This window comes from Phoca vitulina, unplaced genomic scaffold, assembly GCF_004348235.1.
Source record: "Phoca vitulina isolate PV1807 unplaced genomic scaffold, GSC_HSeal_1.0 scaffold54, whole genome shotgun sequence".
In the NCBI taxonomy this organism is placed as follows: domain Eukaryota; kingdom Metazoa; phylum Chordata; class Mammalia; order Carnivora; family Phocidae; genus Phoca; species Phoca vitulina.
Window position 1 is genome coordinate 2512602 of NW_022589757.1, and position 67127 is coordinate 2579728.

At 44.9% G+C, this 67127-nt stretch overlaps 1 protein-coding gene across 4 annotated transcripts; it reads right to left on the reverse strand.

Annotated features, from left to right (window-relative positions):
• Positions 1–14438: 14438 nt before the first annotated feature.
• DESI2 (desumoylating isopeptidase 2) lies at positions 14439–60685 on the reverse strand. Of its 4 annotated transcripts, none has more exons than XM_032389325.1 (5): positions 60435–60685; positions 30095–30167; positions 27457–27550; positions 25266–25407; positions 14439–17802 (listed from the first exon to the last, which is right to left on the reverse strand). In XM_032389325.1, the coding sequence occupies exons 1-5, from the start codon at positions 60474–60476 to the stop codon at positions 17569–17571; spliced, it is 585 nt and encodes a 194-aa protein (XP_032245216.1). In that variant the 5' UTR covers positions 60477–60685; the 3' UTR covers positions 14439–17568. The 4 variants fall into 4 exon arrangements, with proteins under 4 accessions (XP_032245216.1, XP_032245217.1, XP_032245218.1 ...); XM_032389326.1 differs by lacking the exon at positions 60435–60685 and adding an exon at positions 59792–60104; XM_032389327.1 differs by lacking the exon at positions 60435–60685 and adding an exon at positions 36907–37226.
• Positions 60686–67127: the final 6442 nt, after the last annotated feature.

Consider the following 67127-nt stretch of genomic DNA (forward strand, 5'->3'; position numbering starts at 1 on the left):
TTAATGCTGCTTGGGAAAAGTACCCCACGTTTTCTTTTGCAACATTCCCTCTTCCCCAGTCTCAGCCATTAGGTTTGCAAAAGATTGACCCTACTCCTGGGTCCAGGGATGGGTTCCAACTGGCTTTACTCGTGGTCCTCAATCCTGGCTGCACACAGATTCACCTGAGCCCTTCAGAAGCACTGTGCTCTACCCCCAGAGATTCTGGTTTAATTGTTACGGGTAGGGCCTGGGCACAGGTTTTTGGTTTTGTTTTTGTTTTTTGAAGATTTTATTTATTTTGAGAGAGAGAGAGAGAAAGAGCATGAGTGGAGGGGGGAAGGGCAAAGGGAGAGGGAGAAGCAGACTCCCCGCTGAGCAGGAAGCCTGACCCGGGCCTCGATCCCAGGACCCCGAGATCATGACCTGAGCTGAAGGCAGACGCTTAACCGACTAAGCCACCCAGGTGCCCCTTTGTCTTTGTTTTTGATAGGCTTTATTTCTTAGAGCAGTTTTAGATTCACAGCAAAATTGAGTGGAAAGTACAGAGTTCCCATATGTGCTTTCTCTGCTCTCACTCATGCATAGCTTCCGCCCTCATCAGCATCCTCCACCAGAGTGGAATATTTGTTAGACTCACTGACCCTACACTGACACCTCATTTTATCACCCAGAGTTCATAGTTTACATTACGGTTCACTCTTGGTGGTGTACATCCGGTGAATTTGGACAGATGTACAATGACATGTGTCCATCATCCTAGTATCATCCAGAGTAGTTTCACTGTCTTAAAAACTTTCTGATATTCAGGGGCACCTGGGTGGCTCGGTGGGTTAAGCATCTGCCTTCGGCTCGGGTCAAGATCCTGGAGTCCTGGGATCGAGCCCCACTTTGGGCTCCCTGCTCATCAGGGTCTGCTTCTCCCTCTCCTCCCTGCTTGCTATCTCTGTTGCTATCTCTTTCTCTCTTAAGTAAATAAATAAAATCTTTAAAAAAACCTTTCTGATATTTAAAAATTAAAAAACGGGGGGGGGGGGGCGCCTGGCTGGTTCAGTCGGAAGAGCATGCAGCTCTTGATCTCAAGGGTCATGAGTTCAAGCTCCACACTGGATGTAGAGATTACTTAAATAAGTAAGTATTAAAAAAGAAAAATTTTCTGTGTTCTGCCTATTCATCCCTTCCTCCCCACAGATTCCTGACAACCACTGATTTTTTGTTTACTATTGTCATAATTTTGCCTTTTCTACAATGTCATATAATTGGAATCATTCAGGATCTAGGCTTTTGAGATTAGTTTCATATGCATTTTTAAAACCCTTCAGTTAATTCTAATATGCAGCCCTATTTGAGAGCCTATCTGAAGCCAATCAGCATACTCCACTTTGTGGCTACTGTTGAGTTCGGGGATGAGAAAGTTTCCCCAGTGGGTCTAGTCAAGATAGACCTTAGGACCTTGGGACACAGGCTCTTTTTTGCTGGCCCCAAAGGAGGAACCCGTAGCCTGCTACCGGCTACAGTGACATCTCGAGGAGAGGGCCTGCCTGAGGCTGGAGCCAGTCTCCAGGAGGTGGAGCGAAGACATGGAGAGAAATAGGGCCTGGCACCACTTATGAGCCTCGGTAGGATAGCAAAGCCAGATCTAGCCCTGGGCTGTTTTAGATGGATGAGTTAGGATGCTTTTGGCTGCGACATAAGAAGTCAAATCAAAGTAGCATACAAATAGGGACATTATCTCACATTATGAGAAATCCCTAGGGAGACCGGTTTCAGGTCTGGACGATCAGCAGCTCAGTAGAGCGTTAAAGCCCCAAGTTGTGCATATTTATGCTCTGCCTATCCTTGGTGCAAGGCTCTACCTTTATTGGCCACAACAGTCCCCATGCAGCTTCCAGGTATAACAGCGCCAAAAAGAAGAGCATTGCATCTTGCAATTTTCTTCATAAGACAGAGCAATCCTTTTCAGAATTCCTCCAGCAGGGGCGCCTGGGGGGCTCAGTCGGTGAAGCGGCTGCCTTCGCTCAGGTCATGATCCCAGGCTCCCGGGAACCAGTCCCGCCTGGGGCTCCTTGCTCAGCAGGGAGCCTGCTTCTCCCTCTCCCTCTGCACCCACCCCCCGCTTGTGCTCTCTCTCGCTCACTCTCTCGCTCTCAAATATATAAATAAAATCTTAAAAAAAGAAAAAAAGAAAAGAAAAAAAAGAATCCCTCCGGCAGACCCTCCTCGTGTGGCAATGGCATGGCTGGCTTTACCTCCAGCCTGGGGAATAAGCTCCACTCTCCAGAGAGTTGAATGAATAAAATTGGGGCTTTGGGGATCCCCCGTTCCCTAAAAAGAAAATTTTAGAGGCGAAGAGAAGATGAAGGATAAAGAGGTGGTTTCTATTGCTCCCTCCCTCTTCACCCCTCCGTAAGCCGATGTGCCTGTCCGTACGGTTGGCAGATCCAAATCAGAATCCCCTGGAGAGCGGGATAGAAATGCATATTCCCGGGCCCCATCCGGGTCTGTGGACTCAGCCTATTTGGAGGTGATGCCTGTGGGAATCTGTGTTTTAAACTCCCCGATGATTCTTGGGCCCCAGTTCGGGGAGCACGCGGAGGGGTAGGAGTTGCGGGGGCGGGTGGGGGAGCCTCAGTGCACCGCAGGGAGCCGCCTCTTCTCCCTCCCAGCCCCACCTCCCCGGCTGTGCCAGAGTCTGCAGACGCACCTGCGTGTCCGTCCGCCCCGAGGCCAGACCCAGAGGAGGCAACCGGGACTGAGAAGGGGACGTGAACTTCTCGGGCGGGTCGGGCTCTCTTCTCCCCGTGCACCCGCAAACGGGACTCTCCGCGGAGCTCAGGCCGCGCGAGCTGCAGGCCCTTCGCGGGCCCCGCCCCAGAGTCCAGGTGCGGAAGAAAGCCAGGTGCGGATCGGAAGCTTCTCCACGCAAACGTTTCCGGGAAACCGCCTAAAGAGATCTTGAAAAACAAAACACAAACGAAAGACCCAGAAATCTCCAAGACTCCAGTCATTTGTTCTAATTCCTTTTCTCATTCTGGATCCATGCGGACTTGGATATTCGTCCAAGTGAACATCACACCTATGCACCAGCGGTCGGGGGAGGGTCACAAACTTAAGGCTGTCTCTTGCTCCAAAGCGCCCTTTTGCAAATCAGCACGTGGGAGAGGAAGGGCCGCCTTGACAAGGTGGTGGCTCCAAGTGCACCCCAAGCTGGCCACCCCAGGCCCAGATGCTGAGCTTACAGACCAAGCTGACATGCCCAAATGACACGGTGTATCGGGACATTGTAAAACAGCCTCAAGCAAGGAGGATGAGCCGGGTAACACACACAGGGAGGGGACAGGCGGGGTAGAAGGACCAGTCGCCTGAACCTGGGGAGACGCTGGATTCATCAGGGAAGCGATCTGGATTCTGTTCCCCACCTGGATGCTGAGGACCTGGGGGCGCGGGTAGCCGCAAGGAGAATCCCATTGTCTCTCTGCCACATCAGCTCGCCCCACGCATGGGGAGGCTGTGACGACCAGAGCTGAGGACACCCAGGGCGGCTAGAGAGACTGAAGATGTTTGAAGTCATGTTCACTCTGTCGAGGAGAGGCAGGACGCATTTGTCTGGACGTAGTTGACTCATCAGGTAGCCTACAGAGCAGCTGGCGAGGGCGTCAGGGCTGGGAGTGGGGTCAGTCGGTTGAGCATCTGACTCTTGATACTGGCTCAAGTCACGATCTCAGGGTCCTGGGATGGAGCCCTGAGTCCGAGTCCGGCTCCCCGCTCAGCGGGGACTCTGCTTGAGATTCGCTCCCTCCCCTGCCCCTCCCCCGCTGCTCATGCTCTCTCTCTCTCTCTCTCTCTCTCTCTCTCTGAGGAAAAAAAAAAGAACAGCTGGGAGGGAACCTAGCAGGCCAGAGCCAGATTGGTGCCCCCAGTGGGTGACCCTGCCAATCCTGTTGTTCACTTTCTCTATCTTATGACCCTTTGCCATCTTCGGGTCTTGCAGGCCCAGGGAGGGACTGCCCTGTGGGGTTCGCTGTCCTGCCATCAGGCTCCTGCCATCTGGGGCACTATCCTCCTGGCCCATCCCACCCCAGGGCAGGTACTGGAAAACCCGGACCTTTCTGTAGCCCAGGGAGCATCTCAGAGACCCAAACTGTCCAGTTCCCTGCCTGTGCAGCTTGCCCACCTGCCTTGCCTGCTTCTTTCTGGGAAAACCACAATGAAGGCTCCGCCTGTGCTTTCTCCTGGCTTGTTCGGCCTCCTGGCTGCCCTCGGGGCTTCCCCCTGAGAGCGGCTCGCCTGCTTCTGCTGTGAGTATACAATCTCCCTTCATGACCGTCATTTCTGCGTCTGCAGGCCCTACCACACCTGTTTAAAATCAGTCCGGGTACATTTGCAAACAGTGGCCCCTTTAAGGCTCATGGATATTGAAGGCCTCTTGTGCATTCTGCATATTCAGTTATGAATTTTGGTGCTTTGGCTGCTGTATCGTGGGATTTTGGAGTTCAAGGGAATCACGTGGTGTATAATGAAGCTTTGGAGCTTCGTGCACCGTACTTGTGTCGGCTCACACGGGCTCCACTTATTTCATCCGTCTCTAACACCTCACAGGTGACTTATCTGCCATACTTATCCCCTCTATGAGTTTTGTTTAGATCTCACAAGCTATTTGGTAGCTCTTCATTATCTATGCTCAACACGGAAGTCTGTTTTTCCCATCTAGTTTTCTTGTCTTCTCTAGCAGAACTGCACATTCCGGGGCAGCAAGCATATGCTTCGAGCTACGGTGGGAACTCAAAGGAGGTCCAGACCCGGCCCCTGCCCCTGGGTGGGCTGAGCTCTGACTTGTCCCAGGCCCCGGGGCGCGGCACCTGGCCCAGCAGCTGGTGCAGGCTCCCTGGGAACTGTCGCAGGCTGGTCACTGACCCACGCGAGCGTCTTTGTCTGAGGCTGCCTGGGGACTCGAGGGGGAGCGCTCACCGAGCTGAGGTGCATGCAAAGCTGGGGAAGGACAGGTGCCTGAGTCACGCAGGTGGCACCTATCCACCCACCTATCCAACCCAGTGCTTAGTCTAATGCCTGAGTTTCCAGGGGGCGGAATGTACTAGACCTACTGGGATTGCTTGGCTCTCACGGAACTTTGGATGAAACGGTTCTTCGGATTTTGTTCAATCTCCCTTTCTACAGCTGTTGAACAGGTGTCCATGGAGGGCTAGACCAGGGACAAACCTGAGAGGCAACAACACCCCCTTTTCCCTTGATCTCTAATGAGATGGAAGCTCAGTTCCCCAACAAAATGGGCTGCTCTGGCTCTCTCTTCCTTGGGGGGAATCCTTCACGTCAGCAGACTCTGGCCAGCTTTTCCCACAGACGCGTCCAAACTTGTGAGAACTCTGGCTCGGGGCTGGACTGCAGGTCATGCATTTAGGAGAAGAAAGCATGAGTGTGGGGACCAGAGATCCCCAAGGGCCGTAAACTAAGCAGCGATGTCTCCTTTGGCGTCCGTGCACACGGGTAGCGAAGCCGGGGCTCCGCAGGTGGCCAGGTGGGCACCGACCTTTGGATCTGTTTTGTGAGCTCCTCTGTGAAACCAGCAACAGAATGTGTCACTGCTGATACGCGGGCCTTCTCCTCATGTGCATCACCCAGGAGGAGGAGCGGGCCTTAATCTTCCTGGATACATGTATTAATTTTTTCTTTCACATTAAAAAAAATTTTTTTTAAATGTTTGTTTTAGGGGCCGCTGGGTGACTCAGTCGGTTAAGTGTCTGCCTTTGGCTCAGGTCATGATCCGAGGGTCCTGGGATTGAGCCCCTTGCTCGAGGGGCTCCTTGCTCCCTCCCCACTTCTCCCTCTCCCTCTGCCCTCCTGCCCCCCCACTCGTGCTCTCTCTCTCACATAAACAAATAAAATCTTTAAAAATAAATAAATAAGTTAATTAATTAATAATAAAATAAAATGTCTTAAGTCTTGATAAAAAAATTAAATTAAAAAATAAAAAAATAGGTGCACCTGGGTGGCTAGTCGGTTAAGTGCCCAACTCTTGATTTCGGCTTAGGTCATGATCTCAGGGTCGTGAGATCGAGGCCAGCTTCGGGCTCTGTGCTGGGCTTGGAGCCTGCTTAGGATTCTCCCTCTCTCTCTGCCTCCACCTTTCCCCCCAACAAACCCCACTCCCGCATGCGCACTCTCTTAAAAAAAATGTTTGCTTTACTAAAGTTTATTTCCTCCATTTTATTAATCAAGGATATTTGTTACCAAAGACTTGCAAGGTAACCAAGTTTTATCACACTCACATGATGCAATTTGAATCGAACATGAAGAAAAAATACAATGCAGTGAAGTCTTATTGCAAATTAATACATAAGACGATCATTATTACTTTGAAGTACCTGGCGACCCCGGTTTTTGAAGCTTTACTTCAGATTAAATAGCACCCACCGTGCTGGCTGGCAAAATACATGAAGCAAAACTTGACGAAAACTTGACATGCTTAAAACTTCCCTTTAGGATCAAGGCAACATTGTTTGGGAGGTCTTAGCTAAAGCATATAAATAAATAAATAAATAAATAAATAAATAAATAAATAAAATGTAAAAAGTTCTATGGATTTGAAAGGAAGGCGTAACTGCAGCCTGCAGATGATATAACCGTCCATGTAGAAAACTCCAAAGAATCCCACATATATAACTAGAACTACCAAGAGAGTTTTGCAGGATCGTTGGATAAAAACCCTAGCTATAAAAACCAACTGCAGCCACAAATGGGAGAAAATATTTGTAAAACACACATCCGCGAAAGGACTGTTATCCAAAATATACAAAGAGCTTTAAAACTCAACAATAGGAAAACACACAGCCCACTTAAAAAGTGGGCAAAAGATCTGAACAGATACCTCATCAAATAAGATCTACGGATGGCAAGTAAGCATAGAGAGATGCTCCACATGACGCATCATTAGGAAATTGCAAATTAAACAGCAGTGAGATACTACTGCTAACCTGTTCGAATGGCTCAGATCTAAAGCACAGACCACACCAAGTGCCGGTGAAGATGCGGCGCCACAGGAACGCTCACTCGTTGCTGGTGGGAAGGCAAAATGGCAGCTATTTTGGAAGACAGTTTGGCACTTTCTTACAAAGTGAAACAGTCTTACCCTGTGATCCAGCAATTGCACTACTTAGTATGAACCCAAAGGAGCGGAAAACTTATGTCCACACAAAAACCTCTATTTATAATTGCCACAACTTGGAAGCACCCAAGATGTCCTTACTAGGTGAATAGATAAGCAAACTGTGGTCTATCCGTACACTGGAATATTATTTAGTGAAAAGACGTGGAGGAAACTTAAATGCATACTATTGAGTGAAAGAAGCCAATCTGAAAATGCTGTATCTTGTATAATTCCAACTATATGACAGTCTGGAAAAGGCAAAACTATAGAGACAGTAAAAACCTCAGTGATTAGTGGGTGGGAGGGTGAAGAAATGCAGCACATGGGATTTTTAGGGTAGTGGAATTATTGTGTGATACTGTAATTTTGCATATATAATATTATGCATTTGGCAAAATCCATACAACTGTACTGCCCCAAGAGTAAACCCTAATGTAAGTGGACTTTATCTCCTAGTAATGTATTAATTCATTCATCAAATCACAAATGTGCCACCCTAATACAAGCTGTTAATAACAGGAGAAAGAGAGGATGTATATGGGAACTCTGTACTAGCTGCTCAATTTTTCTGTGAACCTAAATGTGCTTTAAGAAATAATATCTAGGGGCCCCTGGGTGGCTCAGTTGTTAAGTGTCTGCCTTCGGCTCAGGTCATGATCCCAGGGTCCTGGGATCGAGCCCCACATTGGGCTCCCTGATCAGTGGGAAGCCTCTTCTCCCTCTCCCACTCAGCCTGCTTGTGTTCCCTCTCTCCCTGTGTCTTTCTCTGTCAAATAAATAAATTAAATCTTAAAAAAAAAAAGATGTTGGTTCTTTACAAGTTGATATATAAATTCAATGGAATTTCAAGTGTGTGTGTGTGTGTGTGTGTGTGTGTGTGTAATTTGTGAAGCCGATTCTAAGATTTATATGGAAAAGGGCCAAGACTAACCAAAGCACTCCTGCTCTATCATACCGAGGCTTATTATAAAGCCTTAGCAGTTAGGATAGTGTATCATTAGTCTGGAGATAGTAAATAGACCAGTGGGACTAGAGAGAACCCAGAAAGAGACTCATCTATACACGGAAACCTGGTTAACAGAAAATGCGAATGGCGTATCAGTGGGTAATGGACAGTCTACTCAGTGTATTGCATTAGGGCAAATGGTTATCCACATGGGAAAAAAACCGGATTGGATCTCTACCTCACATACATACACACAATCAATTCTGGATGAATTGAGGACTTAGATGTATAAAGGAAACATTAAAATATTTAGAAGAAAATGTAGGAAAATATCTTTATGATCTAAGGGGAGAGATGAATGTCTTAAGACACAAAAATATTTACCATAGAGAAAAATATTGATGTTTCTGACTACTTTAAAATGAACTTCTGTTTATCAAACACACCTTAAAGACAGGGAAAAGAGAAGTCTCCAGCTGGGAGAATATATTTGTAATATATAGAACTGTCAAAGAATAGTAGCCAGAATATGTTAATATTTCCTACAAATCAGCAAGAAAAAGACATATAACCTAATAGAAAAATAGACAAAGGGTAGGACAGACATTTCACAGAAAAGGAGATATAAGTACTTAGCCCAGAAACATTTAAGATTCTCAATCCTATTAACAATCAGGAAAATGCAGATCAAAAGCACGCCTAGGTAGCAATTTACGCTTGCCAGACCAGCACTGAAGAGTCCAGTCATATCAGGTACGGGCAAGGTGTGGAGTATCGGGAAAGAGAATATTCTGCTGGTGGGAGTGGACAGCCACTCTGGAAAACAATTTTGATGACCCAGTGCCAACAAGATGCCACAAGAACTTTTAGCTGGTTTGTTAAATAATATATCTAGCAGGGGCTTTGGTTTCTCCAAAATGCACGTGACAGAGAAGTAACCTTGAGGAATACTGAGATGCCATTTGCAACATTATGGTTAAGTCAGTGAATTATCACATAAGACGAGCCGCTAATACACACAGCTGTCCTTTGGAGGTTATACTCACACGGTGGTTATCTGCACAGGACGTGTCAACAATTTCTAAAGTGTGGGCGTCCACCAAGACTCTGCTGCTCAAACAGGGTTACAAACAGTGATAACTGTTCACACATGTCCACTTAGAACAAGACATTCTGTGGAAAGTTCTTCAAACCACGCCAATCGGATTCTTTGTGCTTTGAGTGTTTTCTTTCCCAGTGGCCGTGTGAGAATAGGAGACAGTTCTCACCTCTTTGACTCCTTCAGTTAACAATGAAAAAACATTTTTAAAGGCTAGGCTCTGAAATTTCATTATATGACATTATAAGAAAATAGCTAGCCTGTGGAACTCTGTTTGATTAGCAGCAGGTGGAGAGAGGATTTTATTTAATAGAAGTGTAATAAGCAGAGGGCCTTGTTTTTTCTACATTAATAAAGTTGAACAGGTACATTCCCTACAACCTTGTGATTCCACTCTGAGAGAAATCTTTCCATGAGCAGCAGGAAACATGCATTGTAATATTCGTAGAAGCATTGCTCATAATAGCAATAAATTGGAAATGGCCCAGGTGTCCATTAAGAGTAGAATCTGTAAATAAAATTGTGGAATATTTATACGACAGAATACTATACAGCAGTGAAAACGAATGAACTATCACTACACACATTCATGTGCATGAATTAAAAAAAACACGGAATTTAAAAAACCACAGGGAACATATACAGTGGGATTCCATTTATATAACGTTGTAAAGTAAGTAAAACCAAACAACATACTGTCTAGGGATGAATATGTGGGTGTAAAAACCATAAAGAAAAGCAAAGGGATGATGAGCACAGAGCTCAGGATGGCGGGGGGTGGGGGGTGGGGGGAATCATGTTGGAGCAAGTGCCGGGGAAGACGGGGGAGCGTGGGATCCAGTGCTAAGGGAGGGACTGGCCTTTGGGAACGGTAAGACACCTTCTCCCATTGTGACAGGGACAGTGACTCCTGGTACAAATTCAGGTGTAGATTGGGAAATGGGAGGTTGTGAGTTAATAGAAAACACAGACACTGGGCTCTGCCCCTGCTCCTGACACGGGGCGCCTGAAACCCGTCAATTCCTCCATGGTGAGAGCACGAGGAGCATCTCCAGGCCTCCTGAGGTGACTCTGCTTGGGCTCCTGGACGGGGGCTGGTCACCTGAGAGGCCAAGCCATGACTAGAAGCTTGGAATTTTCACCCCCCTCACCTCCCACTTATCCAGAGAGGGGGAGGGTATGAAAATGGAGGTAATGATCGATCCTGCCTGCTTGAAGAATCCTCCATAAAATCCCGATGGCACAGGGTTTGGGGAGCCTCGGGGGGGGGGGTGGTGGACACTTCCACGTGCGAGAGGGTGATGCACCCCCCAGCTCCATGGGGACCCTCCCAGACCTCGCCTTACACATCTCTTCATCTGGCTGTTCATCTTGTCCTTCATCATGTCCTTTAATCAAATGGTAAATGTAAGTGTTTCCCTGACTTCTGTTAGCTGCTCTAGCAAATCAACTGGGCTCAAGAAAGGGGCCGTGGGAACCTCTGATTTGTCACCAAGTCAGACAGAGGTTGTGGTCACCTGGGACATACTACTTGCGATTGGCACCTGAGCCCTGACCTGTGGGGTCTGGCACCACCTCTAGGTAGACAACAGCGTAAGAACAGAGTTAAATCATGGGACACCCCGCTGGTGGTCACACAGAATTGCTTGGGGTGGGGATGCCCCCACATTTGGTGACCAAGCGTGTGGGACGTGGAATGTTCTGTGTGAAAGTAAAAGAGCACAGAGGAGGGGGCACTGGGTTTCCCAACACAGGGGCCGGCTGCCTTCGCTGTGTCTGTGTTGGAGGCACAGAGCGAGGTTCTCAGCGGATGTGTGAGCACATGGGGGAGATCTGAAGCGACAGGGCCTACGGTGTCACCTGGAGTGTCAGACAGCGGACCCGCAAGGGCGCCGGAGCCATGTGGGCTGGTGGCCAGAGATGCTCGAGGTGAAGATTTAGCAGAGGGTCAGTCGCGGTGGCGACACGGTCAAGGTTTGAGTGCAGGTGGAAGTGGGGCAGAGACACTGACAATGGTTCTCAACCAGGGACCCACTGCCTACACCCCGGGGGGCGAAATGCACACGGACTTTTGATGTGGCAATGACTGTGGAGGGGGCAGGACTGTCTGGCAGGAGGGATTGTCCGACCCCAGTGACAACAGAGCCCTGGGGGAGAAACGTGGGGCGAGGGCACAGGATGGGTATCTGTGTGACTGGAGTCCCTGGGAATGAATGAGGACAGGGACGAGGTGGAGGGGAAGATGGGCAGGAGGAGGAAGGGCAGATGGCGTGAGGGAACAGCTGGGAGCACTGGGGAGCCCGGCTCAGCGGAGCTGGCAGGGAAGGGAGGAGAGGAAGTGCGTGGAAGCAGCAATGGCAGGTGGGGGGACACACTCTGGGGGTGCGCACCTGCCGGGGACAGCTGGGTCTCAGAGGAAGCAGACATTTGAAGAAGTGGAGGCTACTGGGGTGCTTGCCTGTTAGACTGGGAGTCCCACTGGGCGCACTGGAAGGGGCCCAGCAAGGATGAGTGGCCAGGCATGCTTGGAGTGGTCGGGGTGCAGACCGAGCAAGGGTGGCCCAAGAGCTTGGACTTCTAGTGCCCACTGCCTAGGGATGGCCGTGTGATGGGTGTGGTCCTGGTGGCCTCTCGCAGGCAGGTGGGCAACAGCTCGACAGTCTGGAGTCCCAGTGCGTGCATTAGGGGCCCCTAGGTCACTACGCCTTGTAGCCTCTCCAGCGGGTTCAAGTTTATGCTTTACTGGAATGCTCCTTGAGTCATTTATATGGATTCAGTCAAACCCAGGAGAATTTTGGAGATTTCACCTGCCAGGTCCTTCAGACACGCTTGTGAATGACAGACGACGGGCTAAGGAGTTGTCATTTCTGCGGGCAGAGAAGGCTCGAGCCACAGGAATGGACAGAGCAGGGCTTCGCTGACCTAAATGTCCACGTGAATCACCTGGAGTCTTGTCCAAATGCTGGATCGGATTTAGCAGGTCCGGGGTGGGCCAGGGATTCCCAAGCAGTGTGCTTGAGTGGAAGGAGTAGAAGCTTCACGATGGGCTGGTTTCCAATATGGGCATTTCCTATGCCACGTGCATGGTCTTGGGCTCATGCGCACTCGATTGTTTCTGTGCAAAGCAGGAATCGGGTCATAGGCTGTTGTGTGGGTTACATGGAGTAATATGAGTACCGCGCCCCGCGCTGCCCCGAGGCACACACAGCAGGGCTACAATAAGACCATTTCCCTTTTCTACTTTGTCTTGTCCACAAAATCCATTGGCCTTTCCAGACGCGAGGTGACGACTTTTTGTATTTGCAGGGATGCTGGTCTTCTGTGGATTGTCAGCTGCCCACCAGGGGCCACTGCTAGGGCCTCTCCGTGGCACCCACTCGTGACCCTGGGGGAGGAAGTGGGAGGCCAGAGTGTCCTTCTATCTTTGATTAAGGCTGAGTCTGGCAGCCCTGCTTGCCTTAGTCTTTCTTGTACCAATTTGGTGATCGAAAACCCCAGTCCCCATTTGGGTGGATAACCACATAGACTGGGGGCCCTAGGTAGATGGAATAATTTTTCCTTGTCGAATTTTTCACTGCCCTGCCTAATGCATATTCCTTTCCCAGTGTAGAGCAAGCAGAGCGGGTCGTAACTCCCTCCATCCGAGGGGTCTGGCTGAGCGGCTTGGCTAACCGGATTCCCGGGCCCACCTGTCCGCAAAGCGGTAAGGACAGCCTGCCGAGGCCGGTGGCTCCGTCAGTGCGGCTGCAGCTGAAGGAGCACCTGGAGGCTGCCCAGGCACTAGCTCTCACCGTCGCTGCGAGTCAGGGGTGTGAGGAAACTAGCGTGGCGGCCACTGGCCCCCCTAGCTGGGGCCACCGAGGGGCCAGAAGCGTTTGATGGAACCTGGCAACTGCTCCCGAATGAGGGGGCCAGAGAAGAGCTCAAGGTAGCTCCTCCACCGCATCGGAATGGAACCTTGCTGACTGGGAGCGCAGAGCCCTCCCCATCAGGACGCGGCTGCGGGGGACAGGTGCACCTGTGCAGCCTCCGGAAACGAAGGTCTCCACGGTCGAGCCGAGAGACCACCCTTCTTAACTCTCAATTGCTTTCCCCTTGGCCTTGGCAAGAAGGAACTCTCCCCACTGCCCAGTGTGGGGTCAACGTGAGATCTTCTTCGGGAGGGTGTTCTTTTTGGGAAGGATCAAAGGGACAAGTTTGAGAGGGTTCAGTTCTCTGGATTCAGAATCTATGAGGAAGCAAATAGCCGCCCGTGTCGAAGTTACATCTTGGAAAGTACAGCATGAAGCCATTAGATTTCCGCAAACTTAGAACAGGAGGATAATGGGGGAAAAAAGGCTATTGTGTTTCAGTATATTTGGTGTTTTCTCTGCAGACAAGACCAGTTGCTTGACCAGATCTGAGTTTGTGACCAACTTGTTAGAGTCTGTTAGGAACCTGTTCAGATGGGGGGGGGGGGGTTACCCTTTGGTTACTGCGCTTGAGGGGAGAATGAATGCCTTGTCCGTCATTCCTTCTTGGAGCGGACCGCCAGCACTTATTTAACAATACTTAATTCAAGAGAAGTTTTTCAGTTAGTGGAGGGAAATGCTAGGTACAAGAAGGCCAGCAAAATGGGGCGCCTGGGTGGCTCAGTCGTTAAGCGTCTGCCTTCTGCTCAGGTCACAGTCCCAGGGTCCTGGGATTGAGCCCCACATTGGGCTCCCTGCTCCACAGGAAGCCTGCTTCTCCCTCTCCCACTCCCCCTGCTTGTGTTCCCTCTCTCGCTGTCTCTCTCTGTCAAATAAATAAATAAAATCTTTAAAAAAAAAAAGAAGGCCAGCAAAGAGAAGGGTCAGGTTGGAGGTGCTAAATAGAAGCGAACAGGTTTATAGGAAACAGGCTCTTGCACGCTCGATGCTCCAAGATGGGGGGGTGCGTGTGTGAGCAAGCGCGGGGGGGGGGCTCTCCCTCTGCGACCCCTCCCCTGCACTCTGGGTGGACAGCAGAGGATGTGTCTCCCCTCCCAGCCCGTTTCATGGCCCGGGAGCCAGGGCTGACACCCACTGGCGCCGTGAGGAGTGGGGTTATGCTCTTTGGCAGCTAAGGACTTGGCCCATGGACTTGGGCTCTAGAGCACGCACGTGAGTCATACAAGAGGGTCCGACCGCATCCAGAGAGCAGATGGGAGCCTTGGGTTTTAAGGGTTACCACCCACCCTCCAACACAAGAATGTCACAGTTGTAGTCAGAAAGCACTAGAAAACATTTCTTATAAAAGTATTTTTTTAATAAATCGATGTATTTCAATGTTGTTAACATGATAGCCCAATGCTATATCAAGGTAGCAAAAGTGAAATTCCTGGTTTTTTTTTCATATAAACACTATGAATGACAGTACATTTGCATTCAACTTCACAAGAAATTATCTTCAGATTCATGAAGATTCTTTAACAGCTGTAACACCTCTCGAACAGTGAAGATGTGTATTGACAAGGCGAGTCTAATCACTGAGCCGCACCTAGGACCGTACGGAAGGGAAGAATGTGCGATGGCAGAAGAAACACAGCACGCACGCATCGAAACGACCGAGTATCTTGCAGAAATGGAGCCGTAAGAAGACACACAGATTCGAGCCCTGAAGCAGTGAATGTGTTTCTACCCGTTTTGTGATGGAGAGAAGCCATGGACACGGAGTCCTGCAGCTGGGCATAGCGTGGACTCTCCTTGTGCGCGGTGGCGCCCGTCGGCGAACACCGGACCCTGCTCTGTGCGGATGCTGGTGAAGGGAGCTGTGTGCTATCACTGTGGGCCAGAGCAACACTCAGCTGGGTGCCAGGCCTCCAGCGGGGGCTCTCTCCACGCCACCTCCTACAGTTCCAGAGGCCACTGTCCAAAGCCGATGCCCCCTTCTTAGGGTTGACAAAACTCCGATCAACCAACCCAAGTGCACTGAAAACAAACCGAAACCAGTAGCTTCTGGCCCTCCCACACTGTCGCCGTCCAACCCACCATGAGAAATGGGTTTCGCTTGGTTCCCGCTACAAAGACAATCTCTGACTCCGTCATGTCACATGTATCTAAATGATTGGATTTTTCTGAACAGAGATCGGGCTGAGAACACAATTCTTTCCCGGCAAGGGCAAGAAAAAGCTGGTTAAATGCTAGTCCATTAAGTCCAACCTCAACTTTGAACTATAGAGGGGAACTGGTTTAAATGAGATTTTCTAAAGTAAAGACAACCTCAAGTACAAGTGGATTGCAAGCAATCTCACATCCAGAATTTTATATGCTGATTGCTAGTATGATAAATGGCCTCAGGCCACTATTTATTTCTACCAGGCCCCTTCACCCTATTTTTCACTCCAAATGCTGCAGATCAAAGTAAATACAACAGAACAGCGGTGAAATCGTTTGTGTGCCGAGGTGCTGGATTCCAGATTAGCACAGATGGGGTGTTCCTGGCTATTCACCAAGATGGGTCTAACGGATGGCCACTCCTTTATGTGGGTCAGCAGCACGGACTAAAATCACGTTTATCTGAATGGATGAGAAACTGTCATCCACCACGTTATTTAAAAAAATCCCAAGCAAACTGCCTCAGACACTTTCCATGAACCTGGGTTTTGGTGCTAGGACTCTCCTCTGAGGGAACAGACACATGGCCAGAGTCTTAGTGTTTTATTCTAAATCTCCTTTTTAGGCCTGAACCAAGTCAACTTCTCACAAAGATCCTATACTCCTTTCTTCCTTCTGTCATGTCTCTTAAGTGAGGGCTCTGCACCCTCTAAAGAACTGAGGGGAGAATGGTCAAGGCTTTCCTCTCCAGAAACAGAACAAAAGCGTAAATTAGGTTAAGTGGCTTCATTTTTCTCAGGTCAAAGCTTCTAACCCAAGGTCTGGTTTCCCTAGGAATAGTGTGTGCTTCAGTTGATAAAATGAATCAAAATCAGCTGATGGAAAAGTTAAAAATGTCCTTTACTGAAAGATATGTATCTTTACAAAGAACAATAGCAAACAATCCAATCTAGAAGTTTAAATAAAAGTAGGTGCCTTTAAAACTAACAATCTCTATAGAGCTGAAGTCACTGCCTTGGATAATTTATATGCTGCATCCAATACTCTATGTAGGACATTCATTCTTAAGGCAGAAGAATTGAATCTGACATGTAATGACTTGGCTCTTACATCCAAGGGTCAAACTGGGAGTAGATTTGAGCAGACGGAGTCCCTGCTAATGAGGACTTATCTGCGGTTGACAATTTCTTTCTCAGAGTAGTTTCTGTAAGAGACACATTTGAGAGAACAGAAAAAGATGAATTTTAAGACACACAAATATCTTTCAACAAAAAGTCAACAAGACTCGGTTTTCTAAGATGAGGGGACGCTACTCCCATCACAAGCCAACGGACTCCAACACACTCTGTCTGAAATGGTACATAAAATGGTGGAATATCAAATGATTCATTTTGTGGACAGTGTTACTTCAGACTCCAGTTTTCAAGGTCTTGTATAAAAGGCAGCCCGAACAGTTAAAAAGCAGCTGAATGTCAACTCACACCGCTACTCAGAAGGCTGCCGCTTAGGATCTTCCTACCCCGTTGTCACAGCCCGGTGCAGGGAGGAAGGTAGCGGGAGGTATTAAAATAAAGGTGAAGCTCCCAACACGTGTGCAAAAATACTCCTTAGTGACTAGCAAGAATATCTTTAACGAAAACCATCTTAACTATAGAATCAGAGGGGTCCAACCCAGACGGATGCAGGAAGGGACCAGGCTGCTGAGGTGGACTGGTATTTGGGATGCAAGCACCACCCCCCCCCGGATTTGGGGGAGCCTGGGCAGCGTGCTCCTCCGCGGGGCAGGGAGCTGCCGCCCTCGGCTGCGGGTGCTCCTTGCCCTCTGCGTCCTGAACGTGAACAAACCCAAACACAGATCTAGAAGACCATTCTCAAGCGGGTGATGGCGACTCTCACTGCCCAAGTATCCCTCGTGTGCCTAGTGTTAATACCGTAGCTCCGGCAATTGTCGGAAGTGTACAAAGATGACCTGCCTCGTTTTTGAAGCCATGAAGATTTTCTTCTTTCACGGTGGCAGGAGTCCATGCAAGATTTGTAAACAGCGATACAAAATACTGTAAACATAACTTAACAGAGCTCGTATAAAACAGAAGTAAATCCAAATTTACAAGTGGGTAAAAAAAACCAGAGGGAAGCTTCATACAAAGTTCTCCCTCCTGTGCCAAGTGATTCTTTTGATTACAAATATAATCCTGAGCTGAAAAACTGGGATTGGGGGGAGAGCCATCTTTGCATACAAAATATCCAGAGGACGCTTACTCTTTTACTTTCTCTAGTTGATAGTCAACTGTCAGAGACAGCTCTGAAGGTGTGACTTTGGAGACGTTTATAGTTTGGTGTGGCGCCCGGGTCTGGAGCCCGCTGCAGCGCTGGCCATGGAGGCGGACGCGGCGGCGTCCTCGGCCTCCTCTAGTTCGTCCTGCAGCTCCTGGCTGACGCTGGACTGCAGGGCCGCGGGGGTGAGCCACTCCTTGGGGAGGCAACTCTGTAGGAAGGGTATACAGGAGCTGAAGTAGGCAAGTCGATTGATCCAGCGAGGAATCTCTTTCCCGCAGAGAATCTATGGATGACAAAGGGTGTGGTGTTAGGTAAGATGAATGAGGTGGGCCTGGTCCGGTGCCAGGGTGTGGGGGCGCGGCGGAGGCAGGTGGGTGCCCTGGAAACATTGTGCCTGGGCCTCTGGAGCCTGGGCCCTTCCGGCAGCCCCATCCCTCCGGTTCTGCGGAGCCTCGTTCATGTGGCTCGCTTTCTGCATCTCTATCTACCCCGTGACTTCTGTCCCCGTCCCACTTCTCCCCAGGGGCTCGAATCGGCAGAGAGAGAAACAGCTCCCCAGACGCAGACCTGGCTTTGGGAGTCCGCGGCAGGAGTGGGGCCGGAACGCCTGGCTGGCTTTCGTCTGCAGACTCCGCTGGGGGTGGCGGGGGCAGATGTGGGGCCAGCAGGGGCCTTTCCAGCTGACAATGTGTGGCTCTCTGCCCACTTCCCGCCCTGACCCTGTCCTTAGGACTCCGAAGCCACAAGCCACGGCCCCGTCTATCTCAGATAGTAAGAATTGGGCCTTCCACAACGAACTTTACTCCTTCTTAACCCTCTTGCCTGTCTGTAGACAACACTGGGCTTCCTGGGCCCATGCTCCCTTGTCCCCTTGGTGGTTTTGCCTCCAGTCATGACACAGATTAGGATCAGGCCATCTTATCTTAGTTGATGACTTGGGAAAAAGGTGTCAAAGTATCTTATGCCCCCAAATTAGTGAAAATGTAAATAAACTGGTACCTGTAATGAAGCAAAGAAATTTTTCTCTCTAAAGGGTTAACCTTACCTGACAAAGGTTACATTTCCTTTAAATACGGACGTCTCTGTCTTAACCACAGGGCAAGTGGTCTCACTTGAGGGGAGATGGCATGTTTTGACCAAACTTGATCACCTGGCTGGGCAGCACTAGAGGTAGAGAGTACTTAAAAATATTGAGGGCGCCTGGGTGGCTCAGTCGGTGAAGCGTCTGCCTTCAGCTCAGGTCATGATCTCGGGGTCCTGGGATCGAGCCCCACATCGGGCTCCCTGCTTAGTGGGAAGTGAGCCTGCTTCTCCCTCTCCCTCTGCCCCTCCACTTGTGCTCAAATAAAATCTTAAAAAAAAAAAAAATATTTGAGAAATGTGTCCGTGAACTTGATCTGGGGGAAAGCCGAGCCATGACCTTACACGATACCACTCCCATCTCTCTCCCCAAAGAAACCCAGGCCAACAAGTATTATGTTGTATTTTACACCTGACACGTGGGGGGGGGAATCTGCATATTTGCAGGTTAAGCACAGAAGGGGTGGCGAGGAGCATAGAGGTCAGCGTACAGCCGCTGCTGACTACTCACTTCCTTCAACCTACTTCCCAAGTCCTGGTTGTGCTCAATAAGCTACCTTCCTCCCAACCCCCGGTGGTGTGGTCCTGATCAGCTGAAAACGCAGTACTATCCGCGGGAGCCTCCTGTTTTGGTAGAGGGACTTGCACTGGGACACGGCCACCCCCGTGGGCTGAGTTCTCAGTGGTGGAGTCCAGTCTGTGACCAGTCCCCCAGCTTATAAACAAGCCCCCCGGCCCGGCCCTCTCGGAAGCGTGCTGGTCCTCCACCAAGCCAATGTCTCGAAACTTCGAGTCCAGACCCATTCGTGAGTCATTCAGATTGTGACCCGAATTTTCAGAATGAACTAGATTATAAATAGGAGGGCTAGCTGTGACACTTGTTTTAACGCATTACACGTACGTGTGTGTATATACTGTGTCATGATGGAAAACATATTTCTTACGGGGGTAGTGGTTTATGTAGAATTACTTTTGCATTTAGGCTTCAACCAGTGATTCCCCTTGTAGAAATCCACCCCCGACACACACTGGCTGGGTATGAAGAGACGTATGCACAGGGTGACTGGTTACAGCGCTGTGGGTGACAGCAGGGTGGCATCCTGCTCCTGATCTTTCTGCACCGAGTACGACGTGAGCTGTGGACCTGTCACCTTCGGCCTTTATTACGGTGAGGTACGTTCCCTCTACCCACTTCACTGAGAGTTTTATCATAAGTGGATGCTGAATTTTGTCAAATGGTTTTCTGCATCTACTGAAATAATCATACGACTTTTACTTTTCATTTTGTTAATGTGGTGTATCGCACTGACTGATTTGCAAATGTAGAACCACTGTTGCATCACTGGGTAAAGTCCCACTCGATCCCGGTGTAGAATCCTCTTAATGTAGTTTGAATTTGGTTTGCTAATGTTTTGTTAAGGATTTCTGCATCTCTGTTCATCAGGGATGTTGGCCTGTGATTTTCCTTTTTTGTGGTGTCCTAGTCTGGTTTTGGTATTGGGGTGATGCTGGCCTTGTAGAATGAGTTTCGAAGTGTTCTCTTCTCTTTCTTTTTTGGGAAAAGTTTGAGATTAGGTATTAAATCCTTGAATGTTTGGTAGAATTCACCAGTCAAGCTGTCTGGTCTTGGACTTTTGTTTGCTGGGAGGTGTTTGATTCAATCTCCTTAGTAAAATAACCGGTCCAGTCAGATTTTCTATTTCCTTATAATTCAGCCTCAGAAGATTGTATGTTTCTAGAAATTTGTCCATCTCTTCTTGGTCGTCCAATCTGCTCACAGTGTCTCTCTTACGATCCTTCTTACTTCTGTCGTGTCCGTCGTAACTTCTCTTTCATTTTTGATTTATTTGAGCCCCGTCTCTTTTTTTCTTGGTGAGTCAAGCTAAAGGTTTGTCAATTTTGCTTATCTTTTCAAAGAACCAGCTCTTAGTTTCATTGATCTTTTCGCTGTATTTTTAGTCTGTATTTCATTTATTTCTACTCTGATCTTTATTACTGCCTTCCTTCTACTAACCTTGGGCTTTGTTTGTTCTTTTCTAGTTCCTTCAGGTGTAAGTTAGATTGCTTTTTCCTGTGAAGTATATGGAATATTTTTAAATCTGGGGAGGAGGGGAAATTCATGATACTAAAAGAAAAAAAATACACAACAACTCTTGATCACCTTTGGAGAATGCTATTGAGCTGCGTGAGCGGTCCCCAAGACCACCTCCAGTTAGATGATGACTTGCCGAGAGGGCCGCGGGCCTGGGTACACAGCTGCATTCACAGCCATGATCCACGACAGGCAAGAGGATGCAAAGTCCAGAGGAAACCAAGCACAAGCTTTCAAAGCGTCTCTCCCAGTGCAATCACACAGGATACACTTAATGACCCCGTGAAGGAGTGGGGGCAACACATGTGAAATGTCCACTAGGGACGTTCACTAGATACCCAGCATCTGAAGTTTTACTGGGGCCTGGTTATGCAGGCAGGCACTCCCTCCTTGGCAGGTACCAAGCTGTTAGATTCCCCAGAATCTAAGCAGGTGTTTCACAGAAATCACACTGTTTGTACAAATGAGTCAGGCACAGCGAGCCACTCCTCCATTCTGAAAATCAAGTTCTCAGATGCCATCCAAAGCCCCAATCCCGCCTCGGATAAGCAGGGCTTTATAAGGACAGCAGGCTCTGGCCTGTTTTAACTTTTTTTTTTAACACAGCACCCCCCAGCCCCCAAACTTGGCCAAGCTGTTGTTACAGCAAATATTATCAAAGGGCCCCATGCAGGAGGGTGAGACCAACCTCAAGTATTGATTTCGGTTATACCTAAAGGGTATAACAGGCCTTAGCCAGTTAAAACAAATCCCACTAACCATCAAGGTTTATTTTAGAAAGCCGGGTGGCGTCCACCTTCAGTTTTGGTATGAACCTTCTTTACCTGACCTGATGCATCATTCAGGATCAGCGAAACTCTGGCCAGTACCCTGAAGTCGGCCTGACAGGTTTTTAGGGCTGAGGCAATGTCTTGACAGGGTACACACACAAGAAGCAAAACCCCAGAGGGCACACGGGTACCCCTAGAAAGTCAGTTTACGATGTTAGGGCACCCCAAGCAGGGTACCGGGTCAGGCAGTCCAGGTTAAAAGGCCCCCACCCAATGCGCTTTCTCTCTAGAAGTGAGCACTGTGGGCTTGCTCTAGACCGAAGATTTTTGTCCTGTCAAAGTTGGTATGCTGCAATCTTAACCTGCAACATGATGGTCTGTGGAAGGGGGGCCTCTGGGAGGCGGTCAGGTCACGCGGGCCGAGCCCTTGTGAACAGGATTCGTGCGCTAACCAGGGATCTGAGCGCCCCCTCACCCTTCCTGCCACCCAAGGCCAGGGCAAGCAGCAGCCTGTGACCCAGGAAGCAGACCTCACCAGTCGACCTCACCTTGATCTTGGACTTCCCAGCCTCCAGAATGGTGAGAAATAAAGGTCTGTTGCTGAGAAGCCCCCCGGCCTGTGCTCTTGTGTTCGAGCTGCCCAAATGGATGAGAAGACAGGGCTTCTGCCTGAGGGTTTCTAATCTAGCCTGAAAAACTGGCTGAACCTTGGTTTCAGAGGGTCTGCCTAGAGACGGTCAGATCCAAACAGTTGTTTGTCTACAACACCAGGTTACCAGCCTCGCGAGCGTGGAAGACGGTGTGCGGTGTCGTGTGTGGAAAGTGTAGGAACAGGGCAACAGCTGGCTGAACTCCAAGTTGCAGCAGCTCAGAAGGCAGAATGCAACATTTTTCTTTAGGACAAGGGGAGGTGCGGTGTTGAAAAACAAAGGTTATCAAGGCCTCCCCCTTCCTCTCTCCTCCCTAGCTGCCAGGGTTTGGGGTTTCTGTTTGTCGTCGTTACAAAATCAGTGTGTGCCGTTTAGCAATCCTAACTTTACACTTTAAAAATTATCCCCTGCTCTCATCCAGCCCTTTTTTGGTCTGGAAAGGATGTACACAAGAGGGACAGAGTTCTTGCTGGAAATATTTTTATGTAACTGAACTAGACAGGCGCATTATGTTAGGGATTCATCAGGATAAAATCCGGAGTTTTCAGAAAACTTCAAAATGGGTTTATACAGCGACTCCCTCCCTCTACCCTGACCACTTACATAGTGAGCGGCCTAGAGAAGCCGCCCCGCGTCTGCGGGCAACTGCATTTGGTAACTGCACGGCCCTGCTAAGGAGCGTGCAGCGGGAAGTGAGAGGAGGGCGTCTGGCTGCTATCCCCTGGAGCCTCGGTGGGAGATGCATCAAAGTGGGCAGGGGCTCACAGTCCTGGTGATGTGCTTTCTCCCCACTTGCAGTTTTGGCAAGAATCACTGGTTAGGGATTCAATCAGTCCCTGTATTAGAAATGCGAGCCGATGAGCAGCTCAACACAGCCTGTCCCGGCGGGAAAAAGCCCTTTCCGGTGGGCACCTGCAAGTAAGCCAGACAGGTCGGTCAACGTCCGTAAGGCTTTCATAGCATAGGGCTCCGCAGACGGTGTCCTGACCTGCAATGGTCTCCGAGGAGAAGCCCTGTTCCCTGAGCCTCTACCTTTCAGTCTGCAGGGAGGGTAGTAGACAGCGCCGGGTTTCAGCCTATAAATCAAGCCATGGCAATTAGGATTATGAATTCAGGATTTCAAAAAAAAGGCCAGGGCTTTTCTTCGGCAGGAGTAAAGTCGAGATGCTGCACAGCCAGGGAGCCATGTTTCTAAGTTCAAGCAACATGCAAGGTTTCCCTAAGCCCTCTTTTAAAACCCAATACAAAATATGCACGTCGGGCTGGAAAATCAGCAGCCTTGATGGGTCAGACATCTGATTTTACATGAGCTCATTAGTATCTAAAAACTGCTTTTTAACACTCTGAAGTCCACCTGGAAATGGTCTCTCTTTGTATGTTGTCTCCCTTTTCCCAGAGGCCGTAATACGCAAAAATCATAGCAAAAATCTCAGCTGTGGAGACACATTTTCTTTTCATTATCGAAGACTTAAACTCCATCCACTCTATGGCTGCAAAAAGCAAGGAAGTTGTGTCCCACTAACCCTTTCGCTTTGCAGCATTCCCCGAGTGAGACAGTCCCTGTATCCTCTATAAAATTACATGCACAGAACGTTTTATGCCAATTCCTATCCTACATCTATAGACGCAATAATCACAAAATACATTCTTTCCTCATTGCAAAATTACTCACACTGTCCCAGCAATAAACTTAGCCATGACAGAGGTTGCAGCCGTCCGGCGAGATCCCAGCTGGGATGGGGGCAGGGATGCCTCAGTGGCAGCTCAAGCATTAGTGTGGTATCCCCCCTGCTCCCGTGCTTACTTGGCTCGGGCCTGGAAACTTTTTAATCATGTTCCCTCCCACTTGGAGAGAGCAACACAAAGGTTTAGCATTTTTGGCTGCCCCAAAACTCAACTTTGGGAACTTGGGGGGCTTTTCTTTTCTCTTCCTGCCTAGAGGAGAGGACAGACCTCAGGTATCACCTGGGCTACACTTTGTCCCCCTCATGCCTGCAGCCCGGGTGAAACAGCCAGGGGATCCAGTGCGCTGGGTCTTCAGGGCTGGATCGACCATTCCTAACTGCATAGGTAGCTTCCCCTGTCACAAGGGATGGTGGCCTGGCTGCCCCTACATACTCTGGATGGGCGACAGCCACCTCGTCTGTCAAACGAGGCGACTGGACTGGGTGCCAGCTACTATCTCTGCCAATTTTAACATTCTATGGATCCCTATGGATCCCTGGATGCATTCCCTACACGTGTGGTCAAGAAGGACCTGAACCACCTTCTCTCGTTCCTGAGAGGCAAGCAGGTCAGCTCTACGGTATCAGCGTGTCTACAAGACTGGAGTCACGGCCGGACGAATCGTCAGGGCTCACATGAACATCAAGATGCTGACTCTGGGCGCTGCGGTGGGGTGCAGACGATGTGAATCACGAGCCCTCCGTGCTGCGGGTGTGGGACACATCCGAGAAGCATGGCGCCCCCACCGCAGGCCGGTCCGAGAGTCGTGCTATGGAAGCCACGAGGGCCGGGGAGAGGGCCAGCAAGCCAGGCACCCGTGCACAGGCCACCGAGGCGGATAGGCCACCGAGGCGGCGGCTCCGTCTGTCCTGCCTGCTGTCCAGGTCCTGTGGGCCTGACGCCACCCCTGCCTCCAGCCGCCGAGTGCTAGTTAATTCTCTCGACCTTATTTCCTAATCTTGTGATTTCTTCCCTCCATTTTCTGTGTTCAGGCCTTCCGATTCTGATCTAGCCCTGGTCTCCTGCTTGGGAGTCAAGAACGGGGAAGGCAAGTAAGTGCCTGTGTGTGAGTTGGCAGAACGAAATTTCCAGAGCAGTGAAAGGAACGACTTATTAATAATTTTAAGAGCCAGGAAAACAATTCACACCGGCAACTAAAACAGAGAAAGAAGAATCTGGCGGCTGAGAGGCAGCAAGTTCCAGGCTGTAATAAGACGAATCGGAACCGGAGGAGACGATTATCTGTGTGCACTCCACCCACGGCCACATGGTGATCGAGGTCACGGTCGGAACCCACGCTCATTCATACCAGACACAGAGCACCGCATGCTCCCCGACGCGAGGGGTCGGGAAAGCGGCTGACAAGAGTGGCCAGCGACGACGCTCCGGGTGTTCTCCGCCTGAAGGGCCGAGGAGAAAACGGACTCACCTCCGACAGGGCCGAGGAGAAGTGATTGCAGTTCTTGTGCATCAGGTGGTAGGCATTGCCCTTGTACTCCTTCCCCAGCTCCTCCACGATTTTCTCGATGTCATCCTCCAGGAAGTCCGTGCTCCCTAAAACTACAGCTTCTCTTGAAGAACAGAAAGAAAGAGGAAAGAAACAAACACGACTGTGTGAGTTTTAAGTATTTCTAAAGAGCATGTTCAAAGACTTGCTTATTTCCAGGAATATTCTGACTGGCGTAACAAAGCTGAGTTAATGCAATATGACTAAAAGGTACATGAGATACTTTTAAAAGTTCTGTTGAGTTTCTACTTTTCTACAATAAACTCCTAGGTACGTTACTTCTGAATCATACAAATGCAAACCTGGTCATTTTCTTTATGAAACAGTGTGTCGTATATTAAAAATGCAACAATACATTATTTTTACAAGCACTGGGTAAGCAGTCAGGTTATTAGAGAACCAGACTGGTGCTACAAATACTCCTGCTCATTATACCGGCCGTCAAAGAGCTGGCCACAGTCTCATCCAAAAACAGTCTTTTATGTCATCTATTTCTGTGCCACCATGAGATGAACTACCAAACAGCTAATTTTTTTTTTTTTTTTTACAGGATTATAAAACTAACCAACCAACAAACCCCCCAATTAAAAAATAAACACCCTCCACCTGACCCCCAACTACTACCCTGGAAATGCAATAGACATTATCCAATAGAAAGCACAATTTTAGTCAGATACAAGTTAGGCATCCAAGAAAACTGAAAATACTTAGAAAACCCTTTTATCTAGTAGTCCTATTAAAAGGGAAACCTAAGGAATAGACTCAGGACGGCATTATAGCAAATCAGTGATAGGCCAAGAAAACCATGAACTTAGTAGTGATAAAAATGTGTAGCCCTTGGGGCACCTGGGTGGCTTAGTTGGTTAAGTGTCTGCCTTCGGCTCAGGTCATGATCTCAGGGACCTGGGATCGAGTCCCGCATCGGGCTCCCTGCTCACTGGGGAGCCTGCTTCTCCCTCTGCCTGCCACTCCCCCTGCTTGTGCTCTCTCTCTCTGTCAAATAAATAAATAAAATCTTTAAAAAACAAAACTGTGTAGTCCTATCCTGAATTTTCAGGTTACAACCTCATTTTACTACTTTTTACTTGGCAAGTAAACAATCATAGGCCCAAAAGTTTCTTTAAAACTCCTTGAACCTTAGGTTCTAAATCTCTCTTCAAATACAAACCTTAATTAAGAATAGAAATCTGATTAAGCATTCAAACTCTCCGTGCTGCTGCCTACACATAGGGCCCCAGAGTATTGTGGTGTATCAGAACATGTGATACACACACCTTCATAACACCTTCTCAGCTAACTAACTGTTCAGTTATTTCAAATGTATAAACAGTGTCCCTTTCATTGGGAAAATGAAAGGATTAAAAAAATAAAATCCTACCGAATGGGGCACCTGGGCGGCTCAGTTGGTTAAGTGTCCCGACTCTTGATTTCAGCTCAGGTCATGAGATTGAGCCCCGTGTCAGGCTCCACACTGAGTGAGGAGCCTGCTTGGGATTCTCTCTCTCCCTCTGCCCCTCCCTGCCCTACTTGCACTCTCTCTCAAAAAAAAAAAAAAAAAAATCCTACCGACCATTTTTTTTTTCTCTTCATGTATTTTATTTAAGAAATTTTTAACTTTGAGTGGACACCCAATGTCACATTAATTTCAGGTGTACACAGAGTCAACAGCCCTGTATGCTCTGCTCACCACCAGGGTAGCTACCACCCGAAAAATGAAGACATTTGTAACAGTCTTGGGGAGGCCACAAGAAAACCATATTCTGTCCCCCGCCCCGTGGGACGTCCAGGGGAAGCATTACTACATACAAATACAAACGTCTTCTAAAGCAGAACCCAAGTTACACCAAGGTAAGAACATTTTCAAAGTACACAAGGTAACTTATGTGGGTCCTGAATAAAAGTAACAGACTAGTTATTTCAGGCACTTCATCTGGCTGATTCCCATCTTTATACAAACTTCAGATAGATTCGATTTTAAAGAAAGTGTCAGCAACTAAAACGTTAAAGAAACATTTTAACTTCCTAGATTTTCATCTACAGGATGAATTCTGTATGCCTGAAAACAAGCTTTGGCACCTAAGACAGTGTAATAAAAATTGTCCTCCCTACTTACTTAAATTTAAATGTTTCTCCTAGTTCAGAAGCATTTCCTGGGGAAATTTCAAATATTCCAGAAAAGGGGTAAGGATGGCCACCATAAGCAAATTCTGAAAAGAGAAAACTCATGATTTTTAGTATTTATCACACAAAACTTAACCAGAATGCTGAATTAGTTTTAATAAATGATGAGGATAATAATGATACCATCTAAGTATTTTCCAGGTTATCAATACTTTCACAAACATCTCATTCAGCTGTTACGCATATACAACAGTTGATACAAAAGGCCGGAAACCAATAAGGAAAGACACTCAAAGGTGATCCTGACTTGACCATTTATTTCGTGTACGCTGGCAAGAGCAGAGTGACTAACACTCACAGGTGAATGAGGTCTCTCTGCCTAGCGATCATGCCAAACTAAGTGGGTGGTCCGTGCTGTGTTTTGTCTTTTTCTAAATTAAAGTGATCAAATGTTAAACTTACACTTCACTGGAAAAACTGTCTAATAACAATGATTTTGCACGGCTCCTGGGTTGAAGACTCTTGGTTTATCTTTGAATAAGAGTGAAACATTAGCAAGCCTGAAAAACTGAATTCCATTCCCCTCATTGAAGAAAAATTAAGCTGCCAAATTAACACATACACCTACTCACACACACTCTCCACAGCAAATCTCTGAGCCAGGACAGGACAACTTGTGCTACAGGCTCATGAGATCTCAGCTCTCATCCAGAACAGAAGCAGACATGCTCTCAGATAAGGAAGGAACCAAAATTCCTGGGAGGAGATACTGAAGTGGCAAATTGTGGTGGACTTATTTTCAAAATTACAAATGTTTAAATTAATCTCATTGCTTAAAATTTATTAAATATAATCATGAAAGGTCAAAGAATAAGGCAGATACCAAGTTTACTTTTGATCCAGACCTTCCAGAGAAAAAGCAAGGACGTGGATAAGAAATAAAGCGTCTGGCATTCAATTTTGAAACAGTAAAAATTATCTTAATGATAGGATTTTATAAAACATTGTAGATAGTCAGGTTAGATATGGAAAGATAATGTTTTCATTTTTTACTTCCTCAATTCCAGCAAGAAAAGTTGTTGAGCCATTTATTCATTTATTCAAGAAGTGTCATTCACTTTCTGCAAGATATTGACCTTAGCTTGGCTAAGCTTCTGTGAACATGTTCAGACCATGTTTCTAATTATTCCTAAATCATTTTATGGAGGGGAGCAATGATTAGACAGGTGAAAGAATACTGGGCTAGTAGGTAAGAACACTTGGGTTCAAGTCCTCGTTCAATTAATTAGTAGTAGGACTGTCAGCAGAGCTGAGCTTGGGCTTCTTTGTTTGCAACATGGAGAAACTGCCACATGTCTCCATGTCCTTCTCTACGTCACAGCAGCATGATCATGTGGCTCAGAACTGCATGGCACTTAAAAGACTGTAACACACCACAGAAATTCAGTTAAAAAGGAACACACACAACTTTGGCAAAAGCCGAATCAAACAAGGGAGGAAACCCACAGACGATGATACCACCCGCAGCAACACTCTGACCACTAACTCTTTCGGCAGGAGCCTCCTTGCTTTGGGGGGTTATTTGGTAGATGTAACCCTTCCACTAAGACGGTGCTTACGTGGCGGATCTTTACAGCGAACATTTTCTATGCTACGCTGCAGCCAGAAGCAGCTAATGTGGAACGTCAGGAGGGGACAGTATAAACGCCACCCTGACACACAGGAAATGAGCCTTCTCCTCGTACTCGCGAAAGCTGGTCTGTAGCCTCCACGGGTTACTCTGGGTACACTGCAATCACATGTTCTTAGAGGTCTTGTACAAAGACTGCCTGGCTGAGGCAAATAAAAGACATTTCTGCTACAGGGTGAGTCTATGATGCAAAATAATACGTTCCTACAACCCTGCTGGAACTGGCAATGTGGTCTGTGTTATGCAGACCATTATTGCTTACAGTTTGATCTGGAGGAAATTATCCTGTACCCACGGTGGGAATTAGAACCATGGAAAAAGCTGCTGAAAACAAAGCTGCTTGGTTTGAGTGGCTCCTGTCATATTTATAATAAAGGGCCACGAAGAATAAAAGGGCTGAGTTAATGACAAAGGCCATCACTCCTGAGCAAAAAGTCAGATGTAATCAAGGGTAGGATTTGCTCAGTGATATTTTTAAACTTTGTAATGACACACTTGCAAGCCTATAAAAAAAATTTAATACTGAAATTCCCTCAGGAAATTGGCATTTCAAGTTTGACACTCTAGCACCAACTCATCTCCAACCATAATGACTGGTTTTCAACGTGCAATGTTTCTTAGGATCTCCAATATCTGTTAGCACAAAACTGTCATGGTAAAACAATCCCAAAGGGCAAATATTTTTTAAGACCCTGTATTTGGAAGAAAAGATAACTACATGAATGTACAGTCACGTACTACAGTACTTTCTCCCCAAATACATTCAACTCCAGGCATTTTCCCAAAATAGTGTAAACAAATATGGGAAGATGTTTCTCCTACTTTCTGTAATAAAGTATGGAAGCAGCTGAAAAAAGAGGAAGAACTATGGATATGAATTGCAAGTCCTTTGAAAGAAAACAATCTTCAGAAAGTCTATTTAGACTGTGTGTACACGTACCTCTGCCATATACTTCAATTCCCGAATGAAAAACGCCAATTCCGATGGATGAGGTGTATTCATTCATCCAGTACTAGGAAAAAAAGAAGAGATTCAGAGTATCTGTCCGTTTACCATTTAACTCCACATGATAGGAGACTACTGCCCCCACATCCTTCACAGAATATTTAGGCCTTTCAAACTCCATCTTGTAGTATTTTTCCTTCTGGCCCCAAACTCAACGATAATGGCTCATTTGGTCCTATCTCTGCACCTGTGCTTGTATGACATCCCATGTGGAATGCCTTCCTGGGTCAAAATGACTGCCTCAAGTTGTAAAGGCTTAGAGCATAAGCCATAAAATCTAAACCTGGTCAGGTTGGGGGAAAAATGGATATAAAAGCTCTCCTGTGACTTAAAAAAAAAAAAGAATCACATATAATGTATGTTTTTATATCTATTTTTCTTCTACCTTAAGCCTTCCCTTTCATTCTCTGGTGAGCTCCCCGAGGACTGGGATATTGTACTCTTTTTCAAAAACGTTTGGAAAAGACATATATATGGCATGTATGTCCTAATTCAGCTCAAAGTTTGATGACGATAATACAGGAACAAATCATACGAGGCACAAAGGCTACCACAATCTTCTTACCATTGACATGCAGTTAACATTCCCAGAAAAGGTAGTATCTGAATTGGGTTTTTAGGAACAAATGAGATTTCCCCAGATAGAAAATGTGGGGAGTGTGGTGGAGTGGAGGGGAATGGGGAGAAATGTCTGGAAGGGCGAAGAGGGTGCACCAGCATCATGATGTAAATATCTGGGGGTGACTATGGAGGGGTGCAAGGAGGACTGGAGAAGGTTTACCTAGAAGAAAGTAGTAAATGAGTCAACAGCTCATTAAACAAACACTTAGGCAACACTTAACAGTGTTACAAACCCATTAAGTTTCTTCTAGGTTAGAGGATAGATAATTTGTCTTTAATTTTTCTGGGTTTATTCAAGTCTTATAGCCTTAGTTCCAGACCCCTAGCCAGTTTCTTCCAGACATCGGGAAGTGCATGTTCGCATATATTGCTGGAAGAAGCATAAATGGTAAATGTCAATTTATTTTGTCCTAAAATGTACCTGGAAGAAAAATTAAGCAATAATAAACAAGAAATATTTGAAAAAGAACAAGGAACTTTCTCATCTAGATATTAATATACTCATTCACAGGATGGTACTGCTTTAGAACAGATCCTTGCATGTGTAAGAATCTGGTGTATGATAAAGGTGGTGTTTATGATTAAAGATAAAGGATAAACTATTAAAAATGTGGTGACAAAACTCATGCATAAAAATATATTTCATGTATCTAAAAATTCTGGTGTGTCTAAGAATCATCATAGAGAAGAAAATAAAATAGACCAAAAAAAAAAAAACAACTTCTTAGATGGGAAAAGATGACCTAAGTAAAGCAAAACCTAGAATTTCTACAGGAAAACCACAGATACTCAACAAACACTTCCAATTTTTTATTGTGTAAAACCACATGAACAACATCAAAAGATAAACAAGACACAGGGAAGAAAAGATTAGAATGACAATACGTCTTGCTCTCTACCAGACTCTATTTGGTTCCTGATTTTGGACAGCCTGAATTTGGATGGCAAGTTAGGAATGTTTTTATCTGAATTGATTTGATTTTGGATGCAGCAGTGAGGGTACATACAAAAAGGGATTTCTCAAGACTTTATCCAATCTACTTAATTCCACAGTTTAGGTAGCAAAAATTCAGACAGCAAGGGATACCTTATACAAAAGCTCCATTAAAATAACCCCCATAGGGATGCCTGGGTGGCTCAGTCGGTTAAGCATCTGCCTTCGGCTCAGGTCATGATCCCGGGGTCCTGGGATCAAGCCCCACTTTGGGCTCCCTGCTCATGGGGAGCCTGCTTCTCCCTCTCCTCCCCACTTGTGTGCTCTCTCTTGCTATCTCTGTCTCTCTCTCAAATAAATAAAAATCTTAAAAAAAAAAATAACCCCCATAGACAAGTGAGCAATCATAGAAGAAATTAGTGGTTAACAAACATGAACTAACATTTTCACTAGTAAACAGAAAAATACTAATGAAAACAGTAAGCTACCAGTCTTTTTTTAATCTATCAGATTGGCAAATATAAAAAATACTGCTAAATATTGCTGGTGTTGGTAAGGGTGTGAGGAAGCTCCCACTGAAGTGTGAATCAATAACAGTTAATTAACCATTATACCTCTTGGGAATCTATTCTACAGAAATTCATAAACATATGCAAAGACATATTCTGGGATATTAATTGCAGTTGTCTATAATACTGAAAACCTAGAAACAACACAAATATCAGTAATGGAATGGTTAAACAAATTACGGTAAATCTGTATTATGAACTATCATCTAGCTACTAAAAGAGTAGCTATGTATAACTCGATACATATGGACATAAAAAGATACCTAAGACATATAAGGTAAAACACCAAGTACGATACGTTTGCATATTTGCAAAATAAAGAAATAAATATGCCCTTTGTGTATATTTGATGCTAAATATGGAAAAATACAACAAAACTGCTGTCGACTACAGCAAAAGAAAGTTTGAAGGCTACAGATCGAACTGTTAACAGTTTGGGAAAGGGGCGCAGGTATAGCAGGGGAGGGAGTGGAACAGTAGAAAGGGATACTTTCACTTTTACCTGAAAAATTTGAACAAAATTTGTATTTATTGAGATGTAATTGACATACAATGTTATATTAGTTCCAGGTGTAGAATACAGTGATTTGATATTCACATACATTGTGAAATGGTCACCATAATAAGTCTAGTTCCCATCTATCACCTTACAATGTTAATTCTATGCTACTCACTATATTTCCCACACGGTACAATATATCCCAATGACTTATTTATTTTATAACTTGGAAGTATGTACTTCTTCTTCTATTCTCTTCACCCATTCTGCCTTCCTACTGCCAACCACCCTCCCCTCTGGCAACCACCACTCTATTCTCTGTATCTATGAGTCTGGGTTTTGTTTTGTTTTTTAGATTTCACACATAAGTGAGGTCATGCAGTATCTGTCTTTCTGTCTGCCTTATTTCATTTATCATATTACACTCGAGGTCCATCCATGTTACTGCAAACAGTAAGACTTCATTCTTTTCATGGCTGAGTAGTATTTACATACTACTACTCCTATGCCTGAGTTATCTATAAATCAATCAATCAAATTTTCTTTAGCCATTCATCCACAGATGGACAGTTAAGTTGTTTCCATTATCTGTTATTGTCAATAAATCTGCAATGAACACAGGAATGCATACAACTTTTTGGATTAGTGTCTTCATTTTCCTTTGACAGATAACCAGTAGTGGAATTTCTGGCTTACAAGGTTGTTCTCTTTTTAATTTATTGAGGAATCTACATACTGTTTTCCATGGTGGCGGCACTAATTTACATTCCTACCAATAGTGCAAGAGGGCTCCCTTTTCTCCACATCCTGTTATTTGCCTTTTTGATAACAGCCATTTGACAGGTGTAAGGTGATATCTCATAGTAGTTTTGATTTGCCTTTCCCCGATGATCAGTGATACTGAGCATCTTTTCATGTACCTATATGTCTTCTCTGGAAAAACATCTATTCAAATCATCTGCCCATTTTTAAATCATATTGTTTTTTGCTACTGAGTTGTGTTAGTTCTTTACATATATTTTCTCCCATTCAGTAGGTTGCCTTTTCATGTTGTTGATAGTTTCCTTTACTGTGCAGAAGCTTTTTAGTTTGATGCAGTTCCACTTGTTTATTTTTGCTTCTGTTGCCCTTGCCTTTGGAGTCAGATCCAAAAAACCACTGCTAAGACCAGTATCAAGGAGCTTATCACCTCCTATGTTTTGAGGAGTTTCGTAATTTTAGGTCTTACATTCAAGCCTTTGGGTTGATTTTGTATATGGTATAAAATAGTGTTTCATTCTTTTGCATGTAGCTGTCCAGTTTTCCCAATACCATTTGTTAAAGAGACTGTCCTTTCCCTATCTCTATTCTTGCCTCCTCTGTTGTAAATCAATTGACCAAAAACACATGGATTTATTTCTGTGGGCTCTATTCTGTTCTAATGATGTATGTGTCTGTTTTTATGCCAGGACCATACTGTTTGATTACTATAGCTTTGTAGTATAGTCTGAAATCAGGGAGAGTGATATCTCTGGCTTTGTTCTTCTTTCTCAAGATTGGTTTGGCTATTCAGGGTCTTTTGTGGTTTCATACAAATTTTAGAATTATTTCTAGTTCTGTGGACAATGTCACTGGAATTTTAATATGGATTGCACTGAATCTGTAGATTGCTTTGTGTAGTAGGGACATCTTAATGTTATTTCTTTCAGTCCTTGAGGACAAAATCTTGCTTTCTATTTCTCTGATTTTTTTCACGAATGTATTATAGCTTTCAGTGTATAGGTCTTTCACCTCTTTGGTGAAATTTATTCCTGGGTATTTTATTCTTTTTGATGCAATTGTAAATGGGATGTTTTCTTGATTTTTCTTTCTGATACTTTATTAGTGTATAGAAACACAACTGATTTTTATATATTAATTTTGTATCCTGCAACCGGACCGAATTCTAACAGTTACTTGGTGTTTTCCATATATGGTATCATGTCATCCACAAATAGTGACAGTTTCGTTTCTTCGTCTCCAATCTGTACGCCTTTTATTTCTTCTTCTTGCCTAATCACTAGGGCCAGGAATCCCAAAATGATGTTGAGTAAAAGTGGTGAGAGGGGCATCCTGGTTTTGTTCCTGATCTTAGAGAAAAAGGAGAACCATGTTCATGTTCACATGGTCTCAAAGTATTGAACCCCACATTTCTCTAAATTATAAGGAAAAAGATACCTTTGAAAATATGAAAAAAAATATTGTGAATATCACCTATGTGGGTGATTAAACAGAGTATCATTGATAGCTGGACAAACTGATGTTATGCGCCTCCCGATGTGATAAAATAGGCCACAACATTTCCTTTGTTAGTTTTCTTGTCAGATATGTTTAACAGAATATAACCATAAGAAAAAAAATCAGTAAGTCTGGACTGTGGGGCTTTTTGTAAGAAAAGTAACCTGGTCTTTTAAGAAATAGTGACATAAAAGTCAAAAGAAGAGTGGCTATTCTTTAAAGAAGATGAAAAAATTATGACAATTAAATGCAATGAAGGAACACTGTATCTTAGGTTAAATCCCCCTCTCCCTAAGACATTATTAGGGGAAATATTAATCAATGGAAAATTTCTTGGGTGTGATAACAGTACTGTGGTTAGGTAGAGAATGTCTTATCAGGAAATAACATGTTGAAGTATTTAGAGATGAAATGCTATACCGTTTGTGACTTATTTTCTGTATGGGTGTGAATGTGAATATGTACGCGTAGGAGAGGTATGAGAAAGCAAATACAGTTAAAAACTGGTGAATCTAGGTGAAGAGTATACAGATTGTACTCTTCTTTCAAGTTGTTTTTTTTTTTTAAGTCATAAACATTTTGAAAATAAAAAGTTAGGGGGAACCGAAGAGAATGATCTAGTCCTCGCCTCCTTACAACAGAAGAGGATGCTTTTCCACGTTTCTTGCTAACCTCCTATTTTCTCTCCCTTTTCAGAGGAATAGAGTAGAAAATACCACAAGGTGATCATGCTAGTCTGCATAAAAATTTTGCTAGTCTTTTCCAGTCAATGGTTTCCTTGGCAGCCAACTTCTCTTCAACTTAAACTGCCTTTTCCATTTGAAAAATTCCATTGTTTATACTGTTTGCAACCAATAATTTGGTCTGTATACTGCTGACTTCCTTAACAACAGCACCGACAGGCTTTTGTTCTGGATGCAGACAGCTCTACTTTAAAGGTGACCTTTTCTCTTTTTATAGTGTGAGCTTCTCTTCCAAAATATAGAATATTTTCCAAAAAGACATATAGCCAAAATGGCTTGTCTGCAATAATCAAAAGGTTTTAAACTCTTAGAAAACTGAGGATTTATCTCCATTTAATGTCTAATATCACTTAACTTTAACAATTTATCTTTTAGTTGAACACTAAATGGTTTTCCAAAAGTGCTTTTATAATAAATTTCTATAATGGGAATCTAAATGTTTTATTAAGAGACAGAAAGGTTTTCATGAAACTAAAAATCACATATAAACAGTGATTTTTGGCCAGGGTGACTATGGGAATGCACTTCAGAGTGGGGATCTTGAACTCAGAAATCTTTTATTTTCTGCTCTTCCACAAATGAAAATAATCTCTCCCATGCTTAGAACTCCTTTAAGTTGCCCGGGTATGTACTCTACTACTTTAGAGTCTTAAACTTCCCTGTATTCAAGACTTTACATTCTAAAAAAGAAAAGGGTATGTTGTGACACATTTTTTGAGTTGGAAAATCTTTCAAATGAGAGAAACTTAAAAATGAGAGAGAAAAGTACTATCCAAAAATTTGGCTGGTCCTTTGGAATTCACTATAATGAGACCTGATCGATACAAGATTTCTCATGAAGTGCTGACGCACTACAGTGAAAAACGAATGCTTGACAGCTTTGCAAGCATCCACCTCCACTCTTGGACGCAAAGTTGGACAATCTGGTCAGGTGTTTTTGTTCAAGGTTTTAGGAAGCCTAGAAGTTGCTAAAAAAAGGCTGTCTTAACCCAGAGATATTCCTTTGGGTCGTATTAAACAGCAGAAGCCCCCCTCCTAACATCATTCCCCCCCCCCACCCCCGCCGCCAAAGTCTGTGTCTTAATATTCTGTGCCAGGCAGGAATTAATGGTGGTGCTACTTACTCACTGTTAGCAGTAACAACAAGGGACTCAGTAGTTCTTTTATTTTCATGTTTCTTTGTATATTCCATCCCTAGAAAGCCCCCAAATTTAGAGTTAATTTCTTTGTGAGATTAGGGTAACTATTTACTAGTTATAAATCTATGAATACACAGCTTTACGGACCTTACAGAAATTAAAAGGATTATAAGGAATGCTATGAACAATCATATACCAATAAATTGGTAACAGATGAAATGAACAAATTCCTGAAAAGACACAAACTACCAGAACTGACTCAAGAAGAAATAAAAAAATCTGAATTGATCTATAATAAATGAGAATGAAAGAAAAGAGAATAGATTGGTAATTTAAACTACCCACAAATAAAAGACTATGACCAGATGGTTTTGGTGAATTCCACCAAACATTTACTTATTTTTAAAATATTATTTATTTTAGAGGGGGAGAGAGTGAGCCCGTGCGCGAGTGGGAGGAGAGGCAGAGGGGGAGGGGGTAGAAGAGGGAGGGATCGGGAGGGAGGGAGGGAGAGAGAGAGAGAGAGAAGCAGACTCCCCACCAAGTGCAGAGCCCGACGCGGGGCTAGATCCCACAACCCTGAGATCATGACTTGAGCTGGAATTAAGAGTCGGATGCTTAACTGACTGAGCCACCCAGGCGCCCCTCCACCAAATATTTAAACAATAATCAGTACCAATTCTTCACAAACTACTCAAGGGAATATTTCCCAATTCATTCTATAAGGCCAGAATTAACTTGACAGCAAAACCAGACAGACATCACAAGAAAGCTACAGAAAACTACTCAAAAATCCTCAACAAAATACTAGCAAATTGAATCCAGCAACATATAAAAAGGACTGACTATACACCATAAACAAGTGAGATCTATTCCAGGAATGGAAGATGGGTTTAATATTAAAAAAATCAATTAATATACCATACCAACAGAATAAAGGACAAGATCCACATGATCATCTCATTAGATGCAGATAAGCACTTGATAAAATCCAACACTCTTTCCTGATAAAAACACTCAACAAACTAGGAATATAAGGGAACTTCCCCAGTCTGATAAAAGGCACCTATGAAAACCCACAGCTAATGTCATACTTAATGGTGAAAGACATAAGGCCTTCTTTCCCTTTCGGATCAGGAACAAAACAACGATGTCTGCGCTTGCCACTTCCAAGATACTGTACTGGCATTTCCAGCCAGGGCAATTAGAGAAGAAAAAGAAATAAAAGACACCCAGATTGGAAAAGAAGAAGTAAAATTATCTCTATCTGCAGATGATGTATTCTTGCATATAGAAAATGGTAAGTCCACTAAAGAACTATTGAACAAGTTCAGCAAGATCACAGGGTACAAGATGCATACACAAACATCAACTGCATCTCTGTATACCAGCAATTCACAATACACAGATGAAATTAGGAAAACATCTACAGTTACATCAAAAAAATATTTAGGGATATATTTAACAAAAGAATAGAACTCTGCATCTGAAAACAATAAAACATTCCTAGCAGTATTACTTCTAATAGCCAACAAATGGGGACAATCTAAATGTCCACCAACTGATAAATGAACAGGGTCTGGTCTATCTATACAATGTGATATTATTTCTCAATAAAAAGGAATGGAGTACTGACGCATGCAACGGCATGAATGGCCCTTGAAAACATTATGCTAGGTCAGAAAAGACCACCTACTGTATGATTTCGTTTACATGAAATGCCTAGAATAGGTAAATTTAAAAAATAGTATATTAGTGGTTACCTACAACTGGTAGGTTTGCAGGGAAATGGAAGTGATTGCTAATGGGATGGGGTTTCTTTTTAGGGTGAAGACAAATTTCTAATATGGTCTGTGATGACAGTTGTAGAACTCAGTGAATACACTAAAGTCCACTGAATTGTACACAAAGGATGAACTGTATGGTATGTGAATTAAAAACCCGTTTTAAAAATGGTAGGAATAAAGGATGTACTAACTTGATGCAAACGGCAGAAGAGCCTATCATTTTATAGTTGGCAAACTTAAACACAAACTGTTCTATAAATAACATGTGCCCCCCAGGGATAAATTTTCCTTTAAATACAATACATACTTAGCTCCTCTGAAAAAAAAGTAAGGAAATATGTCATTATAGGAAAGTTTTCCCTCTGTTAGCAAAATGAAAACCAAGAAATTCATGAAGAAAAAAGTTTCCATTTCCCTGTTCTTAATCTAATAAATGGTCTAATATAAACTCTTCTATAAGTGAAAGAAAATATACAGATAATGAATGTGGGACTTTTGACCAAAACCCCCAAAAAACAGTTAAAAATATACCAGCGACCCGAAAACATTTTCTAGTAACACAGAAGATGGTTGGTTCCTGAACTCTTATCTCCAGTCAAAAACCTTTAAATAGGTTATTTCTCAAATTACAGACTTCATTCCTAATTCCAGACAGCTGCCTTCAAAAACATGTAGAAACCAGGCTATACACAAATAACACATTGAGAACAGAAAAAAACCAACTCCAAATAGATGTATTCTGGTCAGCTACCAGAATGAACATATCAACAGCAGCACGTTGCTGCCAAAATTTTTAGAATTTACGTTATGAAGTAGATTCGATGTTTTTTCCTCTGGTGTGATTTTTTTTCTGAATGAATTCGGAAGAAAAGCCGGTAAAGCCTTCCAGGGAGAAGCGGTCGTGGAGAGAGATGCCCTCCAAGCGTTTCTGCTCCTGTCCGGGCTTCCGTGCTCTATTATTAGAGCACATGCCTAAAAGGCTCGATCTTCAAAAACTGGTCAAGCAGCTGGTGGAAGCCAGGCGTTTAGTTCAAGGTCAGCGGGCCTTGGTGAGTCCTTGGTGAGTCCTTCGGCCTCAAAGTCCTGCCCCAGGCTTTGCAGACAATACGGAAGGTGCCTGTTTTAAGTGGGGATTCAGTAAGATAACTGTAAACAAACAAACAAAAAAACAAAAACCTATGCGGCAACGGAGCCTTTTACTGAATATTTCAGTTGTCAAACTTCCCTCACAGTGATTTAACAGCTATCCTCTCAAGATTTTTGAAATTACTGGTTGTGTTTCTCAGTGCTTCTCCAACGTGGTTTCCGTCCTTTGTCTTTACTTTAAAAAAGTATTTACTACCATCGGCACATTTCACATAGAATGGCGTCTCTGCGGTGAAAATCTCCCTACGAAGCTCCACAGAGCTTCTTGAACCTATGTGGAAATTCCTGCTTTTGCAGAACACCATAAAACACTGACATCTTCTAAAAGAAAAAATATAAATATGCAACATGAAATCCCAGCCAAGAACACGCATGCATGGAAAACAAACAAACAGAACAAGCTGCGGAATTAGATACGATCGGATGTTAGCGAGACTTCTGTGAATTGTGGCTGGATACGTCTTTCACTGATTTTGTTGTCTAAATAGTAGCAGATGCCAAAGTCTACAATGACATACTTGGGAAAAATGGATAATGCAGAGCGGTCTTATCCCTGAGCCTTTCGCTGGACCTGGAGAAGCCCGCTTCTATTCCTAGAGCTTGGTGCAAGTGTAAGAGGACGGCTAGCACTCGGGGCTGTTCAAGAACCGTGGCTCCCAGATTTCTATGGCATGACACCGGGGCCCGCCATCAGAGGCCAGGCTGTGTGACAGAGAAAGGACACGGAACCTCAGGGGCAGGTCCCCTAAAGGTGCCCAGATATCCCAGTCTACCCAGTGCTGAGAAAGAGAGTCCCTCAGCAGATTCCATGAGAAATCAGATGTCTGCATTTGAAAGTTAATTTACTGTTCGATTCTTCTCAAGCCCTTCCTAACGTACCAAAGGAAAACAATAAGCCTGCCAGGTGCTACCACAAGATCGTCTCTCTCAAAACACCACACGAGAGCAGAGTCACCACAACGTCGCCACAGCAACCACCCACTAAATCATCTACACTGAGGATGTCATTTGTCCGCTGACTCGAAGGCTCTCTTTCCCTCAGCGTCTAAAAGGAAGGCCCACCGTGTTCCTCCGTTCTGGGTTAGATCGCAAGGATGTGGCTTCTGTTATATTCAACTTTCCTTCAGAGATCATGGCTCCGATAAAAAAAGGTCGATCCAAGTTATGACAGCTCACACGAGTTGAAGCATCCGAACTACAGTGGAAAAGACAGTGGGTTGAGTGTCAGGAGACTGGAGCTCTTGGCCTTGGTTTCTTCCTATACATACACATAACCTGTTTAAGGTACCCAATCAGTCTCAAAAAGTGTTTGATTCCAATTCAGATCCTGGAGCCAGAACGCCTTGGTTCAAATTCTGGCCTTGCTATTTGCCAGTTGCACGACCTGGGGAAAGATGCTCTCTTTTCCGTCCTTCTTTATAAAATGGGGATGAGACACAGCATCTACCCCAGGGGATGAGTTTAAGAACTAACTGACTATGTGTACAGACTTAGAAGACTGTCTGGCCCGTGGTAAGCCTAAGTGTTGCTGGTAGCAAACACATACAAATACTGACCACATGATCCTTCCTTAATACTCTTGTTTTACATAGTGGGAATGCACATGTAAATAAGCAGATTAGTTCTAGCTCTCTGTTAATTCTCACAATTTTCAAGAATCTTTGGGAGTTGATGTCAAATTATCAAGAGCAGTGACTCATTAAACTGAATGGCAAACAATGGCAGAATTAATTGGATTCTACTTTAAGACTCCTGCAAGCAATTATTTATATTCTTGAGAAGCACCAATTTGAGTAAAAGGTCTCTGTAAGTGAGGCCGTGGTTTCGCAGGACGTTTAGATACTCAAGCAAGAGCACGAAGCTGAAGAGCTCACTTTGGCAGTGGGACCTTAAGGCCTTCACTTCCTAAGTAAACAGACGAGGGCCAGGGACGGACCACTAACCCACACCTACCTCTTCTGACACCAACCCCCGCCGCTCAAGTTTACAAGGCTTTTCAAACCACTTTAAGTATTAATATAAGGTAAAAGCAAACACTTCATAGAAAAATTATCATCTTAAAATATGTGGGAAGGCAACAAATGCATAAATAAACTAGTTACTTTTGAACTCGATCTTGCCTTAATGCAAAAACTGACCTTGGTATTTCCATTTATTATTATTATTTTTTAAGATTTTATTTATTTATTTGACAGAGAGACACAGCGAGAGAGGGAACACAAGCAGGGGGAGTGGGAGAGGCAGAAGCAGGCTTCCCGCGGAGCAGGGAGCCCGATGCGGGGCTCAATCCCAGGACTCTGGGATCATGATCTGAGCCGAAGGCAGACGCTTAACGACTGAGCCACGCCCCCCATTTATTACTTTAAAGCACTGTTTACAGAAGTGACTTCACTGTGGCATATTATAGTCATATATTAAAATGTTACATTATTTCTGATAGAGAACTTTCATTAAACTTCATTTCAGTCAGTGATTTGCCTTATCAACTTAATAAAATTTTGTTTCCTGTTTGAAAGCAGCCATGACAATAAATGCGATCTCTCTGGTCTGGAACTTAAAACATTTAATATAACCACTTAGGTCCTGGGCCTGACTTCCTTAAAATGATTTCAATAAACAGTGTGACTGTTTCCCCTAAAAATCCTAGAACCAGTGTTCATGCGGATTAAAGCAAGTGTTTTACTTACTTCCCATAAAAAGGTGCTTAGGGAAAAGAGAAGGCATTTCAATTATGGAGTTAAGAATTAAAAATAAACTGTGAGTAGTGGAGGCTGTGGGTTAATTACTAGAGTGCGGACTCATGGAAAACTGTCCTTACTATTCACACTGTTGAACTAGCTCAGGAGGTCTTTTTGATACCACTGGGCTGAGTCCCAGATAATCCTACAGCAAATGCTATTTTATAGTAAATCATATTAAAATGCCATCTATAGAGCCTTAGCATAAGGCTAATCGTAAAGCAGAGTCAATAAAAACGCACTGAATGAGCGGAGACAGTCTAGTATCTTTTCCAGATGAAACCAAACACATCGGGGGCTATCCGTTAATTTGCGTTATGCTGTAAGAAAGATGGCATACCACATAGAGATCCTATTCCATTACTATTTCTAAGAAAATGTCCAATCTTTTCATTACCAGAGAATAATATCTAAAATAAGCATATCACTCACTTTCTAGGTCTTAGGGGAAAAAACCCTGTATATTACAAAAACATTTTCATTATACCATTATCTATAAATTGTTGATAACGCTGGGTATTAAGCCGGAATCTCTGGAAGTAATCTCTCCTGATTAGAAGAGATTTGCCAGTATTTTTTTAGTCAGTAGTGTTTCAAGTTTTGTACATGTTCTGTCAAGTTTATTCTCTTTTTGAAACAATGTAACATACATGTGCACTAAAGTTCCGGTAGGGTAATTCCCAGTTGCCTAGGACAGTCCCAGTTCACATTTGTTCACTCTTTTATTCTCAAGTCCCAGTTTTGATGATAAATTTTAAGGTTAGCCCAAGGAAGGCCTTTCTAAGGACTGTACTTTGAGATTTAAAAACTCCTAAGCACTGTCCTGGACTCAGGAGTGTGAGTACACATACCTATGCATGTACGGGATAACCTAAAACCAAGGAAAATGTGGTGCTCTGCATTTCTTATGAAGCTAGTTTCCTCCTCCAATTTTAAAAATAAATCATCGTGCTTCTCAAAGGACCTAATTTTAGGACCCCCCACAAGCTAGGCACAGGATCACTGTGAACTGTTAAGTTTTTTAAAGGAGAATAGATTTTTAAAAGTCCAATCACTGGGCAACCAAATGCCCCTTGACTATATGTAAGACTAAACCTATTTTACAGAACCTACAGTTTGACTCTTCTAGTGATGAGAAATCTATGGGCTGGGTACTTGGTCCTGATACCACATTTGTACCAGAAAACCAAGTTCTTGGCAAATCTTCCCTATCTGGCGTTCGCTCTGGTTGTGCCTATGGCTGGTGTCAGATATTTCGGTAAAATCTTAAAACTTCTTGTATGGCCTACCTGTACTTAACTATCCCCCTGGACTGGGCTCTAAACTGGACGAGGCCTGAGACTGAGCCTTCTTGAATACTGGATCCTCCGTGCTGCCTAGGGCATTGTATTATACCTAGCAGAGCACTCAAATGCTTGATGAGTTGAAGCATCGCAGCAAGGAATTTGTAAAGCTTTCCCTTTATCTTGTTTTTAATTGTGGCCCATGGAAAAGAGCATCTCCACTCTTTTACTCACTCAAGCAATATTTATTGAACACCTACTATGTGCCAAGCACTAGCAACACAGAAGCAAACACGATGAAGTTCCTGTTTTCATGGAGCTTGCGTTCTTGAGAGGTGTCTTTTATAGGTTGCAACCCATTAGAGGACCCAAAATCATTCTGGTGGGTTGCACCAGCATTATGAATGAAATATAATGGGGTAGAACTTAGCAGAGGACATGATCCAGAGCAAGGCTGTTTCCTGAACATTTGGTTTCTGTTATATGTGTGTATAATGGTATTATGTAAAATGTATTTCTGAGTTGGTCCAGGATAAAATTGAGAACCACCGTTATAGAAGGGTCCCCTGAGGGGCGCCTGGGTGGCTCAGTCATTAAGCGTCTGCCTTCGGCTCGGGTCATGATCCCAGGGTTCTGGGATCGAGCCCCGCATACGGCTCCCTGCTCAGCAGGGAAGCCTGCTTCTCCCTCTCCCACTCCCCCTGCTTGTGTCCCCTCTCTCACTATGTCTCTCTGTCAAATAAATAAAAAATTAAAATTAAAAAAAAAAAGGAAGGGTCCCGTGAATTGCACCTCAGTTTAAATCTCATTTAAAATGTTTACTTACAGCAAAGCTATAAAGCAAGTCAGACAACTTTGATTCAGTATAATGTAGGCAAGCCTCCTATGTGTCAGGGACTGCTAGGCGCCGGGGTTACAAGGATGATTAACTCACAGTCCTTGTCCATGAGGAACTCATTAAGAATGTAAACAATCAATCACAACCTAGTGTTTAAACAGAAATATGTGTGTATATATAGTAAATTAAAAACTCATTTTTTGAATGCTATCCTACAACGTACTTTCACTTATGCTGTCTTTCATAATGACAAGAGTGCATGTAAGGGGCTCCTGGTGGCTCAGTCATTAAGTGTCTGCCTTCGGCTCAGGTCATGATCCCAGGGTCCTGGGATGGAGCCCCACATTGGGCTCCCTGCTCCGAGGGAAGCATGCTTCTCTCTCTCCCACTCCCCCAGCTTGTGTTCCCTCTCTCGCTGTGTCTCTGTCAAATAAATAAATAAAATCTTTAAAAAAAAAAAAAAGAGTGCATGTAAAATATGTAAATCGCTTTAGGGATGTTCTGGCAAGTCATTTGCCCACGGTCACATGACAAGGGGCTGAAGTGCAAAGAAAGCTCGGGTTTCACAGTCTCCACCTAAGGCTTTCCTACCACAGGGCTCTACCTCAAGTAGATAGTCTCACATGCCCTTACTTTTCTTTACATGATCTTGAAGCATCCTGACCAACTTCACAGTAAGATGGAGACCATGACTATTAAGTCATCATTTTTCCTGAAGTGTGAAGTTATGGTGACCCCTCATGCACCACTCTACTAAAAAGCAATAGTCGTCACCCAGTCCTTGCCTAAATGCCATATAATGTGCCCACCCGGTTGCTAATTTAGTAATGTAGAGACCTCCTATTCTGGGAGCTGACCTTCACATCTGAAAGGAGAGGGAAAACCTAGAAGATACGGTCCTTTTGGAAATGAGAACTGCAACCGTACCCCAAGCGGACAACTCTTTTTATACTGTTCAGTAGTAAACGAGAGTACACGCAACAGATTATATTGAGAGCTGGTGGAAACAGCTAATGTGTAAAATTCTTTATCTGGTGGTTCCTTTAACTTATTGCTGGACAATGAGCTAGAAATCAGAACTACGCTATGGTATACAAACCAGTCTCAGGCCGACTTGTTTATTTTCACAATTTCCATAAATGTTTAAAGACTTAGAAATTAGTTCCATTGAGTTCATCTGGCTGAAAGGCTAAAGACCAGCTGTCAACCCCAACACTCAAGGGGAAAAAAAAAGGCTTTCTATAATCAACCCCAGTGTTATGCATATACTACGATGGAGATTTTAGAGCCAATGTCAAACATACAACAGCCTGCTTTTAATGCCTCAGTCTGGGCGGCACTTTGTTCCCTGAAGGAGAACACTCCTTGAGATCCAGTGAGGAAACTCCACAGATCAGGTTACTTAGGTGTTGCAACTGCACAAAGGATACAGACGGGAGCTAATTTCGCTTTTATAATCCGGCAAACAACAACACTAACACACAGCTAACACTTTCTAGGGCTTATCACGGGCCAGGTCCCATTCTATGCATTTCACATAAGTCACCTTAAGAGCCGTTCAGTAACCCTATGAACTGGATACACTACAATTTCCATGAAATGTTCCATTTCATGTAGTGCATGAAACTCTCCGTTTAGCAAGAAACTTTCCCAGGTCACACACAGCTAAAAAGCAGGAGGCGGGATGCAAATCCATGTGGTCTGATTGATTCCAGTCTACACCACGAAGACAAAGAACTGCATACACCACTTATGGTAACAGATTCCAGACGGCAGATGGCAGGCCTGACCGGGGAGGGGATCATGCACGGCTTCTGGCTGTCCCTGCCTTAGGCGTGACTCTGTCACATCGCTACTCCTGTTCAGAACCAGTGCAGGTGTTTGGGGCTCTCACACGCCACCTGACAGGCTGGGGAGGTCCGTCAGGACAGCAGAGCAGCAGGTCGCTCGAGGGGGGCGGCGGCCATGAACGAGATGACACAGTGGAGAAAGGAACCATTTCAGGATGACAAGTCCTAGGGGAACATCAAAAAAGGTTTGTTGCAGTAAGCCCAACAAACCTTTTAAAAGTAACTACAATGTACCAAGTTCTGGGATTAAGAGTAAGACCCCGTCTCTGCCAGCAAGCTCACTGTAGAGTGAGGAACTTCAACAGGTATGCTGCTAAATTACTGTTTATACCCGCATAAAACAGCAACTGCAATGGATGAAGGGGCCTCAAATACCACTGTTCCGGCTTGCTTGTCAGCCTTTTGAAAGTGACACAATTCTAGGGGCGCCTGGGTGGCTCAGTCGTTAAGCGTCTGCCTTCGGCTCAGGTCATGATCCCAGGGTCCTGGGAACGAGCCCCACATCGGGCTGCCTGCTCAGTGGGAAGCCTGCTTCTCCTTCTCCCACTCCCCCTGCTTGTGTTCCCTCTCTCGCTGTGTCTGTCAAATAAATAAATAAAAAAAAATCTTTTAAAAAAAAAAAAAAGAAAGAAAGTGACACAATTCTAAAGAAGTTGATTAAAAAGACACAAACTGGGCACCTGGGTGGCTCAGTTGTTAAGCATCTGCCTTCGGCTCAGGTCATGATCCCAGGCTCCTGGGATCGAGCCCCACATTGGGCTCCCTGCTCAGCAGCGGGTCTGCTTCTCCCTCTCCCTCTGTGATCTCTCTTGCTCTCACTCTCTCTCAAATAAATAAATAAAAATATATATATATAAAAAGACACAAATCTCCAGCTTGAGAGCATGGTACGTTACGGTGGGAGGCCAGTGGAGAGAATGTTGAAGGAACTCTACTCATTCCCCTCAGTTCAAAAGGAGAACGGGCAGCTACTACAGCATACTCGCATACCAACTGGAAGGACAATTCTGGGCGAGAAGTCCTTGCATGGCAGTGCGGGGCTGGGATCCAGCACACAGCAGGAGGTTAAGGACACGGCGACTCCCACTCTGCGTCCAAGATGCAGGGCGGGGCACACCAGGACAGTGGTGAGGGGAGGACAAGCAGGTTCTCTGCAGGGCTCCTTTTTTTTTTTAATTTTATGTTATGTTAATCACCATACATTACATCATTAGCTTTTGATGTAGTGTTCCATGATTCATTGTTTGCATATAACACCCAGTGCTCCATTCAGTAAGTGCCCTCTTTAACACCCATCACCAAGCTAACCCATCCCCCTACCCCCCTCCCCTCTAGAACCCTCAGTTTGTTTCTCAGAGTCCATAGTCTCTCATGGTTCGTCTCCCCCTCTGCAGTGAGGTCATCAGCAGAGAGTGGGAAATACTATAGTTGTCTTGGAGAGTGGGAAAGTCAGTTGGCCAGAGAAATCAGGAAGCGCTGCCAGACAGCATGTAGGGTCCCCCTGGGGTCTGCGGTCAGGATTTTAAAGTGAGATCAGTCAGTATGGTTGTGGGGTTTTCTCTAGGTGCACTCAGCTGCGGAGATGTAGATGGAGAGTTCAATTTAACCAGGGTTGCCAGAGGGAACAACTGTAATGGTAGACAACAAAATCTAACTCAGATGAGGATATAGTAAGGGAGTGATTATTTTAAAGCACCACCAGCTCACATGACTTTGGGGGGTGCCAAGTGTAAAGTTGGCAGGGCCAGCTGGTAGCCTGGAGACCCAGGAAGAGACGATGTGGCAGCTCCTCTGGAGGCCGAATTCCTTCCTCCTTAGGGGACCTCAGTATTTTCTCTTAAGGCCTTCAACTGATTGGATGAGGCCCACCCATATTATGGAAGATAATCTGCTTTACTCAAAGTCTACTGACTTAAATGAAGAGACTTAAACTACAGAGAACAAACTGAGGGTTGCTGGAGGGGGGAAGGGGGATGGGCTAAACGGGTGTTGGGGATTAAGGAGGGCATTTGTTGTGATGAGCACTGGGTGTTGTATGTAAGTGATGAATCACTAAATTCTCCTGAAATCAACATTACACTATATGTTAACTAACTAGAATTTAAATAAAAACTAAAAAAAATTTTAATCACATCTGAAAAATGCCTTCACAGCAACATCTAGACTAATGTTTGACTAAAACCTGGGGACTAGCCTAGTCAAGTTGACACATAAAATTAACCATCACAGAAATAATCACAGATGTAGGGATTTTTTTTTTTTTTGCTCCTGCCCACTCATGAGTTCCAGAAAGCAGAGTGGAAATTAGTTTGGGGGGGGGGGTTGAGATTAGAACAAATAATAGAGAAACAGCACTTTCCAGGGATGGGAGAAGGAGAAATATAATGTGGTGGTTAAGGGCACAGACTTTAGTGTCAGAGCTCATCGTTCAAGACTGTGCTCCACCACTTACGGCATGATTCTGAGCAGGTTCTTCAGCTAAGCCTGTGTCGTCATCTTAAAATGGGATAGTAATATGAGGCAAGGGCTCACATGTTGTAATCACTCAAAGTTAGTTCTTATATTACGGGGAGACTCGATATTCTACATCTGTCAATTCTCCCCCAAAATTACTCATAAATTTAATGTCATTGCACTTAAAATTTCAGTGAGTTTGACAAACTGATTTTAAATTATCTTTGAAAAATTGACGTGTGAGAAACATAAAATTCCAGAAGAGAGTAAGAGACACTTCCATCACCAGTATCAAAACACACTGGAATACTGCAATTAAACATCTGATAATGGTGAGGGAAGAGGAAGCTAAGGACATAACTGGCCCAGAAAGTCAAGAAATAAGACTTCTAGGGGCGCCTGGGTGGCTCAGTCGTTAAGCGTCTGCCTTCGGCTCAGGTCATGATCCCAGGGTCCTGGGATCGAGCCTCACATCGGGCTCCCTGCTCGGCGGGAAGCCTGCTTCTCCCTCTCCCATTCCCCCTGCTTGTGTTCCCTCTCTTGCTGTGTCTGTCTCTGTCAAATAAATAAAAAAATCTTAAAAAAAAAAAAAAAAAAGAAAAGACTTCTAGATCCACGATAACTACGTATAGGATGAATGAGGTATGTGCCTCCAATTAGCATGGGGAACCATGGATAATTCAATCAACAGTGTTGGGATAATTGGCTTTCTACTTGGGAATGAATATGGAGACTATTTCTATAATTTCAGGCCAGCGAAAACCTTTCCAGGTTTTCCAGAAAGGTCATAAAACAAAACAGTTTTGACCATGTGTGATTTAAAATTTCTGTAAGGCAAAAGACACCCTAAATATACTTAAGAAACTTAACAAGGGATTTAATTTATTTACAGGTCATTTCATGATTTTTGTATTTCTCCTACTTGTCTTCATCCACATTTTTCTTTTTGTTTTCTCTCTTACATTGTATGAACTGTGTTGTTTCCCCTCTAGATCCAACTTTATCCCAACAATACTTACGTTTATATGACAAAAACTTTACACAAACAATTTTCCAATACCAATCCAAACCAACTGCATCTGCTGACTTACCTCCTCCCTCTCACCCAAGATTTGGTCAATATAATCTGAGACTTAATCTTCTTAACATCATGTTCATTCTCTGTGAAGAGTAATTCTGGACACTGGCATTGGAACCATATATATATGTAATAGGAGACAGCTTTGCTAAATGAGAAGTGGAGCCCATAGCCTTTTCTCTTACCCTGCTCACTCCATTCTTAAGGGCTGAGTCATTTTTCAGCTCCCCAAAAGGTGCCTGATACTCTCTAGGTCCTTTTGCACAAGTGACAACTTGAGAAGCCATAGCATTCAGACAGAAATGTTTTCCCTTTCAATACTCTGTAGATAATGCTCCATTTTATTTAGGCTTTGGTGTCACGAAAAAGAAGTCTGAAGTTAGCTTGATTTTGTCCCCTGTATTAACTTTTTTGCCTGTGTGTATTTGTAGGATCTTCTACTTTATCCTTAACATTTAAAAGTTAAACCAGGCTTTGGTTCCTAACTTTTTTGTCTTTAAAAAAAATTTTTTTTACTTACATTCAAATTTAGTTAATGTACAGCGTATTACCAGTTTCAGGGTAGAGTTTAGTGATTTATCAGCTGCATATAACACCCAGTGCTCATTCCATCAAGTGTCCTCCTTTATGCCCATCACCCAGTTACCCCATCCCCCCCTGCAACCCTCGGTTTGTTTCCTAGAGTTAAGAGTCTCTTACTGTTTGTCTCCCCGTCTTTATCTTATTTTCCCTTCCCTTCCCCTGTATTCACCTGTTTTGTTTCTCAAATTCCACGAATGTTCCTAACTTTTAGGAAATTCTGCCTAGCACTTGATCCTTTTGGAGACTGACATTGACCCTTCTACTCAGAGTTCTCAGAGATTTTCTAAATCTTGGTATTTTCTGCTCAGTTTTCAATTAGGCAATGTTGCTCTTCAGCTTTGTGGAAACTATCCCCATCTCAGACTGCTCCTTCTTTGGTACCGCCTGCTCTATTTTCAACGATCCTCATGAACCTGAGAACATCAATCAGAAATTCCCCTCAAAACCTCTCTCGCTTCTTACATTTACTAGGAGGCATGTGGCCTGACTTATCCTTTGTACTTGCATACCCTCTGCCTGGAACATTCTCTCCCAACATAGCCACATGGTGTACCACTTCACCTTTCAGGAATGCCTTCTTTGGTGAGGCCTTTCTTGACCACTCTATTGGAAACTGGAGTAGAAACTACACTACACCATCCTGACCTACACTCTCCTACCCCTCCTCTGTTTCATTTTCCTCTTTAGCCGTACTGCCACTTAATATACCATATTATTTTTTACTCATGTCCAGTATTTTTGCTATATGCATCTTGGCCATAGATATTTTTGCCACAAACATTTCTGCTGCATAACCAGTTGGCTGTAAGAAAATTTTGCCTTAAAGATAAAATAACTGGATGACAGTCTGGCTTCATTTCTCCAAGGACGAATCAACGGCCCTCAGCAGGGTTAACGTACTGAGGCTAGTTGTCAGTTATTTTTCTATTAACAAAGCTCCTATTTTTATGTTATATAAATCTTAGCTAGCAATCTCTACACTGACAGGTAGACATGGCGGTCTTAAAACAGTGGGTTGTAACAACTATATATATTGACTTGATAAAAAATACGGTGATGGAACCTACTGGAAGTGTGAAATAAAAGAGTGTAAAGCCATACTGCATACTGTACTGTTCTAGAACATGAGAACATAGTAGTTACAGTGATAACAAAGCTCAGTCACAAATGCATTACAGCGTTAGCACTTCTTCCACACTTCCCATAGAACTCTGGAATGTCTGTCAATGAACATGTGACAACATGCCAAGAAAAAAAACCAGCAGTGTAGGAGGCTTGCACAATGCAGTGCAAAGCTCAGTTCCAAATATGCATCCTGGTATTTGGAAACTGATACCTCTCTTAATGGAGGAAGAAACTTTAGTGAAAGAAGCAAAACTGTGATGCTGAATAAGATGAATCAACAGGCCAAAAAAAGAAAAAAAAAAGTATACTACTACAAATGAAAGACTTCGAAGACGAGTGCCGGGTACAATCCACAAAACCGAATCAGTTGTTTGCACAATACTGCCATGAGTCCACATGCGTTTTAAATGCATTCAAATATGTTGTATTTCACAATTAAGTCTTTTAATTTTGTTATTCATTTTTCATGATTATATCCTTTCAAATGAAAGTCCCTCTTTTGTTTTTTTTGTGATTTTTTAAATAGCAAATTGCCTTACAGTCAATTACTTTTGCGGCAAAAATGTTTGCAGCAAAGATGTCTGTGGCAAAGATGTTTATGGGGCAATGACCTAGAATCATATTTTACTTACTTTTTAAATTTACTGTTAGTAGATGGCTCAGATATATGGGCTTGGAATTAACCTATTTAACTATTTGCATATATTAACTATTTGCATTTTCTGGATAAAAATTTCAAAGAGCAAAAAAACAAACAAACCCACTTCATGGGGAAGAAAAGAATACGGAAATAGGAAAGATGCCAATTCTTCCCAAGTTACTTTAAACTGCACAAGAACCAGTGTAATTCCAATTAAAGCAGCAACAACAATTTACAGACTACTGGGTGTACATCCAAAAGAACTGAAAGCAGGGACTTGAATAGATATTTGTACACTTATGCTCACAGGAGTATTACTCCCAATCGCCAAAAGGTGGGAGCAACCCAGATGTCCACTGTCACATGAATGGATAAACAAAATGCGGTGTATCATATGTATACAGTGAAACACTATTCAGCCGTAAAAAGGAAGGGACCTCTGACATGTGCTAGAACACGGATAAACCTTGGAGAAACTATGCAAAGGGAAATAAGTCAGTTAAAAGAGACAAGTACTATCGGATTTCACTTCTACAAGGTATCTAGCCAAATTCATACACAGAAAATAGAATGGCAGTAACTAGGGGGCAGAGGGGAAGGAGGTTTAGTGAATACAGAGTTTTTAGTTTTGCAAGATGAAAATGTCCTGGAGATTGGCTGCACAACACTGAATATACACTACTGAACTATACAGCCATAAATGGTTAAGGCAGTAACTTCTATGTTTTAACACAATAATAATAAAAAAAAAACAAAGTGACAATGTATGGAATTTTTCAGAGAGCCTAGAAAAGGAAATGAGTAATAGCCAAAAAAAAAAAAAAAAAAAAAATAGCAAAAAAAAAAAAAAAAAAACAACTTGGGAAAAAGAATGAAAGGAAACTGGCCCAGCCACATACTAAGATATACTGTGAAATTATAATAATTAAAATAGTGCAGTAAAGAGACTCACCAATTCTGTATGGGCAAGAATTTAGTGTTATGACAAGGATGACATTGTAATTTAGTGAGCAAAGACTTTTATTTCAAATAATGTGGGGTCAATTAGTTTTTAAGTTATTGTTTTGGGGGGCTGGTCACAGTCATATACCCAAATCCATTTCAGATTAATTGAAACTTAAAGTTATTTTCATGTATCTCATTTCCCTTTATTATTTTTCTGCCTTTCTAACAGCTTAAGATTATTTATTTTGGCCGTCTTCCCTTTACATTCTATTCACCAACTGGGTGACACCTGAACAATGTTGCTGCTTTGGAATGTAAATAATCGTGTAGAAAATCAGTCAACAAATGAAAAGTAAATGTATGTCCTGTTTTAAAAGATCTATTTAATGGAAGAATCCACCTAAAGTAGTAGGCTCTCCTTGGTATTTAATATTATTTAATTTACAAGTTTCACTAAATTCTATTCTGTTAACTTTATCACAGATGTGACGTCGGAGTGGATAATATACCACCACAGTTTGAAGGGCCTGTAGTCACCAACATGCTTGGACCTTTAGTATTAGCCACTCATAAAAGGTTTCCATGCTTTATTTTTAAATTTTATTTATTTAAGTAATTCCTACACCCCATGCAGGGTTCGAACTCCTGACCCCGAGATCAAGTAGTCGCACGCTCCTCTGACTGAGCCAGCCAGGCACCCCTCCACGCTTTATTTTTTGAATATTTCAAATTTTTCACTTGAAGTTACTGAGTTAATACTTATTCCATGCCAAGTCAAAGGACTGCTAAAAGGTATATCTGGGTTTACAAAATACCTTTCATAGATGGTGTGATAGGGAAAATGACTCCGTAAGGTGTCTACACTCTAGTTTCCAGAACTTGTGAATAAGTTACTGTGAATCATGGTAAAGGGTCTTTGCAGATATAATTTAAGATAGAGACACTTGAAGACAGGGAGATTACCCTGGCATATCCTCATGGGTCCTCTTTAATGACATGAGCTATTAAAAACAGAGAAGTCTCTCTGGATGGAGGTAGAAGAGATGCAGCAGAAGGGAGGTCAGAGACATCTGAGGTGAGAGGGGGACTCCAGGCACCACTGCTGGTTTGAAGACCCAGGAGGCAAGAGGCTTTAAGCAGCTGAGAAGGGCTCCCCGCTGACAGCCAGCAAGGAATGGGACCACGGCCCTACAACCACAAGCAACTGAATTCTGGCAACCATCTGGATGAGCCTGGTGACAGGTCTGCCCTCGCGCCGAGGCCGGCTGACAGCGATTTCAGGGATTTCAGCCTGGTGAGACCCGAAGCAGAGGGGCCAGCCTGGCTCACTTGGACTTGTGACCCACACAAGTGTGAGATACTCAATCTGCCTTGTTTTAAACTGCTAAATTTTGGCATTTTGTTATTGCAGCAACAGAAAACAAATACATAGAGAGACTGAGTTCTTCTCTCATGTATACTAAACGAGAAAAAAGAAAAGATAGTGCCACAGGTAATGTAGGAGGGCAGATTTAGGACTGTCCTTTTCTCAGCTAGACTCATGGACTCACAGATTCTCTGTCCAGTAGTGAAGGGCACTGGCCGAAGCAGCAGAGGATCTTAAGGTACAAGGACATGAAGATGAGTTCCCACTAACTGGTTAATCTATGTTAAGGTTCTGACAATGTTTTCAGAAAGATTATCTTCCAAGGAGTGACTACTTTTTCTTGGTTTGTCCCTTAGAGTTGTAAAATGACTGTCCCAGCATCAAACACAGTGTCCTCATCCAGCAGCACGTGAAAGAAGACAGAGGCGAGTAGGGCCTCTCAAGGACTGACGCAGATCCAACTTCACGAAATGAACAGATTAAGACCATTTCCTCAGTCTAGGCCCACAGTGTTTAAAAAAATTTAAAAACTATGTCAAAGAAGAATATTTTGATATTTTTCCTATCCCTTTCCCGTGATCCTCCCCTCTTCATTTGATCATCCTGTTACAATAACCAAAGCTAAAATCCAGTAATATACTAAGTAAAATTAGGGGAACAAATACAGAAATAGGTATCAGGCCCAAAGAGAAGAGATATCTGAAGACCTTTTTGTGCTATTTTTAAGTACTGGCACCATTCCTAATAAAACCGCCTCTTAAATTCCCATTCATTTGGTAAATGTTTATAGAACACATCCTCATGACAGGTCCTGTCCTAGACACTGCTGTCAAGGAACCTGGTCCAGTGGGAAGCACAGAACTAAACACGTGCATCGTAAGGTATGCAGAAAGTACACCGAGGGCACAGGAGTTCACTCAAGTCTACAGGCAGGAGGTGCGGGGTGGCAGCTGATCAAGGCTGGAACAGGACATTTCTAGGTGAGACCAGCATGAGTAAAGATATGGGGTGTGAGCTACTACAGTAGAGCCTGTTCACAGAATTAAACAATCCCCTCGTGTGAGCATAAAGTGTGTATGCTGGGGTGGGAAGTAGCGGGGGACCGGCAGGAGGTGGGCCTCTAAGAGTCAGGTAGGGGTCACATCATAAAGGGCATTAGCCTCTCTCCCGCAGGTGAACGTGAAGCCGAGGAATGGCACAATCATTCACATGTCCGGAGATCACTTTGGTGACAGAGGGGGAGATGGATTCAAATGGAGTAAGCCCAGAGACTGAAACCAGGAGAAGGCTATTATACAAACAGAGATAATGAGGACCCGAACTTGAGAAGCAACAGTGGAAATGAGCATAAGGTACCCAATTTAAGGAATATGCAGAAGGTAAAATATGCGACAGGCATCACAGGCTCCCGGCTCACTGCCATTTCCAACTCCCTGCCTTCCCCGCCACAGCTCATGGCGCAGGCCGGGAAAGCCAGCCAGCCACTCTCCCAGCTTCATCAGCTACAGGTGAGCCCAGTACCGACCCCTCCTCGGGACGGGAGTGTGGCTCTGGCAAAGCCTCTTCTATGAAAAGGAGAACTATGAAAAGGAGAAAAAGGCCCTACTCGCCTCTGTCTTCCTTCACATCCTGCTGGGGGACGATTCTGTTTGGTGCTGGGACGGTCATTTTACAACCAGGAGGGGACAAAGCAGAACAAAAGCCAGCAGGGTGGGGACAGACAGCAGAGTGGAAGGACGAAAAGTCTCGGTCCTTGATGAGCCCCCATTGAGCTGCTGAACTAGCCAGGGATCGTTTATCTCTGGACTCAAGAGAAGTATCCTTCCAGCTTAAGCTACTGATGGTCAAGCTATTACTTTCAGACAGAATCAACCAAACGACAAGAGACAGGGCCTGGTGACTGGACTCTGATGGGCTTGTAATAAAGAAGAATCAGTAGTTTTACTCCCAGCGTTCTAGCTTGGGAAACTAAGCAGAAGGTTATCAAGACAAAATTATGACCCAAGAGTGGGGGTGGAGCAAAGGGCGAAGTCTGAGCTGGGGAAAGAAGGGAAGGGAGAGAGTCTGTCCCTGGACATGCTGATTTAGGTAAAGAGTATATTTAGATGCGTCTGGAACTCATTTAAGAAGTCTGAATTAGATACACAGAAGTGTGCGAAGTCGGGTCCTCTCACACGTGTGTGCCCTCACATGCTCTTAGGGGACTCGGACTGAAGCAGGATGGTCAAAAGAAGTCCGGACCCAAACTTCCGTATTTGAAGAGTCTTAGCGGTTTTTTTCTATTAAGGCTCTGAAGATGTACAGATACTATTTAAAATAGGAAGAAAGCTGCTCATTGAATGAATCCACAAATACTATCGTGCTACTGCATATTTGTATTTTATAAAAATTCATTAGTAGCCAAGATGATCTGAAATGGCACAAACTCTGGGTCTCTGGCAAATGAAGCCCTTGTGTGAGAGCGCCCACACCAGAGACTGTCCCGGTACCTGAAACTCAGCTGAATCACCTGCTTGACGTCTGCCAGTAAACTAGGAATATGTGAATAACCTCATTCCAGGACCCGGAAATAACCCAGGACATGTTTTATTGGTGGTAGATTACCCCCAAGTACAAAGAGGAACATAATCACTGAGAAGGTAGCAAGCAATAATTTAGCAGCACTTTGTAAGATTAAGTAACCTTTTAAGGATTATGCTATCCTCCATGAGAAGAAGCTAATACAGATGACCCCGATACGATTTCTCCCTTACGTGCGGCAGTTATGGAAGAACAGAAATGATCAGCAACTCCCCATCTAGGGAACAGGAAAACTGCAGTCTGAGCTGGAGCAGGTGACCGTCTCCCAGACAGAGAGACACAAGGATGCATGGAAAGGGGTCCCTACAAACAGTGATTATCAAGTGCAAACCAAAGGTTGATTTTGATGTTTGCAGAGTCTGGACTGGACGGACTCTGCTAGACGAGGCCTGTACAGACAACAGCAATCCCCATCAAAGGCATCTATGATGCACGAGCGGCACGATCAAAGATAAAAGAGATTTGACCTTGACATCAAGCAAAACTGTTTCAAAACCAATACAACTTGAGAAAAAGCAGTATAAAAGATACGATCTTGTACCTCAACACACTGGTCTTAATTCAAGAACATAACTCTGATCACCCTGCTCCCAACAACGAAAACTTGAGATGGTCCCCCTGGTTCAGAGACCAGCCCCCCCCCCCCCCCCCCGCCCTTGTCCCAGCCCCAACCTAATAAAGTTCTAATCAAACTTTCCGTTTGTTTCTTTCATGCAGGCTACTTGCGTTATACTGGACCAGCTGATGTTTCCCAGTCCCACCTGCGCTCTCCTCCTGCCACACTGTTCCTGAAGACTGTTCTCTGCCTGCAGAGGTCCCTGCACCTCTCAGCAATCCCTGATCCTACAACCACACGTGGTCTCCTCCTTTACATCCTCTTCTGTCATTCCATTACCAAAATCAGGCTACTTTGTTTTGAATTGTTACTACTGTTGTACCTCCCCTATGATATTCTAAATTCCTCAAAGAAGAAAGGATAACTCATTCATTTTTGTGACTTCTACAAGGTCATAATGAAATAACTGCAGGTTGCTGAGTTAGTGACACGAAACAGCCACAGCCTGAGAGCCCTCAAAGAACATGCAAGGGCAAGTTTGTCCAAAGTCTAATAATTCAACTATTTACCGTTCTGATAGACATTCATATGCTCCTTCTCCTACTGCTAGGAAGAAGCAGTTTATAAGAAACACAGAAATTATTCAGTAGAGGAGATAATGAATCAGACTGCAGTCTAGAAATTCTAGATCCTATTTTTTGTCACCTGGGCAGGTTTAATTTACCCCTTTCTCTACCTGCCTCCTCTGTAAGTATCTACTTTACAAAAGTGATGTAAGGAATAAGATCTTTATTAAACAAGTTTATATTTTTAACATCTTTCTGAATACTCCTCCCTTTGAAATATACTGGTTTAAATACCACCTCTAGCTTTTCCTACAGTTACCACAATTAACAATGATTTTTGTGATTCATAGAGTACCTAAAGTGTAAGGAAGCCCATTATATGCCAAAGAATGCACTGGCATTTTTATTTAAAAAACCAAACTTCTCTCTACCTCTACTTTCAGATTTCTTTTAGTCTACGACCCTCTGGCCATTGCATAATCCTAATTTATAAAGGGGTTTAATAATCCAGAAGAAAAAACATACTGTGCTCTCAAAAGTAGAATACATGCTGTGAGATGTTTTGTAATTGTCTTCATGAATAAACAAGAAACCAAACGCAGATCACTGGGGTGGGGGTGGGCAATGAAACAGTAAAAAGGCAATAAAAAGTCTTGAACAATAAAGGTATCCAGTATCATAAAAAGTTGACATCTAGAGAATGATTTCTAACCAGTGACATAGGCCAAAGACCTTACTAAGTGCCTTGTTTTCCTAGGCCCTTCAGTTCTACTCTAATTTTTTCTCCATGTTTCACTTTCTTCAGTATGTTAATCCATCTCCTTCCACCTCCAAACCCCGACTTAACTCAACTGAGACCTCACCTCAAGTCCCGGGCGGGCAGTCTCTATCTCATCCTGATATAATTCCCAGATTAGGGCACGGGAGTTCCTTTCTACCCAAGAAGTTACAGTGTAAATTTAGAAATGTAAACACAATGCCAGGGAATAAAAAGTTTAGACCTGTGAGTGAGAACCATGACTCCTGACATCTAGCATTTCAGCTCTTCTGCATCTTTAAGCCAGCAAAAATAATGAGGAGGACTTCTTCATCTGCCAAGAGATCTCACACATCGAAGGCAGAGGTAACTCCTTCACAAAACAAAATGCATCAACGGAAAGCAAACAAACCCAAGCACGCATCTTAACTCCAACGCTAATCCTCTACCGGGGACTTCCATTGCAATTATATGGCAGATCAATTCTTGGACTCGGTTCTGTGTGCCTGCAGTACTCCAAAGTTAGATGACCTCATAAACAAGTTCTCCCCTTCCCTCTCCTGTGGTCACGTCAGATACCTGTTGCATCACCTGGAAAGTGGTCTTCAGAGGCTAGCAGAGGAGCCCCACCAGGATCTCCAGGGAACTCAGCTGGGCTTACTAAACTGGAGCCTCGTTCACGTTAATGAGGTTGCCTTGGAGGCAAAGGGGTGCTGGCTCCCGTTCACCTTGGACGAGATTCTAGCACAGGCACCGACAGCTGTGACTTTCGGGACTTGGAAGGGCTTGGGAGTTTCTGAAGACTCGGGCAGGAAGAGGTGTGCGGCTGGGAGAAGCGGCAGAGCGGGGAGAACCCGCGCTCGGGGACCTGGCGGCCGGGAGTCCGGGGGGCGGGAGTGGGCGGTCGGACCCGCGACGGGAGCTTCGCCCAAAGGACGCCGCTCGGCCGCCGAGGTGTCGGGCCCGGCGCGGGCTCCGGGCCGCGCAGGGGGCACCGCCGAGGCTCCAGCCGCCCCGAGCCCGGGCCAGAGCCCTCGGGCGGACCGGGCAGCGCTGCCCGCCCGCCGACGTGCGCGAGGATTCAAACAGCCTCCTACTCCCCTCCCCCACCCCGACGACTAAGCTGGAGGCGGAGGCTCGAGGCAGGAAGCGCAGGGGCTGGGGGCCGGGGTCCGAGCCCCGCGCCGAGCGTCCGGAGGCTGCCGGCCTGGGCCGCACTCACCATGTCGTACACGTTGAGCACCACTAACTGGTTAGCCCCCATCCTCCTCCCCGCGGCCGCCGCCTCGTCCTCCAGCCGCTCCGTCTCCGCGGGGCCGAGGCCGCTCCCACCCCCGCGGGCACTTCAGCGGGCCAGAGCCGGGCACTAAGCGCACAGCCCGGCCCGCGGCAGCCGGCGCGGGAGCATCGGGGAGCCGGGCCGCTCCCGGACGCCGCCGACAGGACCCTCTGCGCCGACGGGGCCGGACCGCTGGCGGGCCCGCTCCGGCTCAGGCGCCTCCCCTCGGCAGCGGACACGTGGGGAAAGGCGGGGCCTGAGCGGGGAGGGGGGCGGGCGCCAGGCGCCCCGGGGGCGGGGCCGGCCCGGCGCGGGGGCTGAGCCCGCCTGCGCTCTGGCTCCGCGCGGCCGCACCTCGGGACCTAAAATGGCGCCTCTCCACGCTGGAGGAGCGGAGTCCCAGAAAGACTACAGTTCCCGGCATGCAGTGAGGACGCCCCGGTTCGCCGCTCGAAGCGCAGAGGCCGAATCTCCACGACTACGGCTCCCAGCATGCCGCGGGGGCCCCGCTCTTTACAGCAGCAGGCCTCCCCGGGAGACTACAGCTCCCAGCATGCAGTGCTTGGGATCCGCGCCGGTCCTCTGCAGTCCGCCCTTGGCGGCAGGTGAAGTCCTCTACCTTCAACCCTTCTTTGTCGGTGCTGCTACTGTTGGGTTTTGTCGCGTTGAGCCCGTTGACGCCAGCGGAATGTGGCAAAAGACCATAATGATGACCCTGTTTTCCAAACCCTCCTTGCTTTTTTTTTTTTTTTTGCACGTGGAGCGGTGGGGAAACCGAGGAAGGCAGGTAGCTGTGGGGGGAGGGGCACAACATGCATCCAGTTAGTACTCAATATAAAATCTTACGTTGTATGAGACTATCTTGCCGACATGGGAAGAGTGTGCAGTACTCACAGATTAGCATAACCCTAGGACACAGTAGTTGCTTTAACATTTATTCAACAAATATTTGTCGTGTGCCTGCCATATGCCCCGCAGTGTTGCAGGCCCTGGGGAATACCGTGAACAAGAGGAGGAAGGACAAATATGGGTGAAATGTGCTGTGCAGAGAATCAAAATAGGATGAAGTGATTGACAGTAATCTTAGATTAGCTGCAGCTGGAAGGTGTTGGTGACGAGGTTTGGTTTAAACTGAGATTTGAATGGCAAATATCCGTCTGGACAAATATCCTATCAAAAGGGAACAGCAAAGCTAACATTCAGGCAATTAGGAAGCTCTTACGCAGCGCGTGCCAAAAGGTGGCTTGGATATTGGGCGAAGCGGGGAACCCTGAGAAAATTCTATTTGTAATATTTTGCAAGTGGAGCCTACAGGAACTTGCTAATGAGTTGGTGTTGAGTTTGTTAGGGAGAAAGCATTCAACGGTAATTTCTAGATTTTTGGCTTAGGAGATTCTTTGGGTGGTAGTGCCATTTATAAGATGTGAGACTTGGGAAGAACAGTTGGGAGGAGGGAGATCAAGAGTTGTGGTTTGGTCATGTTCAGTTAGAAATGTGTTGTAGACATCTATGGTACCAGGTAGACATTGGGATAAACTGGAGTCGTGGCCATTATAAATAGACTCTTAAGCCTTGGGACTGATTGGATGACCTAGGAGAGAATGTGCAGCTAAAAAAAGAAAGGGGCCAAAGGCAAAGCTCTAGGATCTTTCATTTAGAGGTCAAAGGAACCACAGAGGCAGGATAACATGAAGCCCAGGAGCCATGAGACTATCAGATTCAGCAATAAGGAGGTTACTGCTAATCTTGACATGAACAGTCTTGGGAGGAGTGGGATCCAAGGGACAGCTGGAATGATTTGAGAAGTGAATGTAAAGTGAAGAAATGGAGACCATAGGCAACTTGGGATAATAGTGGCATAGGGCTATGTGGTCAATGGAGGACATTTGAAAGATGAGAGATCCCAAGGTAGAATTGTATGTAAAGAGAGAGAAATTGATGATGTAGGGGACGGAGATTTCTCAAGGCAAGGTAAGAAGAGGAAGCGATCTAGGGCACAAGTGGCAGGGTTGGCCATTAGTATGAGGGATGCTTCATCCGTAGTGACAGCATATAAGGCAGATGCAGGTGCATAGTGGTGGCACAGAAGGTGAAGGCAGGTTAGAAATTTGAGGGTGGGGGAATGAAGATGTTCTCTCCTGATTTGCTTTGATTTTTCTCAACGAATAAGAGGCAAGATGATCACTGGAGAGCGGGAGAGGCAAGGCGGGGGATATAGGAAATTTGAAGAGAGAGAGGTAGAAGAGGGGAAAACAAATATACTAGGGAAATAGGATTCACTTGCCAGACAGTGTTGAGTGGTGGTGGGGCTGTGTGCATGACTGTTGTTTGACTGTCCTCAGGCATGCCGTGGACGAATTTCTAACATTAGTTTTTGGCATACCCTGCTGCTTTGCTTCCCTTCCCTTTTCCTCTGTGGCCTTCCTGTCCACCTAACCGTGTTGAACAAACTAGAGGTGTGGGGGAAAGGCACTATCCGTTAACACTTCACTTAGTCTTGGCTACACTACTGAGGGCTCACACCACTGGTTCACTTCACCTCTGACCTTGCACACTCGCTTTGCCCTTTGTGATCTCATCTGCTCCCAGCTGTCACTATCACATGCATGCTGAAAAGTCTGATGCCCCCCTCCCCACACCCCTGTCTGTCCTGAGCATGAGGCCAGTATAACCTGGACTTCTCCATAAAAAGTATTAGTTTCCTATTCTGCTGTTACAAATGATCACCAGCTTAGTGGTTTAATATGACATAACACAAATTTCTTATCTTAGAGTCCTAGGGGTTAGAAGTCCAAAATGGTTCCCTCTGGGCTAAAATCAAGGACTGTGTTCCTCCTGGAGGCTCTAGGGAGAGAATCTGCTTCCTTTCTCAGCTTCTAGAGGCTGCTCTCATTCCTTGGCTCATGGCCACATTGCCCTGACCTTTATCATATCTTCTTTTTTTTTTTTTTTAAAGATGTTATTTTTTTTTTTAAGATTTTATTTATTTATTTGAGAGAGAGAGAATGAGAGAGAGAGAGAGCATGAGGGGGGGAGGGTCAGAGGGAGAAGCAGACTCCTCGCTGAGCAGGGAGCCCGATGCGGGACTCGATCCCGGGACTCCAGGATCATGACCTGAGCCGAAGGCAGTCGCCTAACCAACTGAGCCACCCAGGCGCCCTTTTATCATATCTTCTCTGACTCTCCTGCCCTTCCCCTTTCACTTAGAAGGACCCTTGTGATTACATCGGCCCACCTGAATAATGCAGGATAATGTCATCTCAAGATCCTTAGTTAATCACATCTGCAACGTCTTTTTTCCGATGTGAGGTAATATATTTGCAGGTTCTGGAGAATTCAATGAGGACATCTCTGGAGAGCTGTTATTCTACCTACCACACAGGATGTCCCATGATCATTTCAAATTCATCAGACACAAAAGAGAATTCACTGTCTGATGATGGAATGACTTGTAGTGCTCATGTAATTTAGGTATTGATCCACCAATAACCGAAATTATCCGTCATTCATTCACTGAGCAAGTGTTAAAGGAATACCTTTTACGTGTCAGCCACGGTGTATCACTCGTACATTGTGATAAATCAGACAAGACTGCTGCCCTCATGAAGCTTACAGACCAGTGGAGGACATTAGAAAATGTATATACTGTTTGTTCCCAATAAAAATTTCTGTGACTTAAAAAAAAAAAATAGAAAAATGTATATATTCATTAATTTATCATTTAAATTGAAGGAGAAAAGCAGTAGTCAAGCGTAATAGGGAGACTTTTTTGGGGTAGTTGTCAGGAGTTATTCCAGTAATATTAAAGAAAATAGAAATAGAAATTTTAATATAAACAAAGGAAATGTAATATAAATATTAACACAGAAAGTTTAATATAAGGAACATTTCCTATAAAATGTAATTTAAATGTAAATTGGGTATTGGAGGCCTACAAAGACAAAAAGGGAGCACAGAGGTGTCAGAGAGGCGGTCAGCACCAGAAGCAGCTGTCCTCCCCAGGCCTTGGGGAACAAAGAGGTTGGAATTCAAAGAGTTTTAAAGCTTGGAGGAGAGTCCCGTTGAGCTGTCGTTAGTGCCTCTAAAGGGGCTCGATGATGTTGGTCCTGGAAGGTTTTTACGAGTTTGAGTTAGAAATCAAACAGTGCTGCTGAAGCCCGCTGTCCCGCTGGGGTGAATAAACATGGCTAAGTTCACACAGACAGGAAAGGTGGGGACGGGAAGCCCTTCTTCCTCCTCCTGCCGGCCAGGGTCCCTCCGGCTTGTGGTGCCAGAGAAGCCGACCAGAGTTCCAGCCTCCGCAGCCAGAAAGGCAGATTTGAAACTGGTAGGAGCCTTGATACAACCTCCCACAAACGATTCCTGGTGCAACCTGGAGGGAGACCTGTTTCCAAAGCATATAGAGGAAAATATATTTTAAGTTTCTCGCTGCGTGAGCTGTGTTGTAGAGAGGAACCGAGTCCAGCTGTGTCCGATTTACTGTTGTGTACCAAATTACCCCCAAACAGCAGCTTCAAGCAGAACATCTTACAGTTTCTAGGTCAGGAGTCTGAGAGCATCGGATTCACGTTTAGGTGAATATTTCTGGTTTCTCTTGAGGTTCCAGTCATCTGAAGGCTTGACTAGGGCACTAAGATAGAGCTCATCCTTGTCGAAATTTGGGTAATCAGCTGCCCCAGTGGCTGTTTTGTTCTTAATTGGTACAGTAGGACCTGGGTCCCACAACAGCATCACGTCCCAGACTCAGCGACCAGACTACCCATGGACTTGGCTTGCCATTTTGGTGACCTGTGTGAGGATGTGTCCTTGGAAATTTTATAAGAGGGGTGGATAATGGAATATTGTTTTCCATGTGAATGTGAACTGTTTCTGATCTTCTTTTCTCATGGGACAGAAAAGAATGCATTTGCCAGGTCAATAGTTGCACACCGGGTACTCAAGCTCCAGTTAACGCGCCCTAGCACAGATACAACATCTAGCATACCAGCTGTAACTGGTGCTCCTACTTGGTTAACTCTGTAGGAGTCTACAGTCATTCTCCAGGATCCTTTCCTCTTCTGCATGGGCCAGCTTGGTCATTAAGTAAAGACATGACAGAGACCACCAACCCTTCATCTTTTAGGTGTTTAATGGTGGCACTGATCTCAGCTACCCCCCTGGAAAATGGTGGTAATGATTTTCTAACATGGCTAGGTGTGTGTGTAGGGGACAGTTTTAAAGGTTTCCATTTGGCCTTCCCCACTCTGATCATTCCTACTCCGCAGACCGGGAGTCCAATGTAGGCTTTACTCCAACTGCCACATATATCAATTCCAGTTTTGCACTTGAGGACAGGGGAAAGTACCTCTGGGTGGCTGTGAGCCACTGTGGCCCTTCAAGGTCCTCAACTGTGAAGGGGGCTTGATGATACTTGGGGTCTCTGGGTATCAGTGTCAACTCAGACTTGTGTCTGAAGGTCCTCAAAATGTCTAGTTGTTCCCGTTTCACCAGTGGGGTCACCTGAGTAAGTGGCCATAGGTCTCAGGGGGTAATTGTCATGGTGTAGACTTGCCACGGTGTTGCAGGGTCATTCCTCCTAGGGAACTGGCAGGTTCTGGATCTGGTAATCTACTCAGGTCTGGGGACTAGAGCAAGGGACTGTGACTTTTATTGGAACAATTGCCCTTAGCTGCCACCTCCACTTCTTCTCCTTTAATAGATGTAATCAAGAGCCGTGTTGGCTGTCTGACAGTTTTGCCACCAACGTGGCATATTCTATTGACCACAATTCCCTGCAGGTCAAGTCCCCTTGACCACTCCTTGACTGTCATCATGGTAATTGTGGTCTCCTGGCTTCTGGAAATAAAGTGCCATTGCCAAGCCTCTCTTACTTTGAGGCCTCATCCTCCCATGAGTGTTAATAAACCCTGTCTGTGGCTGCCTCACTTGCCCTCATCCCTGGCTGCAGTGGCCACCACCACTGGGCATTCCAGTGATGCTGGTGGTCCTCCCATCAGATTGTCCTTGAATAGTGTGCCATCTGGACCTCATGTAATGCATCCATTCCAGCCCGTCACCTCCCTGAACCTTTTTATTCCTTCCTCTACCAATTGCCAGGACACTCAGGCTTTTCTACTTGCTGAGAGTTGGCTGCCATTTTTTTCCAGGTTTCTAAGAGCCAGAAGTAAGTTTGCCCCATCCCTTACGGTCCTTGTTAGGGTGTTAGTTAAATCCCATATCCTGAGAAAGTGCCTCCAAGTCAACAAAAACTTGCTTAGCCAGCTTTAAAGAACCCTTGGAATCCAATCTCAGGTGTATTGCTATGGCTCTGTGGGTACATGCAGGTTCATTTTTGTACTTTTTCCCTCCCTTATCAGGCCCAGCATGTCACCAGCTAGGTTAAGCGGGGATTTAACCCATGACAGCAGGTAGGGGGCACATGTTCTCTCATGAGGGAGTGGCTTCTGCAGCATCCTCCAGCCCAGCAGAAGTGGTAGCTCTTACTAGAGACGGATGGGCAATGTCTGAGTGCCCTGAGGGTGGGTGTGGGGAGGCGTGGGTGTGGAGAGATAGCATATTCAGAGGCATCCATCCAGACGACCCTGTCCCAGTTTTCAGGATCCTGGGTTTGCCCTACCAGCACCTTGACCTCTGTGT

Coding starts and splice junctions, on each gene's coding strand:
- DESI2 (XM_032389325.1), bottom strand. CDS start 60,476: ATGGGGGCTAACCAGTTAGTGGTGCTCAACGTGTACGACATG. Junction 30,168..60,434: donor TGCTCAACGTGTACGACATG/GTGAGTGCGGCC, acceptor TTTTTTTCCTAG/TACTGGATGAATGAATACAC. Junction 17,803..25,265: donor TCTCCTCGGCCCTGTCGGAG/GTGAGTCCGTTT, acceptor TGTCATCCATAG/ATTCTCTGCGGGAAAGAGAT.